Source organism: Somniosus microcephalus, unplaced genomic scaffold, assembly GCF_052327205.1.
Source record: "Somniosus microcephalus isolate GS21.2 unplaced genomic scaffold, FLI_Smic_1.0 unresolved_chr6, whole genome shotgun sequence".
Classification (NCBI taxonomy): domain Eukaryota; kingdom Metazoa; phylum Chordata; class Chondrichthyes; order Squaliformes; family Somniosidae; genus Somniosus; species Somniosus microcephalus.
In genome coordinates, this window is record NW_028225184.1 from 26,663,328 (window position 1) to 26,735,416 (window position 72,089).

Consider the following 72,089-nt stretch of genomic DNA (forward strand, 5'->3'; position numbering starts at 1 on the left):
ATTTGACCAGTCCCAGGGTTTGGACTGGTCCCAGGGGTTTGACCATTCCTGTGGGTGTGACTGTTCCCAGGGGTTTGGCTGGTACCGGGGGTGACTGGTCCCAAGGGTGTGACCGGTCCCGGGGCTTTTACGGGTCCCGTGGGTTTAACCAGTCCCAGGGGTGTGACAGGTACCAGGTTTGTGACCAGTCCCGGGGCTTTGACCGGTCCTGAGGGTTTCACCAGTCCTGGGGATTAGCAGGTTCTGGGGGCTTGACCTGTCCCGGGGGTTTGACAAGACCCGGGGGTTTGATCGGTTCTGGGGGATTGACAGGTCCCAGGGGTTTGACCATTCCCGGGGGTTTGAACAGACATGGGGTTTGACTGGCCCCGGGGTTTTTACCGGTCCCGGGGCTTTAACCAGTCCTGGGGTTTTGACCAGTCCCAGGGGATTTACCGGTTCCTGGGGGTTTGACCAGTCCTCGGGGTTTGACCAGTCCCTAGGGGTTTGACCGTTCCCGGGGGTGTGACCTGTCCTGGGTGTTTGACTGGTCCTGGTTGTGTGACCGGTCCCGGGGCTTTGACTAGTCCTGGGGGTTTGACCTGTCCCAGGGTTTGACTTGTTTCGGGGGTTGACCGGTCCTGGGGCTGTGAACTGTCCCAGGGGTGTGGCCGGTCCTGGGTGTTTTACCGATCCCGGGGGTTTGACCAGTCACGGGGATTTCACCGGATCCGGGGGTTTGACCATGCCCAGGGTTTTGACTGGTCCCAGGGGTTTGAGCTCTCCCGGGGGTTTGACCATTCCCGGGGTTTGACCAGACCCGGTGATTTGACTGGTACCCGGGGTTTGACTAGTCCCGGGTGTTTGACCGGTCCTGGGCGTTTGACCAGTCCCGCGGTTTTGATCGGACCCGCGGTTTAGACCGGTCCTGGGGATTTGACTGGTCCCGGGGTTTTGACCAGTCCTGGGAGATTGACCGGTCCTGGGGGTTTGACCGGACCCGGGGGTTTGACCGGTCCTGGGGGTTTGAAAGATCCCAGTGTTTTGAACAGTCTCCGGGGTTTGATATGTCCCGAAGGTTTGACCAGTCCCGGGGGTGTGACTGGTCCCGTGGGTTTGATCGTTCCCGGGGGTGTGACCAGTCCTGGGGGTTAGATAGGTCCCAGGGGTTTGAATGGTCCCGGAGGTTTGAGCACTCCTGGGGGTTTGTCCAGACCTGGGGTTTTTCTGGTCCTGGCGGAGTGCCGGTCCCGGGTGTCTGACCGGTCCTGGGTGTTTAACCAGTCCTGAGGGTTTGACCTGTCCCGGGGGTTTGAGCGGTCCTGGGGGTTTTACCGGTCCCAGTGGTTCGAACCCTCCCACGGATTTGACCAGTCCCGGGGGAATAACCAGTCTTGGTTGCTTGACCAGACCCAGGGTTTGACCGGTCCCGGCGGTTTTACGAGTCCCAGGGGTTTGACCGGTCCCGGAGGTGTGACCGGTCCCAGGGGTTTGACTGTTCCCAGGATTTTGACTGGTCCAGGGGGTTTGTCCGATCCCGGGGGTTTGACTGGTCCCGGGGGTGTGACCGGTCCCAGGGGTGTGACCAGTCCCCAGGTTTTGACCAGATCAAGATGTTTGACCAGTCCCAGCGGTTTGACCAGGCCCGGGGTTTGACTGGTCCCGGGGGTTTGACCATTCTCAGGTGTGTGACCAGTCCCAGGGTTTTGACCAGACCAAGGGGTTTGACCGGTCCCTGGGGGTTTGACCTGTCCTGGGGGTTTGACCAGTCCCTGGGGGTTTGACCAGTCACAGGGGTTTGGCTGGTCCCAGGGGTTTGACCATTCCCAGGGGTTGGGTCGGACCCAGGGGTGAGTTGGTCCTGGGGGTGTGACTGATCCCAGGGGTTTTTCCGGTCCCGGGGGTTTGACCTATCCCAGGATGTGTGACCGGTCCCCGGGGTTTGACAGGTCCCGGGGGTTTAACCATTCCCAGGGTTTGGGCCGTACCCAGGGGTGAGACTGGTCCTGGGGGTGAGACTGGTCCCGGGTGGTTGACTTGTCATGGGAGGTGTGACCAGTCCCAGGGGTTTGACCTGCCCTCGGGGTTTGGCCAGTCCCAGGGTTTTGACCCGTCCTGGGTGTTTGACCAGTCCTTGGGATTTGACCAGTCCCAGGGTTTTGACAGGTCCCAGGGGTTTGACCAATCCCAGGGTTTTGACTGGTCCCAGGGGTTTGCCTGGTCCTGGGGTGACCGGTCCCTGGGGTGTGACCGGTCCCGGGGATTTTACCGTTCCCGCGGGTTGGACCAGTCCCGGGGCTTTGACCGGCCCCGGGGATTTGACCAGTCCCAGTGTTTTGACCAGTCCCATGGTTTTGACCAGTCCTGGGGGCTTGACCAATTCTGGGGGTTTCACCGGTCCCAGGTGTTTGACGAGTCCCGGGGCTTTGACCGGTCCCGGGTGTTTGACCAGTCCTGGGGGTTTGACCGGTTCTGGGGGTTTGATTGGTTCTGGGGATTTGACAGGTCCCGGGGGTTTCACCAGTCCTGGGGGTTTGAACAGACATGGGGTTTGTCCGATCCCAGGTGTTTGACCATTCTCGGGGGTTTGAGCAGACATGGGGTTTGACTGGTCCCGGGGGTTTGACCGGTCCCGGGGCTTTGAGTAGTCCTGGTGTTTTGACCAGTCCCAGGGGATTGACCGCTCCCTGGGGGTTTGACTAGTCCTGGGTGTTTGACCAGTCCCTGGGTGTTTGACCATTCCCGGGGGCGTGACCTGTCCTGGGTTTTTGACTGATCCCGGGTGTGTGACTGGTCCTGTGGGTTTGACCATTCCCGGGGGATTGACCGGACCCAGGGGTGAGACTGGTCCTGGGGGTGTGACTGGTCCCAGGTGTTTGAGCGGTCCTGGTGGTGTGACCGGTCCTGGGGTTTGGACCTTTCCCGGGAGGTGTGCCCAGTCCCGGGGGTTTGACCAGTCCTGGGGGTTTGACTGGTCCCGGGGGTTTGACCATTCTCAGGTGTGTGACCAGTCCCAGGGTTTTGACCAGACCAAGGGGTTTGACCGGTCCCTGGGGGTTTGACCTGTCCTGGGGGTTTGACCAGTCCCTGGGGGTTTGACCAGTCACAGGGGTTTGGCCGGTCCCAGTCGTTTGACCATTCCCAGGGGTTGGGTCGGACCCAGGGGTGAGTTGGTCCTGGGGGTGTGACTGATCCCAGGGGTTTTTCCGGTCCCGGGGGTTTGACCTCTCCCGGGATGTGTGACCGGTCCCCGGGGTTTGACAGGTCCCGGGGGTTTAACCATTCCCAGGTTTTGGGCCGTACCCAGGGGTGAGACTGGTCCTGGGGGTGAGACTGGTCCCGGGTGGTTGACTTGTCATGGGAGGTGTGACCAGTCCCAGGGGTTTGACCTGCCCTCGGGGTTTGGCCAGTCCCAGGGTTTTGACCCGTCCTGGGTGTTTGACCAGTCCTTGGGATTTGACCAGTCCCAGGGTTTTGACAGGTCCCAGGGGTTTGACCAATCCCAGGGTTTTGACTGGTCCCAAGGGTTTGCCTGGTCCTGGGGTGACCGGTCCCTGGGGTGTGACCGGTCCCGGGGATTTTACCGTTCCCGCGGGTTGGACCAGTCCCGGGGCTTTGACCGGCCCCGGGGATTTGACCAGTCCCAGTGTTTTGACCAGTCCCAGGGTTTTGACCAGTCCTGGGGGCTTGACCAATTCTGGGGGTTTCACCGGTCCCAGGTGTTTGACGAGTCCCGGGGCTTTGACCGGTCCCGGGTGTTTGACCAGTCCTGGGGGTTTGACCGGTTCTGGGGGTTTGATTGGTTCTGGGGATTTGACAGGTCCCGGGGGTTTCACCAGTCCTGGGGGTTTGAACAGACATGGGGTTTGACCGGTCCCAGGTGTTTGACCATTCTCGGGGGTTTGAGCAGACATGGGGTTTGACTGGTCCCGGGGGTTTGACCGGTCCCGGGGCTTTGAGTAGTCCTGGTGTTTTGACCAGTCCCAGGGGATTGACCGCTCCCTGGGGGTTTGACTAGTCCTGGGTGTTTGACCAGTCCCTGGGTGTTTGACCATTCCCGGGGGCGTGACCTGTCCTGGGTTTTTGACGGATCCCGGGTGTGTGACTGGTCCTGTGGGTTTGACCATTCCCGGGGGATTGACCGGACCCAGGGGTGAGACTGGTCCTGGGGGTGTGACTGGTCCCAGGTGTTTGAGCGGTCCTGGTGGTGTGACCGGTCCTGGGGTTTGGACCTTTCCCGGGAGGTGTGCCCAGTCCCGGGGGTTTGACCAGTCCTGGGGGTTTGACCAGTCCTGGGGGTTTGCCCAGTCCCAGGGTTTTGACCGGTCCCGGGGGTTTGACCGGTCCCGTGGATTTTACCAGTCCTAGGGTTTTGACTTATCCCGTGCGTTTGACCGGTCCAAGGGCTGTGACCAGTCCCGGGGGTTTGACTTGTCCTGTGGGGCGTGACCGGTCCCAGGGCTTTGACTGGTCCCAGGGGTATTACCATTCCCGGGGGTTTGACCATTCCCGGGGTTTTGACTGGTCCCGGGGGTTTGACCTCTCCCGGGGTTTTGACTGGTCCTGGGGGATGACCAGACCTGGTGTTTGACCGGTCCCGGGGGTTTGACCGGTCACGGGGTTTTGACCGGTCCCTGGGGTGTGAGCGGCCCCGGTATTTTGACAGGTCCTGGGGGATGTGACCTGTCCCGGGGGTGTGACCGGTCCCGGCTGTTTGACCAGTCCCGGGGATTTGAACAGTCCCGGGGGTTTGACCAGTCCCGGGGGTGTGACCAGTCCTGGGGATTTGACTGGTCCTGGGGGTTTGACCGATTCATAAGGGTTTGACCGGCCCCAGGGGTTTGACTGGTCCTGGGGGTTTGACCGGCCCTGGGTGTTTGACTGGTCCTGCGCATTTGACATGTCCCGGGGGTTTGACTTAGACCCAGGGTGTATGACCAGTCCCGGGGGTTTGATTGGTCCTGTGGGTTTGACCGGTCCTGGGGTTTGACTGGTCCCAGGTAGTATGACTGGACCCGGGGTTTGACTGGTCCCAGGGGTTTGACAGGTCCCGTTGGTTTGACTGGTCCCAGGGGTTTGGCCGGTACGAGGGGTGTGTCCAGTCCCAGGGGGTTTGACTGGTCCGGGCGGTTTGACGGGCCCCAGGTGGTTTTACCTGTCCCGGGGGTTTGACCATTCCCGGGGGTTTGACTGGTCCCGGGGGTATGACCGGTCCTGGGGCTTTGACTGGTCCTGCGCGTTTGACCGGTCCCAGGGTTTGACTGTTCCCAGGGTGTGTGACCGGACCCGGGGTTTGACCGGTCCCAGGGGTTTGACTGGTCCCATGGGTTTGACTGGTCCCGGGGGTTTGGCCGGTCCCAGGGGTGTGTCCGGTCCCAGGGGGTTTGTCTGGTCCCGGCGCTTTGACCGGTCCCGGGTGGTTTTACCTGTCCCGGTGGTTTGACCATTCCTGTGGGTTTGACTGGTCCTGGGGTGTGACCAGTCCCAGGGCTTTGACCAGTCATGGGGGTTTGACCGGTCCCAGGGCTTTGACCAGTCAGTGTGGTTTGACCAGTCCTGGATGTTTGGCCATTTCCGGGGGTTTGTCCATTCCTGGGGCTTTGACTGGTCCTGGGTGTGTGACCGGTCCCAGGGTTTGACCGGTTAGTGTGGTTTGACCAGTCCCGGAAGTTTGACCATTCCCAGGGGTTTGACCAGTCCTGGGGGTTTGACTGGTCCTGGGGGTGTGACCGGTCCCAGGGTTTGTCCGGTCAGTGTGGTTTGAACAGTCCTGTATGTTTGACCATTCCCGGGGGTTTTACCAGTCATGGGGGTTTGACTGGTCCTGGGGGTGTGACCGGTCCCGGGGGTTTGTCTGGTCCTGGGGGTTTGACCAGACCAGGGGTTTGAATGGTCCCGGTGGTTTTACCGTGCCTGGGGTTTTGACTCTTCCCGGGGGTTTGATCAGTCATGGGAGTTTGACCAATCCCGGTGGTTTGACCAGTAACGGAGATTTGACCGGTCAAGTGGGTTTAACCATTCCCAGAGGTTTGACCGGTCCCGGGGGTTTGACGGTCCCAGGGGTTTGACTAGTCCCGGGGGCTTTGATCGGTCCCGGGGTTTGACCGGTCCCTGGGGTTTGACCAGTCCTGGGGGATTGACCGGTCCCGGGGGTTTCACTGTTACCTGGGGTTTGTCCGGTCCCGGGGGTTTGACGGCCCCAGAGGTTTGACCGGTCCCAAGGTTTTGACCAGTCCTGGGGGTTTGCCCATTCCCAGGGGGTTTGACCGGTCCCGGGGGTTTGACCATTCCCGGGGGTTTGACCGGTCCCGGGGGTTTGACCAGTTGGGGGTTTGACCAGTCCCGGGGTGTGACCGTTCCCGGGGGTTTGACCTGTCCCGATGGTGTGACATGTCCCGGGGGTTTGACCAGTCCCTGGGGGTTTGACCGATCCCGGGGGTTTGACCATTCCCGGGGGTTTGACCGGTCCCGGGGGTTTGACCAGTTGGGGGTTTGACCAGTCCCGGGGTGTGACCGTTCCCGGGGGTTGGACCTGTACCGATGGTGTGACATGTCCCGGGGGTTTGACCATTCCCGGGGGGTTTTACCAGCCCCAGAGGTTTGATTGGTCCCGGGGGTTTGATCGGTCCCGGGTGTTTGACCATTCCGGGTGGTGTGACCGGTCCCGGGGGGTTGACCGATCCGCAGTCATGATTAAATCAGAGGCTGCCCACCTCATTTAACCCGTCGGTTTTTGGGCTGTTAACATGCAGCCCTTATGGTCTGGGATCAGACACGGAGAATGTTTGATCAGTAATTTCCAGTCTCTTTGCCCTTCTGTGTTTTACAGTGAATTTGCTGGCGATTGTGATCCTGTCCCGGGGAAAGTGCGGGCTCTCCACCTCCACCACTCGGTACCTGGTGGCCATGGCAGTGTCGGATCTCCTGGTCATTGTCACTGAGGTCATACTGAGCAAGCTCAAATGGTATTATTTCTACTGGTCTTTCGTGAACATCACCCCTGTGTGTAGTGTTATCTTTGTCCTGGTCGCTGCAGCCACAGACTGTTCTGTCTGGTTCACCGTCACTTTCACCTTTGATCGATTTGTGGCCATTTGTTGCCAGAAGCTGAAGCCAAAATATTGCACCGGGAAAACTGCGGCTATGGTTCTGGCCACAACCGGAATACTGCTCTTTTTAAGAAACATTCCCTTCTACTTTGCATCTGAACCCTGGATTATTCTTGACAATGTGCCATACAGCTGTCCGCCAATCCCAGGCTTTTTTACTGATCCCGGGTGGGTGGGATTTACGTGCTTTGATAGGGTTTTAACCCCATTGCTCCCATTCGCTATAATTCTGTTGCTCAACGCTCTGACAGTCAGACACATTTTAGTGGCCAGTCGAGTCCGTAAGGGACTGAGGGGTGAGAGCAAGGGAGAGAATGACAGAGACCCAGAGATGGAGAGCAGGAGGAAATCTATGATTTTACTCTTCACCATATCCGGCAGCTTCATACTGCTGTGGCTGGTCTATGTTATATATTTCTTTTATGTATACTTTCCAGGATTATTTTCCACACTTCCCCGATATTTTTCAGGTTTCTTTGGAGAAGTCGCAGGTATGCTGCGGAGTATAAATTGCTGCACAAACACATTTATTTATATGGTGACCCAGTCCAAGTTCAGAGAGCAGGTGAAGTGCGCGGTGAAATATCCGCTTACCTCAATTATTCAATTCATTAATAATCAGAAGCAACTGAGTGCAGCCCAGAGGCGGCTCCCAGTGTTTCCAGCCCAGGAATGTAATATTCAGCCTCAGACTGCAATCCACTGAGTTACACCAGCAATCGCTGGTGATCTGAATATACCGCCAGCGGCGGGGCAAGCACTGTGTTTAGGACTCCGTGCTGTTTCTGATTAACACTTCCCACATTGTCTTTCGGGACATGACCACGAGTTTTCTGCTTTCACTCTGAGCTTTTCTGTAAAGAGACACTTCAGCGACTGAGGGCAGCAATTCATTCGCCACTTCCAAAGTAAGAGCCTGGTCAATAGCTAGGCAGTCAGAGCAAGGATGCAGTTCAGAGGTTTATATTACCTGGAATATACAGCACATAAACAAACCATTCGGCCCAATCAGTCTGTGCTGCTATTTATGCTCCACAGCAGTCTCCTCCCATTGCATCGAAATCATCTGAGCCTTTCTGACTAACTTTCTATTCCCCTTTCTATAATTTCCTCGTCTAGTTTCCTTCTGAAAGAATCTAAGCTATTTTCCTCAACCACTTTCTGTGATAGTGAGGATCACATTCTAACCAATCTCTGAGTAAAGTAATTGCTCCTTTTTTCCCTATTGGGTTTAACAGTAACTATTTTGTATTTATGACTGCAAGTGTGGCATTCTCCCACAAGTGTAAACATTCTCTCCACATCTAACCTGTCCAACCCATTCATCATTTTGAAGATCTCTATCAGGCTTCATCTAAGTCCTCTCTCTTCTATAGCAGAGAGGCCCAGCCTGTTTAATCTTTACCAACAGCTGCAATCTTTCAGTTCTGGTGCCATTCAACTAAATATTTGTAAGACCAAAGCTATTGGCCCCCTTACAAACTACATTGCCAAGCCACCGACTCCATCACTCTCCTTAGCACCAGTTTGTTGTTTGCAATCTTGGTGTCTTATTAGACCACGGGATGATCTTCCGACCAAATATTCACTCCTTCACCAGGCTTACATCCACCTCGGTAACATCGCCGAACTTCGCCCCTGCCACAGCTCATCTGCAGCTCAAAGCATCATCCATGCCTTTGGTAGCTCCAGACTTGATAACAAGAACTGTCTCCAGGCCGGCTTCCCATCTCCCACCCTCCATAACTTGAACTTATCCAAAGCTCTGCTGCCTGTAACAAAAACAACATCAAATCCTGCTAAACCACCACCCCTGTGCTCGCTGACCTACAGTCACACCCATTCCGGCAATGTCTCCATTTTAAAATTATCATCCTTGCTTTCAAATCCCTACATGGCCTTGCCCTCCCTGCCTCTGCAAGCTCCACTAGCCCCTCAACACTCCCGAGATCTCTGTGCTCCGCTAATTCTGGCCTCTTACACATCCCTGATTACAACCGCTCCACCATTGGCGGCTGTGCTTTCAGCTGTCTTGTCCCTAAGCTCAGGAATCCCCTCCCTAAACCTCTCTGCTTCTCTAAATCTCCCTCCTCCTTTAATATGCTGCTTTAAACTTACCTCTTTGACGAAGCTTTTGATCATCTTTCCTTATGTGGCCCAGGGTCAGGTTTTGTTCAGAAACGCTCCCATGAATCGCTTTGGTCATTTTACTCTGTTAAAGGCGCTATGTAAATACAAGTTGTTGTTGTTGTATGTACCTTCTGCACTTTCTCCAGTTCTTCTATGTCCTTTTTATATTATGGAGACCATAACTATGCACAGCTCTCTAATTCTGACCTGACCCGGGTCCTATATATGTTTAATACAATTTACAAAGTATTTACAGCCATTCGACTCAAAATGTCCATGTTGGTGTCCAATATTGTTCTATTCCTTTCCCCTCATTTGCTTGTCTCGCTCCCCCTTAATTGTGTCTGTGTTATTCGTATCAACTGCTCCTTGTGTTAGCGAGCTCCACATTCAGACCACTCATTGGTAAAATGTTTTCTCCTAAATTCCCTATTAGATTTATTAATGACTTTCTTAAATATATGACCCCAAGTTCTGGTCTCTCCTGCAAGGGGAAACACCTTCTCTAATCTACCTTATGATACCCTTTCATAATCTCCAAAAACTCTATCTGATTATCCCTCAGTCTTCTCTTTCCTAAATGAAAGAGCCCCAGCCTGTTCAGTCTTTCCTGACAGGTATAACCTCTCAGATCTGGTATCATTCCAGTAAACACTGTTTCTACCTTCGCCCGTCCCGCTGTGTCCTATTTCTAAGATGGAGACCATGTGCACAGTACACCGAGTGTGGTCTAACCAAGGGTCCATACAAATTAAACAGAACTTCTATTCTTTACGACTCTATCCCTCGAGAAATGAACCCCAGTGCTTTCTTTGTTTTATGGCCTTATCAACCTGCATTGCAACTTTTAGTGATTTATGTAATTGTACCCTCACATCCCTCTGTTCATGAACCCGGTTAGAACTTATTTTCCAAGGAGTGATGAACTCCGTATTCTTCCTATTAAAATGCACTACTTCACATTTTTCTATACTGTGGTTCATTTGCCAGTTACATGCCCATTCTGCCAGTTTATTAACGTCTTCCTGGATTTTGTCACAGTCATCCTCTGTATTAAATGTAAAGACCCATTTATTTGGCATCCACAATGTTTAAAATTGCACTTCCGATTCCTGAGTCCTAACTGTTGAAGTAAATGGTGAACAAAAGTGTTGCCAGCACCGATCCTTGTGAAACTCCACTTCCCACCATTGGCCAAATTCAATACTTTTGAATTCTATCGCCTTAGAAATAAACCCCAGTTCATTGTTAGCACTTTAATTGCTTTGCTGACCAGTGATACTGCTTTTAATTATTTGTTCATCAGTAGCCCTAGAGCCCATTGCTCTTCTGCACCCTTCAGTTTCTCATTTTCTAATATATCAGTGATTATAGAATCATGGAATGATACAGCTCAGAAGTAGGCCATTCGGCCCACAGTACCTGTGCTGGCTCTTTGGTAGATCTGTCCAATTAATCCCACTCCTTTCCTTTTTCCCCAGATTTCTTTTATCTCAGGTATTTACTCCAAATTTCCTTTGAAAGTTACTATTGAATCTGCTTCCACCGCCCTTTCAGGCAGCGTATTCCAGATCACAACAACTCGCTGTGTAAAACACAATCCTCCTCATGTTGTCTCTGGTTCTTTTGTCAATCACATTAAATCTGTGTCCTCTGTTACCGACCCCACTGCCACTGGAAAAAGTTGCTCCTTAATTACTCTATTAAATCTAGTTATGCTTTTGAAAACCTCTATCTAATCTCCTCTTAAACGTCTCTGCCCTAATCAGATCAACGCAGCTTCTCCAGTCTCTCCATATAACTGAAGTCCCTTGTCCCTGGTACCATTCTAGTAAATCTTTTCTGCACACGCTCCAGGGCCTTGACATTTTCCTAAAGTGTGGTGCCCATAATTAGACACAATACTCCACCTGAAGCCTAATCAGTGCTTTATAAAATGTTCGCACAACTTCCTTGCTTTTGTACTCTACTGCTTATTAATAAAGTGAAGTATCCCGTATGCTATATTAACATATACTTCTCAAATTGTGCAGCCGCCTTCATACATGCCTAGGTCCCTCTGTTCCTGCACTCCCTTTATAGATGTCCCATTGAGATCACATTGCCTCTTCTTATTATTCACTTCACAATTCTCTGTGTTAAATAGAATCTGCCAAGTGCCTGCCTAATTGAACCGGAGTTTGGTGTATGTTGTAAGCAAAGGGATTGGATTGGGAAAGAAACGCCATCAGTGAAGTGTAGGATCATGTGGGGGACGTATCTGAAACTCTCAAACCATCCAGCCTGAGGAACAGTTTATAACGGTCAAGACCCAGCCGAATTTTCTTGGCCTTTAGGATCTTGCTTTCGGCTCCAATTTATTTTATTCTGTTAATGCAAAATATGCCAGTAAACTCAGTAAGGAGATAAGTTTATATGAAGGAATGAGGGTCAGTTAGAAGGTGTTGCATGAATGACTTTTTAACTGAAGTTCAGCCATGATTGTATTGAATGGCGGAGCAGGCACGAAGGGCCGAATGGCCTACTCCTGCTCCTATTTCTTATGTTCTCTTGTTGACCAGTCAGTCTACGTCCGCCTGAAGTCTGTTACTATCCTTCTCATTGTGTGCTACATTTCTGAGTTTCGATGCCCTGTAAACCCAACTCTAGGTCATTGAAATATATCACAGAGAGCACTGGTCCTAATAGCGACCCCTGGGGGCACCACTGTATACTTCACTCCAGTCTGAAAACAACCCGTCACCATTACTCTCTGCTTTCTGACCATTAGCCAATTTGGTATCCATGCTGTCCTGGTCAATTAATCCCATGGGCTACAATTACATGACCAGGTATGTCACGTGGTTTTTGTCAAATGACTGTTGAAAGTCCATATAGACAACATCAACCGCACTACCCTCATGAAACTTCTATTTTCCGACAAAACTGCATCTCCTCGCATTCATCGATGTTAAAGTTCACTTGTCAATTAACTGCGCAGCCTGTATGTCTTCTAATGTCCATTCTGAGATGTCATTGTGAGAAATGTCTATTCAATAATTGAAGCAAAGCAACAGTGTATTGAATAAAAAACAATAATAATTAATAAAGGCAGACATCTACAACTTGTGTGGTTTTGGAAGTTAATCAGAATATCTGAGCATTTATTGCAGAGTAATCTCCTGGCTTGTCACTTTGTACCAGTGCTTTTCAAAGAAGTTGGGGAAGATATTATTTATTTCAAATAACAGAACTGCTCTCCTGTTTGATTCAGCCTCACTTTGTGACTTTCGATATCTTTATATGCATCGGACATTCTAAACTCCTCCCCACAACACCGAATATCGTCAGCTCCTCCACAACCCATCTAATATCCTCAGATCCTCTGCACCCCACCTAATATCCTCAGCTCCTCCTCACCCCACCGAATATCCTCAGCTCCTTCCCACCCCTCCTAATATCTTCAGCTCTTCCCCACCCCACCTAATATCCTCAGCTCCTCCCCACGCCACCTAATATCCGCAGCTCCTCCCCACCCCACATAATATCCTCAGCTCCTCCCCACGCCACCTAATATCCACAGCTCCTCCCCACCCCAACTAATATCCTCAGCTCCTCCCCACTCAACCTAATAACCTCAGCTCCTCCCCACAACACCTAATAACCTCAGCTCCTCCCCACCCCACCTAATATCCTCAGCTCCTCCCCACTCAACCTAATAATCTCAGCACCTCCCCACCCCACCTAATATCCTCAGCTCCTCCCCACCCCAACTAATATCCTCAGCTCCTCCCCACTCAACCTAATATCCTCAGCTCCTCCCCACCCCAACTAATATCCTCAGCTCCTCCCCACTCAACCTAATATCCTCAGCTCCTCCCCACCCCAACTAATATCCTCAGCTCCTCCCCACTCAACCTAATAATCTCAGCACCTCCCCACCCCACCTAATATCCTCAGCTACTCCCCACACCACCTAATATCCTCAGCTCCTCCCCACCCCACATAATATCCAGCTCAACCCCACCCAACCTAATATCTTCAGCTCCTCCCCACAACACATAATATCCTCAGCTCCCCACAACCCCAACTAATATCCTCAGCTCCTCGCCACCCCAACTAATATCCTCAGCTCCTCCCCACCCCTCACAATATCCTCAGCTCCTCCCCAAACCACCTAATGTCCTCAGCTCCTCCCCACCCCAGCTAATATCATCAGCTCCTCCAAATCCCACCTAATATCCTCAGCTCCTCCCCACCCCACCTAATGTCCTCAGCTCCTCCCCACACCACCAAATGTCCTCCGCTCCTCCACACCCCACCTAATATCCTGAGCTCCTCCCCACCCCACCTAATACTCTCAGCTCCTCCCCACCCCACCCAATAACATCAGCTGCTCCCCACACCACCTAATGTCCTCAGCTCCTCCCCACATCACCTAATGTCCTCAGCTCCTCCCCACCCCACCTAATATCCTCAGCTCCTCCCCACCCCACCTAATATCCTCAGCTACTCCCCACCCCATCTATTATCCTCAGCTCCTCCCTACCCCACCTAATATCCTCAGCTCCTCCCCACACCTCCTAATATCCTCAACTCCTCCTCACCCCATCTAATAGCCTCAGCTCCTCCCCACACCTCCTAATATCCTCAGCTACTCACCACCCCACCAAATATCCTCTGCTCCTCCTCACCCCACCTAATATCCTCAGCTCCTCCCCACCCCATCGAATATCCACAGCTCAGCCCCACCGCACCTAATATCCGCTGCTCCTCCCCACCCCACCTAATATCCTCAGCTCCTCCCAACCCCATCTAATATTCTCAGCTCCTCCCCAATCCACCTAATGTCCTCAGCTCCTTCCCAGCCCACATAATATCCTCAGCTCCTCCCCACCCCACCTAACGTTCTCAGCTCCTCCACAACCCACCTAATGTCCTCAGCTCCTCCCCACCCCACCTAATGCCCTGACCTCCTCCCCACCCCGCCTAATATCCTCAGCTCCTCCCCACCCCACCTAATGTCCTGACCTCCTCCCCACCCCACCTAATATCCTCAGCTCCTCCCCACCCCACCTAATGTCCTGACCTCCTCCCCACCCCACTTAATATCCTCAGCTCCTCCCCACACCACCTAATATCCTCAACTCCTCCTCACCCCACCTAATATCCTCAGCTCCTCCCCACACCTCCTAATATCCTCAGCTCCTCCCCACACCACCTAATATCCTCAGCTCCTCCCCACCCCACCTAATATCCTCAGCTCCTCCCCACCCCACCTAATATCCTCAGCTCCTCCCCACACAACCTAATATCCTCAGCTCCTCCCCACCGCACCTAATATCCTCAGCTCCTCCCCACCCCACCTAATATCCTCAGCTCCTCCTCACCCCACATAATATCCTCAGCTCCTCCCCACACTATCCAATATCCTCAGCTCCTCCCACTCCACATAATATCCTCAGCTCCTCCACACCCCACCTAAAATCCTCCTCTCCTCCCTCCCCCTTAATATCCTCAGCTCCTCCTCACCTCACCTAATATCTTCAGTTCCTCCACACCCCACCTAATATCCTCAGCTCCTCCCCACCCCACCTAATATCTTCAGCTCCTCCCCACCCCACCTAATATCCTCAACTCCTCCCTACCCCCCTAATATCCGCAGATATTCCACACCCCTACTAAAGTCCTCAGCTCCACTCCACCTCACCTAATATTCTCAGCTCCTCCCCACCCCACCTAATATCCTCAGCTCCTCCCCTCCATCACATAACTGAAGAGATCGCAATGTCTCTGAAGAATGGACTCAGTCGGGAGTATTTTAGTGTACTTTACGGGAATTTTCTGAGGGTATTTTCCCTGTTATGGAATCGCTCTGTGCAAATATGTGAAATTCTTGTTTGTTAAAACTCCAGAGAACGCATGACAGTTGGCTGTGACAAAAGAAATGTCAGTCATCCAGAATGTATAGGTTCGCACAACAGTCCTGGAAAACGGAAGGTGGCCATTGAACTTGATTTAAAGGCCACTCTAATATTCAAAGCACTTCTCACCTCTATTTCAGAAGAGAAGCAGAACAATGAACACACTGGCCTCAGCCAGCCGAAAAGGAGCCAGTTGTTTCCCAACACAAAGACCGAAAGATATGTTCCAGACTTAGAGCCTTTAATCCAAGATGTATGGGAACGAGGATGACTCATCACAGATTAAGAAACGGAGTGCTTAGAAAAAAATGGATTTTAAAGATTGACAGGAAAAGATAGGGACTACGTTAAAGATAGACAATTTTCCACCAATCTCTCTCTCTCTCTCTCTCCCTGCTCCTACAAGATCGAACTAATAAGAAGTACCAGAGAAGCTGACGAGCAGAGCGATCGAACCGACCACTTGTGGGGGTAAGCATAGTCTCTCAGAAGTGAATCTTTTGGGCTATTCCGATGGTGGGAGCTTCGTTTGCTTCAGGCAGGCGAAGGGGTTTATGGGACTGGGTAATTCATTGATAGGGTGGAATTAGAGTCCACCATAGCAACAGGGGAATTACTGCTTGTTATAGTCCCCAGTTTGGACTGTATGTATGCTGATTGTAATCTGGATTATATTCTCCACAGGGATCGTGATTTAGTTAAGTAGTGTATGTTTTAGCCAGTGTATGTTAGACTAAATAAATACAAGTTGATTTTGTTCACCAAAGCATTACTGTCTGTCACATATTTCATTTACACTCTGAATAATAATTGCCGGGTATAGGACTTTTGTATGGTGGGGGCGATTCGAAACGTCGTCTAGCAATTTGGCTAGGATCAAAAACCGCTTACATCTCTTGGCGACCAATGGCTGGACCTGGGATAATGGAGTGTAAAAAAGCCCCTACATCTCTTGGCGACCGTGGCAGGACCTGGGTTAAAGGATTGTAGATCAGTCACAGATAGCGCTTTTGGCGAATGATCCCAACTGGAGGAAAGGATTTCTTTCTATGTGTTTACGAAGGTTAACATCACTAAGAAGCCTTGTTGCATGCTGAGCGTCTGAGTGAGGTAAAGGTGCTGGGAGAGCGGTTGAAGGATATTCAGGTGGCATACAGAGTCGCCAGCACTGGAGGGTTTGATAGAGGTAATCATGGTCCTTGCCAGGAGCAGATCCGGAATTTGACCGATGCTCTATCTAAGGCCAAAGGGATGGTCTGCTTGGTGGCTTCCGGAGTGGCCCGGGTAGATGAGGAAGAGCAGGACGGATATAAGGAGGACTGTAAGGCTGAGGTCGACATTCGACCAACGCCCGAAGTGCTGGGACCAGGACCCATGTCCCCTGTCTGTCAGTGGAAATACGGTGTGCCTGTAGGTGGTCAAGAGCAAGGCTCACTGCAGAGTGACTTCTTGCTCCTGTATACGACACCCCAGCTGCAGGCAATGGTCTCTAGCTTGATCAAACTGAAAAGCACAGGGGAACCATCTGTCCATTTTACGAATGTGGAGCAGGTGGGGTAGATCAATAATTGTAACAATGCTGAGAAAGCCAAATTACGTTTATTGTCCCTGGATAGTAGGTTGTACCAGTCGCACTCAGCAGTTAACAAGAGGGGGCAGGGTACATTAGAGGGGATAAAGGATGACATCCTAGAGGCTATGGGCCTCAAGGATGGAAGTCCCTTCTCCAGAGTGGAAAGGACACTGCAGTCAGCTGGGCAGGCACCGCAGGCTTTTGCTGACAGGCTTTGGACCATCTACCGGGGTGCCTGTGCGGGGGTGCCCGACCGGGTGCAGCTGTAGGTGGAGCCTAGGTCTCATTGGCTGAGGACCCTGGTGGCAAACAGCCTGCCCAGGATCAAGGCCAAAGCAGAGGGGTGGTTCGATTCCAGGGATCCCCAGACCACAGAAGATAGTGTGAGCCGGCAGTTAACTATCATTTTTATGAATGGTAGGGGTAAGGATGACAAACCAAAGGGCAGAGTACACGAGTTAAAGCCTATTGGAGGCAACATTAGAAGAGAGTGGCGCCAGGAAGGGGGTATCTCAGGGAAGAAGCAGGGTTGTTGTAGGTGCGGGAGTAAAGAGCACTGGAGGAAAGACTGCCCAGTCTCTGACAAAAGGAGCTGGAAAGGGGATCTTCCAGCACCAGTGCAGAAAGCCGCAGCTGTGGCAGGAATCAGCACTGATCTGTTCGCGGTATTCGTGGCTGCTCTCTGCGCAGTTTTTCCAGCAGGGCAGGGTAGTGCGGACGCTGCAGTAGGCAGCGTACTCCCATCTGACCCAAACAATCCCGATCCATGACTAGAGGCTTCTCAGCCCGTTTACGTGTGCCCACTAAATTACGATGCTTGGAAGAGACCCTGCATGAAAATGGGGGTGGAGGAGGTGCAAGGGACCTATTTGCTGGACACTGGAGCTTCAAGCAACATTGCTTACGTGCATAACCCGACCACATCACCTCGATCGAGCGGGGTCCCATATAAATTAGTAGGGTTCACTGGGAAGGAACAGGCTGGGTCTTTCTCCATCCCACTATCCATCGATCTGGGTACACTCCATACAGAGTAGAAATGTGTCCTGATGCGGTGGGAGCGGGAGGGAATAGGCATTTTGGAGGCAGACTTCATACTGGCCCACAAGATATTGGTGGATTTCCGGAATCACTGTCTTTGGGGGGCATTATGCATGGGAAAGGAGAAGTAGTTGATAGTTATACCACGGAAGCGATGGAAAAGGAACCGTGTGCACGATGAAGCCTAATGTTAGTTATGACATGAATTTTTGGTCACTGCTACCCCGATGGAGAACATAGCAGATGTGCGAGCCAGCCTTGCGGCTTTGGCTACACACAAGCACGACAGTGGGAGGGTAATAGGGGTGGAGGTCAGAGTAGACGGAGAACACATGGCCCGACCACAGAAACAGTACAACTTCCACAGAGAGGTAGAGGCCGATTTAGAGATGGCAGTGGGATCACTTTTTGAGCAGGCTGTGTTGAGAACCATAGCGACACATGTGAACACTCTGATTTGGCCAGTTAGGAAACCAGACAATTCGTTTAAAGCCATTGTGGACTATTGGGTTCTTAACAAGAACATCCCAGCCTGTGTCCCCACCATCGCAGCCGTAGCCGACCTGATCGGGAGTATCCCAGCATCTGCAAAAACATTCACGGTGCTGGACATTTTGAACAGATTCTGCTCAATCTCTCTCAAAAGGGAGGACCAGCATAAGTTCGCATTCACTTTCAAGGGTCAGCAGTACACATGGACCTGCCTTCCCCAAGGGGTTCACAACAGACCTTCTATTTTCCATCAATATATGGCCAAATGTGTAAAAGGGTTCAGCAGGACACAGCAGCTTGTGCAGTATGTGGACGACCTGCTTTTGTTCTCCAACGAGGGGGAGGAGCATGGCCCCCTACTGGCTGAGCTGCTGCTAATGGGAGCTGGGTTCAAAGTTAATCCCAAGAAAGCACAGACTGGCCAGCTGGAAGTAAAATTCCTCGGGCTGGCCGTGCGTGCTGGGGAGAGGGCCATCAATGAGGGAAGGAGGAAGGCGGTAGCGGAGCTACCTACCCGACCATGGTAACCAGGATAAGATCCTTCCTGAGACTCACTGGGTACTGCAGGGATTTCATAGAGGACTGATCTGCTACGGCAGCTGCTCTCCTTTGGCTCCTCCACAAGGGAGTGGGCTGGGAGTGGGATGAGCACTGCATGGCAGCTTTTAGTCGGCTGAAGGTTGATCTGTGGACCGCACCGGCTTTAGGAGCGATTGATGGATGAAAGGAGTTCTTTTGGAACGTAGCTGCCACAGGGGACAGTTTGAGCGCAGTGCTACTCCAGGAGTGGCATGGCAAGCTGAGGCCTGTGGTATACTCATCAAGAATCCTCACAGATGTAGAGAGGGTGTGCTCCAATTGTGAGAGGCATCTGCTTGCCACATATTGGACCGTGAGGAGATCACAAATCTTCACGGGTGCGTCCTGGTAACTCTCTTAACCCATCATATGCCCACTCAGATTGCACTGGTCTCGCTAGACGTACTCCTATCTAGTTATCCAGCCAGCTAAACACTCATTCAAATAATTGCTCAAGAAGCAGTTTGCTGTTTTGAAGCTTTACTTGAATAAATTTCTGAAACTGTAAACAAAGACAAAATATGTTTTGTACATAGTGCTGAGCACTACACATTAGATGTTACATAAGATATAAACATGTTGCGACAACAGAATAGACTAATTGTATAACTAAGTAGCACTGAAGCTAAACATCGGTAGCTAACAGCTATTACTCTTATAGACAAAGTATTGTCAAAATGCTACACATACAAGGTTGTTATCATGTTACTAAACAAGGATATTCACAGACATAGCGTCTTGCCTAGCATATAAGAAGGATGCAACAGGATTGAGAATCCCTCATGTGGCTTTCTTCATAACTCAGCAGAACACTCCCTGGAATACTATTTCCGTGTCAAACAGATACAAGGTCAAATAACACCCTGCTATACAATAACACTGCTATACACTAGCTACCACTAGAGGGTGCTATCTGCAAGTAATAAGTCCAGAAAACTCCCCATCGAGGGTCGTTAACTCACTCTCCCATCCTGGCTGGGATGGGACTTCACGATGACGGCCATAGGCCATTCATATCATTTTGACTGAGTGTCCTTCATCAAGATAACATCTCCTTCTTTGAGATCTGCCACTTGCATCAGCTCTGCAGTGTGTTGAGGTGCTCCCGTCGCCGCCTGCCCCAAAACGTGTCTGCCAGACTCTGAACCCGTTTACATTCTTCCTTGAAGAGTTCTCTTTTCCCAAACTCTCCTGGAGGACAAGGGGAAACACCAGTCTTCTGGGTCAAAAGCATGGCCGGAGTGAGGATGAGGGGCGATTCCGGGTCTGATGATATGGGGATGAGGGGCCTTACATTCATCATGGTGGTGACCTCAGCCATCAGTTTGGTCAAGACTTCATGTGTGAGGCACGACGATCTACCTTGGAGAGGCATACAGTTTAGGATGTGGCGGGCAATGCCGATCATACGCTCCCATGTGCCACACATGTGGGATGAGTGAGGTGGGTTGAATACCCAGGTACATTTCTGCTCTTGAAGATACATCGCCACACTCTCTGAGCTGGAACTTGATACATCCATCTGCATCTCTCTGCAAGTGTCAACAATGTTAGTGCCGCAATCCGAGTGTATTTGCTTTGCCGGGCCTCTGATTGAGAAAAACTTTCTCAGAGCATTTATGAAGCTGGAGGCGCTCATTGTTTCAATAACCTCGATGTGTACAGCTCTTGTGGACATACATGAGTAAATCGCCGCCCACCTTTTGCTGTTGGCATATCCTCCTCTTGTGCGGCATGAGACCACATCCCTTGGCCCGAAGACGTCTACACCTACGTAGGTGAAATGTGGTGCTAGTTGTAGCTGCTCGGTTGGCAGATCTGCCATCTTTTGGTGCTCTGTCTTCCCACGGAGTTTCTTGCAGGTGACATATTTGAAAAGCGTGCCGCTGATACATCTCTTAGCTCCAAACAAACAGAGTCCGTCTGCTCTGATGGCACTTTCGGTGAAATGTCTGCCATGGTGCTTCACAGCCTCATGATGATGACGCACAAGCAGAGTAGCCAGGTGATGACGACCTTGCATGAGGATGGGGTTGGTTTCATTCATTCCTAGCTGAGACTGCGATATGCGTCCCCCAACTCTGAGAAGTCTGTCGGTGTCGACGATAGGATGCAGCTTCCATAGCCTGCTGTGAGAGGGTAGGCTGTGTTGTGCGGCTATTCACTTCAACTCTTCTGAGTAACACTCGTGTTGGACGCTCTTCATCAGGAGGATTTTGGCTCTCTTGAGCTCCTCTTCAGAGGGACTCTTACAACAGATGTTACACCCATGGCAGCTCCTCTCTTGTGTAGACTGGGAGAAGGGATGAGTTAAGCGCGTTAAGTGGGCTACTGTCATCATGAGAGTGTTCCCTTTGGAGAGACGCTCGAAGCATTTGGTGCTCATCGAGACCTTAGAGGTTTGAGTAACGTCGCTGTGACTTGTGGGCGTTTCTCAGAGTCTGAAACAGGGTTGAGGAGGTCGTATGAATCATAGAGTTCAGAGGAGTGCTGCGACTGATCCTGAAGAGAAGCAGGTCCTGACAGCCATGTCGTGCTGCTGAGAAGGGACGCTGTTACAGATCTAGACCCATGGTCAGCTGGGTTCAGGTCTGTGGGGACGTACCCCCACTGGTTGGGTGGTGTGAACTGCCGAATACATTGGACCCTGTTGTTTACGTTTACGGAGAACAGTCTACTTTGGTTATGGATTTATCCTAGCATTACTTTGCTGTCTGTATAATACTTGATGCTGTCGAACTTCAGATCCATCTCCTCTACTATGAACTCTGCAATCTTGTAATGAAATCTGTTTGTCTTGCCTGTATTTATTTTGCACTCATGTATATTACCCTCCCCCTCACTGTGTATAGTTTCACTTCCTCTTTCCTGACTAAGTTGGAAGGTTCCAGGTCATGGCTCTTGGCTCCGCCCCTGACTTCTCTTACATAAAGATCCCCGGTTCTGTATGACTCATTCCTGTGAGCCAGTCAGTGTGTTGAGATGTTAGCTCTGATTTTAGTGATTAAAAGCCAACTTGTTAAATTATATAACTTCTAGTTTTGTGGTTATTGAAGGCACATCAATTTTAATCACTAAAGAATACAAGGATGGATCGACTCCTAAAACCAGAGCGTCTGGACTTGGATCCACATTTTGCTGAAGAATCAAATCAATTTGGACACTGGCTCAAATGCTTCGAACTCTTCACGAGGGCCTCATCCGCTAGCGAGGTAGATAAACTGAGTCTACTGACTACTCGCGTTAGTCATCACATTTATTCGTTCATCCGGGGCGCCACCTCTTACATGGAGGCCATCACTATCCTGAAGGCCCAATACCAGAGGCCAGTAAACGAAGTGGACGCCAGACATCTGCTGGCTACATGCAGGCAGCGACCTGAGGAATCATTGGACGATTTCTTACAGGGCCTAAAGGAATTGGTCCGGGACTGTAACTGCAAGTCCGTGACGGCCAATGTGTACTCTGACGAATTGGTCCGCGATTCCTTCATCACGTGCCTCAAATCAAATTATATTCGGCAGAGACTGCTGGAGAAGGAGGTCCTGGACTTAAAAAAGGCTGTGGCCACTGCGCGATCGCTGGACATGGCCCAGAAAAACTCTGACTCTTATTCTTCCGGCCATGTGGCCCTCACCGCCTCGTGCACGCCGAGTGGGCCGCCATCTTGGAATCAGCCACCTTCCCCTTCCAGGTCTCAGACCAGCTCTACACCGCCGGGGTACCCACACAGAAGTTCACCCACGAGTCCTACTACAGTGGCAATGTCTCGAGGCCCGAAATGCTACTTCTGCGGCCAGGCCAAGTACCCCAGACAACGATGCCCAGCGAAGGACGCTACATGCTTCAAATGTAAGAAAAAGCGGCATTTTAGCAAAGTCTGCAGGGGGAATCCGATTTCCAACTCCGTCACCGCCTCGTGCATGCCGTGCGGGCCGCCATCTTGGGATCCACCATCATTTCCCGACTCAACGGTCGCCCAGGGCCCAACAGTGGCTTCGATCACGGTGGATCAATCCAGGCCAAACCCGTTGACAAAATCCATGATGGACATACAGGTAAACGGGAATTTAACGAAATGTTTAATTGACTGTGGGAGTACCGAGAGTTTTATCCACCCTAGCCTGGTACGGAGCACTCATTAACGGTAACCCTACACGGAGCAGAATTGGTATGGCTGCTAAGCCCCACACTTCGGACATTTTGGGCTACTGTGTGGTAACAATGACTGTAAAAGGCACAGACTACAAGGATTTTAAACTCCTCGTGATGCCAGAACTCTGTGTTAATGTAATCTTGGGCCTGGACTTCCAGTGCCTCCACGAAAGTGTCGCACTAGCATATGGTGGGTCCCAGCCGCCACTCACAGTCTGTGGCCTATCAACCATAAAAATCAGCCCGCCCTCTTTATTCGCTAATCTCGCTCCAAACTGTAGGCCCATAGCAACCAAAAGTAGACGGTACAGTCTGGAAGACAGACACTTTATCAAGGCGGAAGTGGACAGAATCCTGCGGGAAAGCATTATTGAATGCAATACCAGTCCGTGGCGTGCCCAAGTAGTCATAGTTAAAAATAGCGAAAAGAAACGGATGGTAATTGACTACAGCCAGACTGTTAATATTTATACCCAGCTGGACGCCTACCCTTTACCCAGCATATCAGAAATGGTCAACCAGATTGCGCAATACCGAGTCTTCTCGACTATCGACCTCAAATCCGCGTATCACCAGCTCCCCATTAGAACGGAGGACCGCCCATACACCGCCTTTGAGGCGAACGGACGCCTCTACCATTTTCTCAGAGTGCCCTTCGGGGTAACAAATGGGGTCTCGGTCTTCCAACGTGAGATGGACCGCATGGTTGACGAGAATAAACTACAAGCTACCTACCCCTATCTGAACAATGTCACTATCTGCGGGCACAACCAGCAAGACCGCAATCTAAATCTTGCGAGATTTTTAAAAACGGCCCTAAAGCTTAATCTAACCTACAACGAAGACAAATGTGTCTTCAACACAACTCGTCTCTGTATCCTCGGCTGTGTGGTGGAAGATGGGGTAATTGGACCGGACCCTGACCGATTATGCCCCCTAAAGGAACTGCCCCTGCCACACAATCCCAAAGCTTTAAAAAGGTGCCTGGGATTTTTTTCGTACTATGCCCAATGGGTGCCCAATTACTCTGATAAGGCCTGACCCCTCATTAAATCGACGTCCTTCCCACTATCAGCTGAAGCTCAGGAGGTTTTCACCAGTATCAAACAGGACATTGAGAGGGCTGCACTGTGTGCAGTGGACGAAAGCATTCCCTTTCAAGTCGAAAGCGATGCATCAGACTTTGCCTTAGCTGCGACCCTCAAGCAGGCTGGGACACCTGTGGCCTTCCTCTCCCGAACCCTTCAGGGACCTGAACTTAGGTACTTTTCTGTCGAGAAGGAGGCACAGGCTATAGTGGAGGCAGTGCGGCACTGGAGTCACTACCTAGCCGGCAAACCTTTCACCCTGCTCACCGACCAGCGGTCGGTGGCTTTCATGTTTAATAACAAACAAAGGGGGAAAATCAAGAATGACAAAATACTCAGGTGGAGGATCGAACTATCCACGTTCGACTATGATATTATGTACAGACCGGGAGCCCTTAATGAACCCCCAGACGCCCTATCACGGGGAATGTGTGCCAGCATTCATATGGACAAATTACAGGGTCTCCACAACGACCTCTGTCACCCAGGGGTCACCCGACTATACCATTTTATAAAGTCCTACAATCTGCCCCACTCCATCGAGGAGGTCAGGGCAATGACCAGAGCCTGCCGCATCTGTGCGGAATGCAAGCCTCGTTTCTACAGGCCTGACCATGCACACTTTATCAAAGCCACACGGCCATTTGAGCGCCTAAGTCTGGACTTCAAGGGACCCCTTCCCTCTGCCAACTGTAACGTATACTTCCCCAATATCATCGATGAATATTCCCGCTTACCCTTCACCATTCCCTGCCCAGACATGACCAGTGCCACTGTCAAGTGTCTCTGTAATCTATTCTGCATGTTTGGCATGCCGAACTACATACACAGCGATAGGGGGACGTCGTTTACGAGTGACGAACAGCGCCAGTTCTTGCTCTCAAAGGGGATAGCCACTAGCAGAACCACTAGCTACAACCCCGGGGTAATGGGCAAGTGGAAAGGTAGAATGCTACTGTTTGGAAGGCTGTCACGTTTGCCTTAAAGTCAAAAGGCCTTCCGACCTCCCGCTGGCAGGAAGTCCTCCCAGACGTGCTCCACTCCATAAGGTCTCTGTTATGCACAGCCACTAACGCTACCCCTCACGAAAAGATGTTCGTTTTCCCCCGGAAATCCACCTCGGGCATATCTCTACCCGCGTGGCTGACGTCTCCGGGGACAGTACTATTGCGGAAGCACGTGAGAGGCCATAAAACGGACTCCCTTGTGGAAAAGGTACAGCTCCTCCATGCAAACCCTCAGTACGCCTATATCGAATACTCTGACGGTCGAGAGGACACTGTTTCCATAAAAGACCTCGCTCCCTCGGGGAGCAGAGAGAACGATGGGAGACTACCCGAGGAAGACCTACACCAAAAAGAGACAGGACGCCCAGAGGTATCAATACCCAACTTTAACCTGGAGGACACTGCAGATAACCTGAAAGACACTGCGGAGGCCCGGACAGCGGAGGAACTAGAATCCATTCCCCTAGAGGTACCCCAACCGGCTTTGTGCCGATCACTGAGAACCACAAAACCTCCTGACAGGCTCACTTATACCAACTTTTAAGAAACATCACCTCGATCGACCAAATCTATAGAAGGGGTGAATGTAAGGAAATCTGTTTGTCTTGCCTGTAATCATTTTGCACTCATGTATATTACCCTCCCCCACACGGTGTATAGTTTCACTTCCTCTTTCCTGACTAATTTGGAAGGTTTCAGGTCTTGGCTCTTGGCTCCGCCCCTGACTTCTCTTACATAAAGATCCCCGGATCTGTATGACTCATTCCTGTGAGCCAGTCGGTGTGTTGAGATGTTAGCTCTGATCTTAGTGATTAAAAGCCAACTTGTTAAAGTCTATAAGTTCTAGTTTTGTGTTTATTGAAGGCACATCAAAACTCAACTGCTCATACTGCTGGGCACAGTTCCAATCTGGGTATGGTGAGGTCTGGCTGGGGTGCCAACTTAGCCTTTACAAAGATGAAGCCGACTTTGCTTTTTCCATATTGAGTGGTGACCTTCAGATAACCCACACCTGCAATGGCCTTAGCGGATGCATCTGCAAAGACACAAACCTCTTTGAATTGGGCATTTGAGGGAGCGAAGGACATACAGGAGCGAGGTATTTGTATCTCCTTTATGTCTTGAAGTGAGTCTCTCCATCTGTCCCACTCTGCATCCATCTCTTCAGGAAGGGGTGAATCCCACTCTTCAGCGAGTATGGAGAGTTCCCTGAGGAGCAGCCTGCCTTGTATGGTGACAGGGGTGAAGAAGCCGAGAGGGTCGTATAGGCTGTTGACTGTGGAGAGCACTCCTCTACGTGTGTAGGGTTTCTTGTCATCCAAGACTTGGAACGTGAACGTGTCTGTTGCTATGTTCCAAGACACTCCTAGGCTATACTGTAGGGGGAGGTCGTCAGTAAAGAGGTCTAGATCCTTGACGTCCTTAGCACGATCTTCAGGGGGGAATGCCTCCATTGCTGCTGGTATGTTAGAGGCTATCTTGTGTTGCCTGCGGTTGGATAGTTCAAGTAGTTCCTGAGCTCGTCCAAGGGTACTAATGTCTCTGCTTCGGTCGGGAATGACTTCAGTGCATCGTCGACGTAGAACTCTCGTTCGCTGAACCCTCTCACATCACTGCCAAAGTCATCTCCTTCTTCCTTGGCAGCCCTCCTTAGTCCGTATATGGCGACAGCAGGGGCCGGGCTATTCCCGAAGACATGGACCCGCATTCTGTAGTCCACAATGTCTCTGTTGGGGTCGTTGTTGTGACACCACAGGAAGCGGAGGAAGTCTCTGTGGTCTTCTCTCACCACAAAGCAATGAAACATGTGCTGGATATCGGCAGTGATGGCGACAGGCTCTTTCCTGAATTTCATGTGTACCCCCCAGAGGCTGTTGTTGAGATCGGGCCCTGTGAGGAGTACATCGTTGTGGGAGACTCCCTGATATGGTGCACTGGATTCAAACACCACGCGGATCTGTTCCGGCTTTGTGGGGTGATAGACTCCGAAGGAGGGGAGGTACGAGCACTCTTGGCCTTACTGGAGTGGAGGAGCTATCTCTGCATGATCGTTGACAAGCATTTCCTTGACAAACTCTAGGAAGTGTGCTTTCATCTTTGGCTTCTTTTCTAGTGTGCGACATAGTGGGTTTAGTCAATTATAGGCATATTCCCTGTTGTTCAGCATCCGTCCTCTGGGGTTCTGAAAGGTTAAGCGTACAACCCAGCTGCTAGAGCTGTCACGAGACACCTCATTGTCCATAATCTGGAGGAATCTCATGTCGTCGATCGAGGAGCAAGTTTGTGGTCATTGGCGGTGCGACAGAAGACTGACTGACCCGGGTTCTCTCCAGTGAGCAGTATCTATGTGCTGTTTGTGGAGATCAGCGCTGGGGGGTTCTGAGGCTGGGCCGTATGACCGAACTTCTCTGTCACTCGGATCTGACTACTGCATGGGGTAAGGTAGCTTGGACGACCATTTTCCAAGATGGAAGTCTTGAGTGTGCTCACCTGAGATGGCTTGTGAGCACCCTTGAGGCACACGTCTCCAACAACTACCCAGCCAAGGTCGAGCCTTTGTGCGAAAAGGGCATCATGTGTACCGTTGATCTGTTTCCTTATCTTATGTACCCTCAGGATGTCCCTTCCTAACAAAAGCAGCATGTCTGCGTCTGGATCAAGAGGTGTGATCTTGTCTGCAATGAGTCTCAGATGACAGTTGTGATGAGCTGCATTCGGAGTGGGAATCTCAGAACGGTTGTCGGGGAGTTGATTACATCCGATGTGTGTAGGAAGGGGGAAACTAATTTTCCCATGGGCTGACTCAACAACATAAACACAGGCTCTCCTGCTGGCTGTCTCTGAAAGTCCCGCACACATCTTCAACGTGTAAGGGGACGGACTTCCTTTGACCTTGAAGATGTCGAAGAACTCGGATCTTGCTGGAGAATGATTGCTTTGTTCGTCTAGTATGGCATACATCTTTTCAGATTCCTGGAGACGTCCTACAGGGTACATATTAATGAGGCATATCTTGGAGCATGCTCTTGCGCTCACTCCTTCTCCACACATCTCGGTGCATTTGGATATAATCTCTGGACCGGCAGCTCCCTCTCTCTCCCCGCCGTGCTTTGAGGCGGGAGGAGACGACCCTGACTTCCAAGGAGCTGGGCCTGGGTGGAGTGGGGAAATGTGCCAATCATTTTCACATTCTCTGCATTTTGCATCTACCCTGCAATACTTGGCGAGATGGATCGTGGAAGAGCAGCGCTTGCAACATATAGAGTTCTCTTTGAGATACTGTTTTCGATCTTCCAGGGACATCTCCCTGAATCCTCAGCACTTCTTTAATTGATGGGGCTTGTTGTGGATGGGGCATTGTTTGCTCATACCCTCAGATTTCTTCTGATCCCTTGTGTTCTTGGTTGAAGACACTTGCATTTTGTGGACAGATATTGTTGTCTTCCCATGTCTGTCAAACATATCTCTCCTGGCAAGTGCTGTGTGGGAGGAGAAGAGTTTGAAGCTGGGGTCGGTCCTGGCTTTGGCTTCTTTACGGATGAAGTTGGCAAACATAGAGAATGGAGGGAAGGTAACGTTGTGCTTTAGCTTGAACTCTGACCCGAACGATATCCACTTCTCCTGCAGATTGAATGGAAGGTTCTCAATGATGGGACTTACCCCTCTGGAAGTGTCTAAGTACGATAGGCCGGGTAGATAGCCGTCCTGCTTTGTAGCTTCGAGTTCCGACAGCCTCGCCCAAGCCATCTTCAAACCCGCTGGCGGATGTCCCACATTGACCGCTTTTATCCTGCGTGCCTGTCCGGCGGACTCTGGGCCAAGCCATTTGATAAGGAGGTCGAGCTCTTCTCCTGCAGACAGGTCTAAACCCGATATGACACCGTGGAAGGAGGACTTCCAAGCCCGATAATTCTCTGGCCTGTCATCAAACGTGGTTAACTCTGTAGTCACCAGCTGGCTGCGTGCAATGTATTTGGCAAGGTCGTAGGTGGTGGGACCTGCGCCAGGGTTGCCTTGAATAGGGGCTCTGATGGGGGTCTCAAGGAAATGAAAGGGTGCTTGCTGCTGACTTTCTCTCTTCAGCATTCAATTCCTCTGCACCGTGTCTTCTGCTTTGCAGGGGGGAATCCTGCGACTTGAGGCACACTGTCTATTTTGACCTTGGTTGGCCACTTGGGGCATGTTATATGAAGTGATTGCATCTGTAGAGATGTGCGGGTCTTCATCCCTCTCTCTCGTAAACTGGATGTCGGCTTAGTCACTCACGTAATCTCTGGTGCGCTGTCGTCGACTCTGCCACGGAACAGGATTTAAAGGTTGGTTCGTTGTCTCGGGATCAGCTTCCTCTAAAATTGCCTCTAATACTTGTGCCTCAGCTAATGCAGCATCTATCGCTTTTACTTGCTGCAGTGCTTCTAATGTGGCTTGGAGACGGGCCTGTTCAGCCTGGCGTCCAACCTGTTGCTGGGCCTGGTCAGCTACAAGTTCAGCTTGGAAACGGGGCTGTTCAGCTTGGCAACGGGCCTGTTCAGCTTGGAGATGGGCCTGGTGAGCTTGGAGTTCAGCTTTGAGATGGGCCTCTTCTACTTTTATTTCCCTCTCTGGCCGAGCTGCTTCTAGCTTAGCCCGTGCTTTGGCGACGGCCATGCTTACCCCAGAACCACCTGATGACCGTGAACCAGCTTGTGATCTAGAACCAGCTGATGACCGTGAACCAGCTGATGACCGTGAACCAGCTTGCGATATGTAGTAACCGGAGCTTATAGACCGAATGTCACATTCTACAGTTTCATCTAACTGTTTAAGGTCTTCTACTCGCTGAGTAGCATTTTCGGTATTATCTTCTGACATGTTGATGTGAGGTAAGTGTGGTGCACAAGGTGAAGTCTTAAGCTGGCTCTGTCGTGAAGTTCTACTCTGAGTTCCTGCAGCTCAACTCTTCACAGCTAGCCGTATTGCTGCCTTTTCACTGTACTGGTCTCGCTAGACGTGCTCCTATCTGTTTATCCAGCCAGCTAAACACACATTCAAATAATTCCTCGAGAGTGTGACACCATCCACTTTCGAACAAAGTAAGATAGTTCTGAGTATTTTTTAAATAATGGGAATCTATTAACTGTTGAGGAGCAAAGGGTTCATGAGTCCCAGTTCACAAATCTTTATTAGATGGTAGACATGGTGCAAAATACATTTGATGAAGTCCCGCATAAGAGACGATTAGCTAATTTTGAAACTTATTTAAATTAAGGCAAATTATTGACCGATGAGGAAATTGGCTGTGCGACTGGAGACAAAGTTTATGGCTAATGATCAGGTACATTAATTGGCAGCATATGACGAGTGCTGTCTCTGAGGGATCACTTTTGGGGCCTCAACTATTCATCAATTTCATTAACGACTTGCTTGATGGGATTCAGAGACTCACATCCAAGATTGACGATGACAAAAAAGATTCGCAGGTTTATAAGCAGTTTGGATGGAAGCAAGACACTTGAACAGATATTCATAGATTAATTGAATGGGCAAATCTTTGGCAAATTGATTTAAATATTAGCATGTGTGACTTCATCCACGACGGATCTAAATAGGGGTATTAAGAATACACTCCATATAATGTTAAGCCAGAAGCAGTTGAGATCCAAATAGACTTAAGGGTCCCTGTACATATATCATTAAATGGTCATGGATTGGTACAGCAATGATTCAAAAAGGCGATTTGAAAGGTGATACCTCTATCTGTAGGATTACAAAATAAGAGGGAGACATTATGCCACAGCTATGCAAAGCCCTGGTTAGACCACACCTGCGGTAGTGTGTTCAATGCTTGGCATCACACCTTAGGAATGTAATATTAGGTATAAAAAGTGAAGTGTAGATTTACCAGAAGGATACATAGAGACCAACAGACAAATTACAATGGGAGATTGCACAAACTATGCTTATATTCCCTGGAATTTAGAAGTTTAAGATTCAAGCCTTTCCAGAGGGAAGTTAGTGTGGCAGAAATGTGTAACACACTTCCACAACCAGCAGTTAAAGCTGGATCAATTCGCAAATAGAGATTGATAGATGTTTTTTATCCGAAGGTTTTAAGAGATTTGGAGCAAAGGGATGCAAATGGAGTTCGATCACAGATTAAATTGAATGACGAAAAGGCTCAAGGGTTTAAAAGGCCGACTCCTGTTGTTATTCTCATTGTTAAAGGACCATAGCACGAATGCAGAGATGAGTATTGCGATTTAAAAGCAACACCAAACAGGGATTTGAACACTGGACCCTCAGATTAAATGCAAGATGCTGCACCGACTGAGCTAGCCAGGCTCTTGCTAACTAAATCTCACAAAAGTACTTTCATTGGCTGCAGTGCATCATTGCACCTCCTTACAAAGTCAATTTTCTTGTCCATAATCCAGCCTGTACAGCGCATTTCTCCCACAAATCCAGACTGACTTCCTCAATCCGCCATCACTTCAGAAATATTATCAATCCCACAAACGACATGCACTTTAGATGTGACAAGAGCCGTCGCCCAGATATCTGTATTAGATCTTCAACTTTTCTCCGTATTTATGATTGACTTCGATGGAGCAATAGAGCGCTGTAGATCGAATTTTCAAGATCGCACTAAGTTAGGCGGTCCATTCATAGTGCAAATAGGAAATGGAGGTAACCAATGGGACAGAGACAGACGAAGTAAGCCTGCAAAACAAAAGCAAATCGAGTTCACTGTGCACAAGTGTGACACCATGCACTGTGGAACAAAGTAAGAGAGTGCTGAGTATTTTCTAAATAATGCAAAGCTATTAACTGTTGAGGAGCAAAGAGGTTTATGAGTCCCAGTTCAAAAATCATTATTAGCTAGTAGCCATGGAGCAAAAGACAATTGATGAAGTCCCGTATAAAGAACTTTTAGCTAAATTTGAAACACATGTAAATGAACGCAAGTTATTGACCTGGTTAGGAAATTGATTGCTCGACAGCAGAGACCGTTTACAGATAATGGTCAAGTACATTAATTGGCAACATATGACGTATGGTGTCTCTGCGGGATCACTTTTGGGGCCTCAACTATTCACGGATTTTATTAACGACTTACTTGATTTGATTGGGAGATATATTCCAAGTTTGACCATGACAAAAAAGATAGGCGGCATTATAAGCAGTTTAGATGGAAGCAAGACATTTGACCAGATATTCATAGATCAAGTGAATGGGCAAATCTTTGGCAAATTGATTTAAATATTAGCAAGTATGACGTCACCAACTACGGATCTAAATAGGGGCGTTTAGAATAAACTCCATATAATGTAAAGCTGGAAAAAGTTCAGATCCAAATAGACTGAAGGTTCCCTGAACATATATCATTAAATGGTCATGGGCAGGTACAGAAAAGATTCAAAAAGGCTAATTGAAAGGTGATACTCATATTTGTAGGATTACAATATAAGAGGGAGAAATCATGCCACAGCTATACAAAGCACTGGTTAGACGACAGCTGTGGTAGTGTGTTCAGCTCTGGGCATCACACCTTAGGAATGTAGTATTAGGTATAAAAAGTGAAGCATAGATTTACCAGAAGGATACATAGAGTCCAAGGGGCAAATTAGATTGGGAGATGGCACAAACTAGGGTTATATTCCCTGGAATTTAAAAGTTTAAGTGGTGATTTGAGTGAAGTATTCACGATATTAAGTGGAACTGATAGTGTTGAAAGGTCCAGCTTGTTCGCAATGAATTCTGGGATACTTGACTATGGTAACACCTCTTTACCCATAGTGTAGGTTTAGCTGACTGAAGCTCATTTGCAGACTGCTAGACGCCACTTTACTTAACAAACTTTGGAATGGTTTTTTTCACAGCCTCAGTTGAACCATTGCCTAAGCACCACCTGCCCTCCCAGGAGATGAGGGTACAATTAACCACCAAAATTGTTCCAGTTACAGGGTACATGAATCACTGCGGCCTTTAAGCCATCCTGCTTTGTCAACATTTAAGGATAAACAAGTTTTCTCAAACTATAAACTATGCCAACAACGGGGAAGAGATAACAGCAGGAATGTGGGGAGTAGGGTGAAACGACTAACATCTGTGACTGGCATGGTCAGAGGGTACCAGAGTTCAAGGGGTGGGCCCGACAGTTGAGTGACTCACCACATAAAACAATAAAGAATAGCTGTTGTGACACTCTTTCTACGTGTACGCCCCATTATGTAGTCGGTGGTCATTGCTTAAATAATTGTACAACTTGAATGAACAACTCCTTGTCCGCCGAGCGTGCACCCCTAGCTTGAGGAAGCTGAGTGGATCTCCGTTGTGCGCAAGTCTTTTGGTTGTTTAAATAAATTCTGTAGTTGTCCTCAATTCCATCTCCGTCTGGAGTTGCTCCAAATTCGAATCTAATAGTTGGTGTCAGAAGTGGGATACTGCAGGTAAGGACTATGGGAATTCTAACACTGGAATTGACGGCTGAAGCGAGAACCGTGTCGTGTCCTAAGGGAAGAAGCCACAGTAAGTATTTTAGGAGGAACAAGGACTCGCTCGTTCACCAGTGTGGCTAAAACCGTGTATGGGCCAGTCAGTATTAAATTACCCACATAGTAAATTATTCCTCATGGAGACCGCGGACTGACGGAATTGATTAGACATAAGTGTGTATTTCCAATTTAGAGTATAAGGTGATACCTTTGTGCCGATAAAATATAAGTTAGATTATAACAATATACGTAACAATTAATACGGGTCACATGTATGACGAGTGGAGACTTCTTTCACCGAACAGTCCAGCTATGGCCACCAGTGTCATTTTCGTATAACGGGTCCGAGAGGCTAATTTGAAATTTCAAAAAGAGATGACTAAAAACGGGTGGAAAGAAACAAGCCCAGTAGTTAACCAAATAAAGTGGTGGGAGGAACAATGGACGGCAAACAAGTTAATTATGGGGCGGCTTTCTTTGCTAGTTGAATGGAACAGATGGGACCCATAATCATGGAAAATGGGGGGGGAGTCTGGCCCCATTACAAGAATTCTTGAGACACGTGCAGGAGACTATAGTCCAATTCAGTAGTCTCCTGCACCTCAAGCCACCAGGGACTGAGAAATTGGACGACATAAAAAGCTGAGGTGAAATTGTTGAGGCTCTACAAAAGGAGACTCGAGACATGTCGACCTTACATCCCGTGCCCCGGTCGGGGATCATAGAGTTTCAACGAGTCGAGGCCACACAACCACGTGACCTCCCGAATACAGTCGTATTTACCCCCTCCTTACTGCTTCAGTCTGGGGCTCAAAAATCCAATTCCCTGGCCCCCGTCCGAGTTAATCAGGCAGCAGGAGATCAGTGGACGAGGTACGATGGGCGAGGCACAGTCTTTTACGCCCCAGAGATCCAGCGTCATCTCTCTCATTCTTGACCTCAAAAGACACAATCCTAATGTAGAAGTATTGGCAAAAATACGAAGTGCTGCTCGGCACTTTAATTTGTCCAAGAAGACATAAAAGCTATTATCGAGGTGAAATGCCCCTCTATGGTTTATGGGTCGTTGGGACACCATGCCCTAAATGCCCCTGCCACAGTGGCAGAGTATGAGATCCAATTCGATGGTTTGAAAAGATGGGTTCAGATCAGAATAGGCAACGGCACCGCTACCTGGACGGGGCTCACCGCCCTGCTCCAGAGTCCCGGGGGAAACCCCAATGTGTACATTGATCGAGTAATCGAGTAGTATGAACACTGGGGCCAGACAAATGACATTCCCGCTAATCACGACTACCCACGGTTTGCAGAGAGTCTACTCCAGGGATTGGAAATTCCCTACCAAACTGCCCTCCGAATGGGGGCCAGCACCCAGGCTATGGAAGCTGGAATCCGGAAGTGGGCTGGTCGACGTTTTAGGCTCCACCAGGCGGACCTTTATCCCACCAGTGAAGGTCCCACCCCAAATTCTCTGCCGTGGCCCACCATAGTGGCCGCGGGCATTAAAACCGAGCCTGTAGCAGCCATATAAGAGGCTCGACTCTGTTACAATTGTAACGCACCGGGCCACCTGGCTAAGGATTGCACACATCCGAGAGTTAAGTGTACCAATTGCGGCCGGACAGGGCATCTACAGGCCGACTGCTACGAACAGGGTGGAGGTAAACAGGGGCAGGGACCGACCCAACCCGCTTCAGGCCCTCAGCGGCAAACCAAGAGAGGCTTGTCAATCCAAGAGATGGAGGCGCTCCGAGCCTTCCTCGCCAGCTACTAGGATGAGCCAGTCTCCGTGGTCGGGGAGCCGGGGTCCAAAGGCCCATCTCTAAATGTACAGTTTGGAGGCCGACTGTACTGTGCCCCTTTAGACACGGGAGCCTCGGTGTCGATAACTGACACAGAATTTCCCACCTTAGATCCAAGCATTCAGATAACCAGTGTTAGTGGAGAAAGGGTGGTCTTCCATCGGAGTGTTCCACTTCCCCTGCAGCTGTCACCAGGAGGTCATACCTGGTGGATCACCCTGTGGGTAGGTCCCAACGGTGAGTGCCTGCTCTTAGGTATGGATATTCTCCAATAGATAGAGGCAAATATGCTCCTAAGGGATCATCTTTAGACTTAGTGGGGCCCCGAGGGAGGAGATTTCCCTTCCAGGGATATAAATCCCGAAAATGCAGAGTACAAGCCCTCTGCCCGGTAAAGCGCGCATGGATGGAGGAAGGACCATGGGGGAGAGTTTGGGAGGCTCATCCTCTTGCATGGGCCACCCACAAATTAGACTGTGGTAGAGCGGAGATGGATCCAGTGAGGGTCCACGGTCCCTACCACGAGCCCACCGACAATACCTCCTCCAATCAGAAGCACATAGTAGTAGACTTATTAGAAACCGGTATAGTGAAAAAGACCAGCTCCCGTACCAACTCCCCGGTATGGCCAGTGCAGAAACCAGATAGATCCTGGAGAATGACCATTGATTATATGGCACTGAATTGTGTCACTACCAAGATCCATGCCTTAGTGGCGAAACCCGCTATTATTTTAAACGGCCTCCACACAGCCCTGTCAATATTCATGGCACTGGACATCAAAAAGGACTTAGGACATGTCCTTTGGATCCCGGATCCCAAAAGTGCTTCACTTTCACTGTCCGGTCCACCCAGTATACTTGGACGCGGTTGCCTCAGGGATTTCACAATGCCACTACTATTTTTCATGAGAGCCTGGATAAGGCTCTCCAGCCGGCATTAGCAGATTCCCGAATGCAAGATTCTGCCTGTCTTCAATATGTAGATGACATGAGAATTGGCAGACCCTCGCCCTCAGCTCATCTGGACGCCCTGACGTGTGTCCTGGAGACTTCAGTTCAAGGGGGGTTCAAACTGAATCCGATCAAAGCACAAATTGGGCTTCCTCGGGTTACCTACCTTGTCAGATCATCTCCCCAGAGGGTAGGACCCTGACCCCCGAGAGGGTTCAAGCACTCTTGCAGATGCCGTGACCCGTCACTGTCTCTGGCCTGCGAAGCATGATGGGATTGTTTAACTATTGCTGCACCTACGTAACCGACTTCACCTAATTGGCAAGCCCACTAAACAACCTCCTAAAGGGAGGGCCCCGGGAGAGGCAAGGCTGACTTGGATACCAGAGGCAGTCGAAGCCATTGAGATGGTCAATATCACTTTGGCCAACGCACCTGCTCTAGGTCTCCGGTCCCAGCTAAACCATTCCACCTGTGGAATTGGTTGGGCAATCCGGCGTATACTGTGGTACTGGGGCAATCCCGGAACGAATGAATACGACCAGCAGGATATTACTCGTGCCTGGTGCCGTCCTCCATGTCGGGACAGGCCCCGTGCCTGGCGCCCACTTATTGTACAGCCTGGGCGGTAGAAGCAATAGTGTCTATGGTAGGTCCCGGGAAAGTAATCTTTCACACCCGCCACAGCCTCATGAAACTTCTTGCAGGTAGCCTGAATACTATTTCCAAACTGAGACGTGCGATATGGGAGACTTGTTTATTGGGTAGGGGGATTCGGATAGAGGTTTTAACAGACACTCGAAGGAATCCAGCATCCTTCATAATCGACGAAGGGACCCCCCATGATTGCACCACTATCTTACATCTCGATAGTCAGGGACCCCTCCTAACCGAACCCATAGCCTACGCCTGCCTAGAGATGTACTTGGATGGGTCCAGTTATTACCATGAGGGCTGACGTGTCGCCAGAAAGGCAGTAGTAGGTCCATCAGGACAGACCCTCACCCAAGGGGCCCAGCTGGCGGAAATCACTACCCTCACTAGAGCCCTTCAATTGGCAGAAGGAACAACCACAAATATCTATACAGACAGCCAATATGCCTACTCCGTCGTCCCCGATTACTGCGGCCTGTGGAAGCGGTGGGGATATTTGACTACTTTAGGCAACACCATTAAACATGCGTCCGTGATCGCTGAACGCCTTCGGGCAGCGGACGGCCCCATGCTGGGGGCGGTAGTCAAGATTTGCTCCCACCAGGCAGGGGAGACCCCAGAAATCCAGGGTAACCGAGCCGCCGAATTGTCCGCCGTGTTGGCTCGCCCTGTGATGGCTCTTAGTCCTAAGGAAGTAATACGAACTGAAGAGGCTTCCCTGGCCGATGATTTACCGAACGATATGCTCCTAACCGCGTACCTCTCCGAGTCCCCTGAGAATATACAGTTTTGGGTGCGTGAGGGAGTGTACAAAGACCCTAGAGGGTTTTGGCATCACACCACCCAGTACGTGGTTCCGACGTCCATTCGACTTTCATTGATACAATCTTACCACGAGCCCGCGCATTTGGGAGGCTATAAGCTATATTACATTAAAGCTGACACCTGGTGCTGGCCCAGCATGGCCAGAGAGATCCACGAGTATGGGCGACTATGTCTACCTTGCCTCCATACGGGAATTGGGGGTCACATATGATTATGTATAGGGCACGCCCGGCGGCCCAGGTGACCCTGGACGCAATTACAAATGGATTTCACAGGATCCTTACCCCCCAACGGCGGGTATAACCATGTCTTTGTAGTCATCGACCTTTTTACCCGTTGGGTCGAGGCCTACCCCACTAGGAGGAATACAGCCGAAGCAGCTGCAAAAATCCGAGCGATGGGAGTCATTACCCGATGGGGGATGCCGTACCAGATAGTTTCCGACCAGGGAACCCCCTTCACCGGCAAGGCCATGAAACTGGCTTTAGCCTTCCTGGGGGTTCGACAACGCTTCCAAATCATTTTCCATCCACAATCCTCAGGAATGGTGCAACGGATGAGCCGTACTGTAAAACAGTCTGTGACCAAGGCCATTTTACAGACCGCAAAAAGGTGGCACGTAGTCCTACCCGCCATTCTTTGGGGCATACGGGCCACGCCGGCCAAAGGCACTGGCTTAACCCCATTTGAACTAATGCCTGGACGAGCAATGATGTTACCCCAAGGGTAGGGGGGACACGTCACAACTCCAGACAACTCTCCTGACATATCTACGCCTGATCAGTGAGGCCAATCAGGCCAAACACTTTCGGGTTCAGCACTTACAGGAGGCACATGATGCCAAAAGACAAAGGGGAATTTGGGAAGCGCCCCCTCCGGTAGGACAGTGGGTGATGGTTCAGCGACCAGTTCGAGGTACATATGAGCCCCGGTGAGCTGGGACCTTCCAGGTCCTCCTAAATACAGGAACCTCCGTTTGCCTACAGGAAAAATTAGATATAAGATGGAGACACTGGAGCCAGACCAAGCATGTGATGGAGCCCGGGGAAGAGATTTCCCCATCTCTTGGGGACCCTATGATTAAAAGGAAATAATAACGAAATAATACCCTGTCTTTTAATAACTTGGATGTGAATGTAAAAGGTATGATCAATAAGTTCGCAGATGACACGAAAATTAGTGGGGTGGTAAATAACGAGGCGGGAAGCCTCAGGCAGCAGGACGATAATTATGGGTTGGTCAGATGGGCAGAGCAGTGGCAAATGGAATTTAACCCTGAAAAGTGTGAGGTGATGCATTTTGGACGGACTAACAAGGCAAGGGAATACACAATGAATGGTAAGACCCTAGGAAAGACAAAGGATCAGAGGGACCTTGGTGTGCATGTACATAGATCCCTGAAGGCAGCAGAACAGGTGGATAAGGTGGTTAAAAAGGGATATGGGATAATTGCCTTCATTAGCCGAGGCATAGAATATAAGAGCAGGGAGGTTATGATGGAGCTGTACAAAACGCTGGTTAGGCCACAGCTGGAGTACTGTTTGCAGTTCTGGTCGCCACACTATAGGAAGGATGTGATTGCTTTGGAGAGGGTGCAGACCAGATTTACCAGGATGATACCTGGGTTGGAGCGCTTCAGCTGTGAAAAACACTGGACAGGCTGTGGTTGTTTACCTTGGAGCAGAGAAGGTTCAGGGGGGACCTGATTGAGGTATACAAAATTATGAGCGGCATAGATAGGATGGATAGAAAGGAACTTTTCCCCTTAGTAGAGGGGTCAATAACAAGGGGGCATAGATTAAAGGTAAGGGGCAGGAGGTTTAGAGGGGATTTGAGGAAAATCTTTTTCACCCAGAGGTTGGTTGGAATCTGGAACTCAATGCCTGAAAGGAAGGTAGAGGCAGGAATCCTCACAACATTCAAGAAGCATTTGGACGAGCTTTTGAAATGCCATAGCATACAAGGCTACGGACCAAAGGCTGGAAAATGGGATTAGATTAGATAGGGCTTGATGGCCGGTGCGAACGCGATGGGCCAAGCGCCTCTTTCTGTGCTGTACAACTCTATGACTCTATGATTCTATGACTCTATTTTCTCTCCTATATTTGATCAGGACCGGACTTCGAAGAACTAAGTCAATTATTCGAGTCGCTATTTTAACTGTCTCTTTCTTACAGATGTGCGGGCCCAACATCAGTACTGCCAGCACTTCCGGGGATGTCGATCTTTCGATGGTCCGGTTTCTCGACTTAACCAGAGATCCTGTGAACTCTCACTACTATACGACCCTAACCTTCCTGGGGGACTCACCCCTTGACTCTAGAGTTCCGATTATCTCCCTTTTGTGGTTGGACTACCGGACCCCTCGTTCTACATCCCAACAGAAGACAGAATCTTTTATTTACCCTACTTTGTGCAGAGGAGATAGACCGGTTCCGAGACACAGCTGCTCTTTGGGAACCATTGGTTTCGGGACTGGAGGATCTTCCCGGCGGGATATCCACCCCCTTTTATAGGCCCTCCTACCTCTGAAGGAGGACAGTGCAACCTGTCTTCACACATTCCCATACGACGGCTGATAAGTTAAGTCAGCTAAGTCACATTGAGCCACTGTCACAAGGCCACCGCCTCCACCTCAATGCCATGAATGAAGTAGCCTTAACCCCGCTGCAATCCTTGCACACACTGCTAATAGCAGGACACACTGAAAGGGGGTCGGAGACAGACAGAGGGTCAGAGGGAGAGAGAGAGAGAGCCTGTTAGTTACCACAAACTAGTGCCAAGACTCGTAAAGGAACTGGACTCCTTTAGCCTGGCGGTGGTGTAGATTAACGATGGGGTGGCTTATCTTGGGAAAGATAAGGTTACTGTTTAGCGAATAAAAACACCTACCACGGCGCTGAGGTTCTGCGTTGACCAGCCAGGAACTCCCTTTCTTTGTGAGATGACCACTGGTCCACACAAAACACACAAGGGCGTCTGTACCAGTAAAATCACAGGAAGGAAGGATAGGATATGCTGGCAGAATGATGCAGGGCATTGGGACCCCTTATGTACGCCTAACCTAAAGAGATGTCAAACTTTCGGGATTACAGAACAATACGAGGGGCCCGGGCTACCACCTATGATTGGCTGCTACTGGGGTGACCCCACCACACACACGCCCCCAGTGTTTTCCATGACACCATCCTCCCCGGAGTGAGAACCACTCACCTGCCCCTCCCCCATGACGGAGGGACCTGCTAGTGGGCTGGTGTTCACACGGACTGGGGCTATATTGTATGATAACTTGCGTCATGAATTAGTGTCAGTGGTGCTGAACCTGATCAACACCGCCCTGCCTGCTTAGTGTTCACCAAAAACTCAACAGTTATACCAGCGCCTTCTAACACAGGTATTGAAACAAGTCGTGGATCATAGCAGAGGCAGATACAGACAGAAAAGCCGGCGGGTTTGGTGACATAAGAGGTCTTTAGTTAATGATGCAGCGACGGTCTTTAACACCGGCACATTGTTTGTTAACACCACTGATCTGTCTACCATAGATCAGAAGGTCCGGGATCTGGGTTCCCACATTAAAGCCATCTTACAAGAGCAGAATAAGAATGTGGGCTAAGAGTTAAAGGAGGACCAGATATCAACTCTAAACCTCCAGGATATAGCTACTGTGTTAGAAACACACGCACAGACTATAAATACGATAATTAAAGAGGAATACAATGCCTCACAGCAGGCAGCAGCAAACGATGCTTGCAGTCCATATGGGAATTGGAGAGTGGAACAAACCCGAGAAAACCTGGAGCAGAAACAGGCGGGGGAGGTCCCCCTGTGGATTACCAACCAACAGTTAAAAGGGACACTGACTCACGGACATGCTGGGGTGGGTATGCATAAATGTCTCTTATGTAGCCTCAATATGACAGTTTGTCAATTCCGAGCCATGGTATGGGTATACCCCACGCATGTCAAATGCAACCCAGACGCGGGGGGTTCCTGGGTTTAGTTTTGATCATCCAGGTGATGGCCGTGGAGACACAAGGGCGGGAGGTATATCAGGTACAAAATATAGGTATACAAAGATGGCATACATATATCTTACCACAATATGTTACCTTACGCAGTGATGGTGAAAGGAAACCGGATGGGTACCAAGCTGGAAGGATGTGTCACCAGACATGCCTTCATCATGTGCCCGCATGCAATCAGCCAAAGCCCGCAAGCTCAATGTGTTTTCATTAACACTGGCATGGAGTTTTACTGCACCATGGAGGCATTGGATGCAGCCTCACAGCCCACCTAGGTGACAGAGGCTGGTAAAGGTGAATACTGTGTCATGACAAACTTGGGGACATTTGAACATGCCAATCTAACTTGCGACATCCCCAGTAAGCGTTCTGCTTCACACCAGCAGTTCTGGTACGGATTGGACACGAGGAGTTGGTGGACATACACCAGTTTAATATTGCCTCTCTTCAAGTGTCTCAAGACATCAAGTATGGATTGTGGAACTACATCAACACATTTGAGTATTCTATGCCCCCACTGCCCGAACACCTGAGGCAGTTACGGAAAGAGATACGGCTCTCCCAAAAGGTGTACTATATTCTGCAACAAAGGAACATGGATATGAAGAAAGACATCGATGCGACCAAAGTGAGCACATGGGTAGATGACAGTTGGGAATAAATATACAGATGCATCCATGGATCCGACTGAAATCACATGTATTAGTCCTGGTGCAGTTCGTAATTGTCCTGACCTTGTTATTTATGACACGCAGGAAATGTAAATGGACTCAGGCGAAACAAATTGCTAAACCAAAAGTTAAAACTGCTAATGTTGGTACTGCCCCTACTCCATAATTCGGTGAGATTTAAGGTAGTCATGGAAAAGGACAGAGATGGACCAGAGATAAATGTTCTATATTGGGGGAAGGCCGATTTTAATATGATAAGGCAGGATCTGGCCAAAGTGGACTGGGATCAGCTCCTTGCAGGAAAATCCACATCGGAGCAATGGGAGTCTTTCAGAAAGGAAATTGAGACAGTACAATGGCAACATGTTCCCGTAAATGTCAAGGGTGGGACCAACAAACCCAGGGAACCATGGATGTCAAGGGATATACGAGAATGCATTCGGAAAAAGGGGGGCTTTTGGCAGATACAAAGGACTAAAGGCAGAGGAAGCCCTAGAGGAGTATAAAAAGTGCAGGAGGATACTTAAAAAAGAAATTAGGAGAGCGAGGAGGAGCCATGAAATAACACTGGCGAGCAAAGTAAAGGAAAATCCTAAGGTTGTTTTCTAATTATATTAAGGGCAAGAAGATAACTAGGGAAAGAGAAGGGCCCATTAGGGACCAAAGTGGCAATCTGTGTGTGGAGCCAGAAGATGTAGGAGGGGTTTAAAAATAATTTTTTGCATTTGTTTTCACTATGGAGAAGGTCGATGTAGACATATAAATCAGGCAGGGGGACCGTGATATACTTGAACAAATTAGCATCCAGAGGGAGGAGGTACTAGCGGTTTTAGCAGGCTTAAAAGTGGATAAATCCCCAGGCCCGGACGAGATGTATCCCAGGCTGCTGTGTGAGGCAAAGGAGGAGATTGCACGTGCTCTGACACAAATTTTCAGAACCTCTCTGGGCACAGGGGATGTGCCAGAGGACTGGAGACCAGCTAACGTAGTACCATTATTCAAGAAGGGTAGTAGGGATAAACCTGGGAATTACAGGCCAGTGAGCCTAAAATCAGTGGTAGGGAAATTATTGGAAAAAATTCTGAGGGACAGAATTAGTCTCCACTTGGAGAGGCAAGGATTAGTCAGGGATAGTCAGCATGGCTTTGTTAAGGAAAGATCATGTCTGACCAATTTGATTGAATTTTTCGATGGGGTGACTAGGTGTGTGAATGAGGGTAGTGCAGTGGATGTTGTATACATGGATTTCAGTAAGGCTTTCGATAAAGTCCCGCATAGGAGACTGGTCAAGAAGGTAAGAGCCCATGGGATCCTGGGTGCCTTGGCACATTGGATCCAAAACTGGCTAAGTGGCAGAAGGCAGAGGGTGATGGTCGAATGTGGTTTTTCTAACTGGAAGCCTGTGTCCAGTGGGGCACCGCAGGAATTGGTGCTGTGTCCCTTGCTGTTTGTGGTCTACATTAATGATTTGGATGTGAATGTAAAATGAATGATCTGTAAGTTCGCAGCTGACTGGAAAATTTGTGGTGTGGTAAATAGCGAGGAGGGTAGCATCAGCCTGCAGGACGATATAGATGGGTTGGTCAGATGGGCGGAACAGTGGCAAATGCAATTTAACCATGAAAAGTGTGAGATGATGCATTTTGGAGGTACTAAAAAGGCAAGGGATACACAATGAATGGTAAGACCCTAGGAAAGACAGAGGATCAGACGGACCTTGGTGTGCATGTACATAGATCTCTGAAGGCAGCAGAACAGGTGGATAAGGTGGTTAAAAAGGCATATGGGACACTTTCCTTCATTAGCTGAGGCATAGAATATAAGAGCAGGGAGGTTATGATGAAGCTATGCAAAACGCTGTTTAGGTCAGAGCTGGAATACTGTGTGCAGTTCTGGTCGCCAAACTATAGGAAGGATGTGATTGCTTTGGAGAGGGAGCAGATGAGATTCACCAGGATGTTTCCTGGGCTGGAGCGCTTCAGCTATGAAGAAAGTCTGTACAGGCTGGGGTTGTTTTCCTTGGAGCAGAGAAGGCTGAGCGGGGACCTGATTGAGGTGTACAAAATTATGAGCGACATAGATATGGTAGATAGAAAGGAACATTTACCCTTAGTAGTGGGGTCACTAACAAGGGGGCATAGATTAAAGGTAAGGGGCAGGAGCTTTACAAGGCTACGGACCAAGTGCTGGAAAATGGGATTAGATTAGACAGGGCTGGATGGACGGCATGGACGCGATGGGCCTAAGGCCTCTTTTTGTGCTGTATAACTCTATGACTCTATGACTCCAAGCGTTTCAAGTGATGACTTTAACAAGTTGTTGGAAAAATCATTTATATGAATAATGAAGCAATCGTATAATCAATCAGGGGTTGCCTAAATATTCGCTTCACTCATCTTATACATATCTGGTGATTCGACGGGTGGCCACCCCAATAGGATTCACACCAGACCATATGCAACAATTGTGCGGCCTACTTGGAATAGCCAAAGGCGTGGCGGGGGGGTGGGTGGTAGTATAGAACAAATGGGGGGATTATAGGAAAACCTTCATCATTCGTGCTATTTGATTTGGGAAATCGTATATGCATTTCTGACCTACTATAAACCCACCAGCTTATCACACTGTCCTAGCATAGAGATCACACCCTCCAACCCCGCTTTAAGGGTCCTTTCCGGGGTTTGGAAGGGGGGACTGAAAGGTCCAGCTTGTTCCCAATGAATGCTGGGATACTTGACTGTGTTAACACCCTATTTAGCCATAGTTTAGGTTTAGCTGACTGAAGCACATTGGCAGACTGGAAGACGCCATTTACTTATCAAACTTCGGAATGTGTGTGTTCACAGCCTCAGTAGAGCCATTGTCTGAACACGGCCTGTCTTCCCAGGAGATAATGGTACAATTAACATCGAACATTATTCCAGTCACAGGGTACACGCATTACTGCGGCCTTGTAGCCATCCTGCTTGTTCGACAGTTAAGGCTAAAATATGCTTTCTCAAACTATAAACTATGCCGAAAGCGGGGAAGAGATAACAGCAGGACTGTGGGGAGTAGGATGAAACTAGTAACATCTGTGTGAGAGGGTGACGGTCAGTTCCTTCAGTAATGCCTAGATGGCACCTTCACTTGTTTGTTTCCCTTTGTTAATTCTTACTTGTTTCTCCTGTTTATTACTTAACTGTCTTTCATCTGGTTAATTGGTTTCACCTGTTTTTGCTTGTATTTAAGTTCTGTGGTCTATACCCTCTGGGCTCAGTCCTGACAAGGGAGTGAGTCTTGACAAGGTGCTCTGTCTTGACTAGGTGCTCAGTTTTGACACGCCGGTTGCCGTGGTAGCTTGTCTTGAGCGCAGTTTGGACAAGCCGATTGCCCTGTGGTAGCTTGCCTTGATAAGCTGGTTGCCTAGGGGTAGCTTGTCTTGGGCTAAGTCTTGACAAGCCGTTTACCTTTGTGGTTGCTTGTCTTGAGCTCCTAAGTCTATAACTGTTTATCTGTGTTATGTTTTTGCTTGCATTTAATTTCTGTGGTTCTTCCCTTTGTTTTCGGTCTTGACAAGGTGCTGACAGGTTGCTTAATCTTGACAAGATGCTCAGTTTGGACAAGCCGGTTGCCCTGTGGTAGCTTGTCTTGAGCTCAGTCTTGACAAGCCGGTTGCCTCATGGTAGCTTGTCCTGAGTTCCTATCTTGACAAGCCGTTTGCCTATGTGATAGCTTGTCTTGAGCTCCAATGTTTCGTAACTGTTTACCTGTGTGATTCTAGTAAAGTACTGTTATTTAAGGCTGCATATCTGCTTCTCGCCTCATCTGTCTGCACTTGGGTCCAGAATCAGCCTTGCCCGGACAGCACGGCCCCATGTTTACACGGCCCCGCAACAGCAACCCTGACAGTAGGACTGAGCCAGTATGGACACAGCAGCGATGGAGGAATTTCGTTCTATTCTCGTCCATTAAGGTGCTTTCCTCGCCCTTCTTGCATCCCTTTGGAATATAATCCATTGAGCGTGCTAACTCTGGAAAACAATGGCTCTGTCGCTTACAAAGATTATGATCATATGATCGCCACGACATGTACCTGCCGCTAGTGGATGAGGAGGATGATTTTGTCTTGAAATTTCTGAACATCTGCAGTTCATGATCAGCCAGAATGGGAAAGATCACTGCTTGAAAAGCCAAGAAAATTCGCTATGTGTACTAATGCAGACTTTTTCATTTTTGACTTCTAGTTCTAAATGTCCAGGGGGGTGTATGTTTGGCTACTGTTGTACACGTGTGACTGGGACTTCGGGTTCATCAAGTTTGAGCCTTTTAAGTATTTCCCCCCTTGGGTATCCATACCACTATATTACCTGTTTGATTCTAGCAAAGTACTGTTATGTAAGACTGCATATCTGCTTCTTGCCTTGTCTATCTGCACTTGGGTCCAGAACCAGCCTCGCCCGGACAGCACGGCCCCGTGTTTACACAGCCCCGCGACAGCAACCCTGACACTGTGTAATAGCAACATACTGTGGATGCTGGTCAGAGGGTACCCGAGTTCAAGGGGTGGGTCCAACATTTGAGTGACTAACCACATAAACCAATAAAGAGTAACTGCTGTGACAGTTTGTATATGTATGCCCCCATTCTTTAGTAGGTGGGTGTTGCTTATAGAATTGTATAACTTGAATGAACCGTTACTTGTCCCTCGAGAGTGCACACCTAGCTTGTGGATGCTGGGTGGCTCTCCCTTGTGCACAAGTCATTTGGTTGTTTTCATAAATTCTCAACTTGATCTCAATTCCGTCTCTGTCTCGGGTTCCTCCAAATTCGAATCTCACACCATTGCAATGTTCTATTGCACTGCAACTGACGATAATATTGCAGGGAAATTTCATTGCAATGCTCTATTGCATTGCAAATTCCTATTACATTGCAAAGTGAAATTCCATTGCAATGTTTTCTTCATTGCAAATGACGATCATATTGCAAGACGATATTCCATTTCAATGTTCTATTGTATTGCAAATCACTATTGTGTTGCAAAGTGATGTTCCATTGCAAAGTCCTATTGCATTGCAAATGATGATCATATTTCCAAGCGATATTCCATTGCAATGTGCTTTTGCATTGCAAATGATGATCATATTTCCAAGCGATATTCCATTGCAATGTGCAATTGCATTGCAATTGACTATTATATTGCAAAGTGATATTTCATTGCAATGTTCTATTGAATTGCAAATGACATTCATATTGCAAACTGATATTCCATTGCAATATTCCATTTCACTGCAATGGCTATTCTGTTACAAAGAAATATTCTATTGCAATGTTCTATTACATTGCACATGATGATTGTATTGCAATGATATTCCATTGCAATTTTCTGTTTCAGTGCAAATGACTATTATGTTGCAAACTGCAATTTCATTGCTATGTGCTGTTGCATTGCAAAGGAATATAATTGTTATAAATCTCATCCTCAAGAAACTACTTATGAAATAATGCTGGACGGCCAGCTGGTGGCGCCGTCCAAGGAGTATAAATACTCGGTCGTTGGACCCAGCTTGCCGGGGACATTTTGTAAAGACAAGGAGCCACTGGATACAACTAGACTTCCATGTTCTGAAACAAGTTGATTAAAGCCTCGCTTTATGCTCAAACCAAGTGCATAGTGAGTTTCATTACCTCAATTTAATCAACTTGATATCGACTCCACGCTTTGGGTGATTTTGGGATCAGCCAGCTACGACTCGAACCGTAAAAGGGAACTCAGACAAGTAATCGGTCCAGCATGGAGGAACTACTCAGCCCCACCCGTCTTGACCTGGACCCGAATTCACTTACAGCTGCTAAGGTATCGAAACATTGGTACCGTACTTTCAGAAACTTCCTCAGGGTGTGTGGTGAAAATGTTCCTGATAAATTAGAGATACTTGCTAATTATGTATCCCCTCATGTGTTTGACTATATCGAAGACTGTGTCAACTATGATGCCGCTATACAAATACTACAGCAGCTATTTGTCAAGTCCCCAAATTGAAATTGTTTCTCGGCATCTACTGGCCACAACTCAACAACAACCCGGGGAATCACTTGATGAATTCCTTCAGAAACTTTGGAGGCCCAGCAAGGATTGTAATCTTAAAGCTGTTACAGCTGAGCAGTACCAGGAGGAGTTAATTTGTGATTCCTTTAGTAATGGGATTGTGTCTCCCTTCATACGTCAGCATCTGTTGGAGAATAAAACCTGCAATTACAGGCTGCCTATGACCAGGCATGTTCTCTGGACTTAACAAAGAGGAATGCAGACACCTATCCTTCACCACGTGCACGGGCTGCTGCTATCTCTTTTAGTGACTCTTTCAATCGGCCTCGGGCAGAAGCCCTCACGGATGACGACTTCAAACCGGCTGATGACAACCCTACCCTAGACACCTACACTGATGAGGACCCTGCCCTAGCAGCATCTTGGCAAACTGGAAGGAAATGTTCCTTCTGTAGAGGTCTGTTCCATTATAGCAAATATTGTCCTGCTCGTAATGCGACCTGCAAAATTTGCAGCAAGAAAGGTCACTTTTCTAAGTTTTGCCTAGTCAAGAGCCGCTGTTAGTAAGAAAGGCCACTTTTCTAAGGTATACAGGTCGAGAGCTCCTGTTAGTTTTGTAGCTACTATCTATAAAACTGCTCCTCCCCCAAGAGCCACTACTATGGTTACAGCTGCAATCTATAAAACTGCTCCACCCCAAGAATCACTACGAAGGTTACAGCTTTCAAGGGTAAAACTGCCCCTCCTCCCATCACAGCTGTTTTTCCCCAAAGTTTGCCCCATGCAGCCACGAAGGTTTCGGTAAATGGAAACATTTTGAGAGCACTAATCCACTCATGCAGATCTGACAGCTTTATTAGTGAGCGGGCTGTCAGTAAGTTAAAACTGCGTATTTACCCCTCGGACAGGGAAATTGCAATGGCTCTGCCGACTCTGACCACCAATTCTTGCAGCTTTTGTCTTGTCCACCTTATTCTCAATGGCTGCACTTATTTCTCCACCCAGCTCGGGGTGCTCAAGAATCTATGCAGTGATGTGCTCCTGGGGCAGGATTTCCAGAAACAACACAAAAGACTCACTTTCGAGTTTGGCGGGTCAAATGCAGAGCTTACTATTTCCAAAGTACTGTATTCTGCGCTTTCGGCAGCTTCGCTCGACGAGCCCTCCTTCTTTGCTAATCTTTCCCCCCGATGTAAGCCCATAGTCACTAAATCATGACGTTTCAGCCAAGATGATCGAGCCTTTAACGAGGCAGAAATCTCTCGCCTTCTAGCTGACGGTATAATTGAGCCATGTTCGTCTTCCTGGTGGGCTCAAGTCATCATTTTTAAAAATCCTCTGAAGCAACAGAAGAACAATCTTTGCATTGATTACTCGCAAAATATTAACCAGTATACCGACCTGCGTGCCTACCCACTACCACGCATCGATGACATGGTCAATAATTTTGCCAACTACAAGGTATTTCAACTTTTGATTTAAAGAGCGCATATCATCAAGTACCGTTAAAGGACTCTGACAAAATGTATACAGCCTTTGAGGCCAATGGTTGGCTTTAACCAAATTGTCACCTTCCATTTGAGGTCACCAATGGGGTGGCCGTCTTTCAATGGCTAATGGATAGTCTAGTCAAACAGAAGAACTTAACGGAGACTTTTCCATATCTGGATAATATCACCATTGCTTGTCGTGACCAGAAGGAGAAAGATGCCAACCTCCAGAAATTTTTTGACGTTCTCCGTCGTCACAACTTAACCTTAAGTGCGTCCAAATCTGTGAAATCAGTACCATCAGTCAACATCCTTGGCTACTGGGTGGGCAATGGTGTCATCAAACCAGATCCGGAGCGACTTCGTCCGCTTCTGGAGCTCCCTCCCCCTAAGAATCTCGACTCTCTTCGTCGGGCACTCGGCATGTTCGCCTATTATGCAAAATGGATGCCCCACTTCTCCAAAAAGATCCAGCCCCTGCTTCACGCAAAGTCTTTTCCATTGGAGGCAATGGCTATTTCAGCTTTCAACCTCCTCAAGCGGCAATTGGAAAAAGCCATGCTTCGTTCCATTGACGAAAATCTTCCTTTTGTGTTCGAGTGCGATGCATCATATGTGGCGATCTCGGCTACCTTGAATGAAGGTGGTTGACCCGTTGCATTTCTGTCCAGAACTTTGCAGGGTAGCGATCTCCATTATCCTCCTGCCGAGAAGGAGGCTACGGCCATTATCGAAGCGGTATGTAAATGGAGTCATTTTCTCGCACGTCGCCATTTCTCACTTATAACCGATCAGCGCTCCATGGCCTTTATGCTGGATAACCGGAAATGCACTAAGATCAAGAATAACAAAATACAACTCTGGAGGATGGAATTGGCTGCCTTTGGATACACCATACATTATCGATCCGGAAAAGAGAATGTGGCCCCGGATACCCTCACGCGGGCATTCTGCTCTTCTCTTTCAACTTCGAATCTGGCAGATTTTCATACTGACTTATGCCATCCTGGCGTTACCCGTATGTTGCACTTTGTGTAATCTAAAAATCTCCCATTTTCTACAGAAGATGTGAAAAGAACGAGCACCTGCTGTAAAATTTGTGTGGAGTTAAAACAGCAATTCTTCCGTCCATCTGATGGCTCACTCATACACACTATGCAGCCTATGCAGCGACTCAGAATTCACTTTAAAGGGCCATTGCCTTCCACGATGTGGAACACCTACTTACTGACTATGGTGGACGAATATTCATGCTTTCCCTTTACTTTCCCCTGTACCAACATGCGTACTTCCACAGTGATCAAATGCCTTGATCAAATCTGTTCTCTTTGCGGTTCAGGCAATTTCATCCACTCTGAGCGGGGTCCCTCCTTCATGTCAAGTGAACTCAGAAGTTATCTCTACCAACGAGGAATTGCCACAAGTAAAACAACACCGTACTATCCCATTGTTAACGGACTAGTTGAGAGATACAACGCTGTCATGTGGAATGCTTTCCGTCTTGTGCGAGGTCATGCAATCTACCAGACCAGCAGTGGGAAACAATGATCCCAGACGCGTTGCATTCCATCAGGTCTCTCCTTTCTACTTCTACCAATGACTCACCTCATGAGCGATTATTCAGCTTTAATCATCACTCCACCCATGGGACGTCTCTAACGTCATGTTTGGCAGCTCCTGGCCCCGTGCTGCTCTGAAGATTTGTACGATCGTTGGAAACCGATCCGCTAGTCGACGAGATAGAACTTACGGATGTAAACCCCACGTAAGCCCAAGTGCGGTATCTGGATTGCTGGGTATTCACCGTGTCACTCCAGGACCTGGCGCCGTGTCTGGCCAGTTCTGCAGACCTGACTGATGGAGGGTCCTGCAGGGATGAGGCCAAAACTCTGTGCACCCCCAAGGATGATGCCCTAGCTGGGACATCGAGGGTTCTGCCGGCTGCCCCGCTGGACCCATAAGGGGAGCCGAGCATTCCCCGTGGGATGGCCACCCCGGGCCAGGAAGCTGGTCAATCTCCAGCAAACCAATGGGATGAAGCCATTTCTGTGCCTGTGGGGACCCACACCCAGAGTCACGATCTCCCCAGCCTCCCTCGGGTCGATCAGAGCAACACGGGCCCTGTCGATCCAGCGGCATGTATCAAGTGGCCCAGGGACCAAGACACAGTCTGAGGAGATGTGCCTTCTGGCCATAAACAAAAATGTAAAAGACTGCGGCTATTCGTGGTCCACCTACTCCATTAACTGGAAGTCTTCGGACTTCCAAATCTTTTAGGCAGGAAGAATGATATAAATCTCATCATGAAGCAACTACTTATGAAATAACGCTGGACGGCCAGCCGCTGGAGCCGTCCAAGGAGTATAAATACTCAGTCGTTGGCCCCAGCTTTCCAGCGACATTTAGTAATACAAGGAGATAGAGGAATTCAACTAGATTTCCATGTTCTGAAACAAATTGATTAAAGCCTTGCTTTATGCTCAAACCAACTGCGTACTGAGTTTTATTATGTCAATAATGTTGCAAGTTAAAATTCCATTGCAATGTCTATTGCATTGCAAATGAATATTATATTGGAAAGTGATATTCCATTGCCATGTTCTCTTGCATTGCAAATGACTATTATATTGCAAAGTGATATTCCATTGCAATGTTCTACTACATTGCAAATGGCGATCATATTGCAAAACGATATTGCATTGCATTATGCAATTGCATTTCAAATGACTATTATATGCCAAGTGATATTCCATTGCAATGTTCTATTGCATTGCAAATGACTATTATGTTGCAAAGTGATATTCCACTGCAATGTTTTGTTCATTGTAAATGATGATCACATTGCAAGGCGATATTCCATTTCATTGTGCTAGTGCAGTGTAAATGACTATTATATTGCAAAGTATTTTTCTATTGCAATGTGCAATTTCATTGCAAATTACATTTTTGTTGCAAACTGATATTCCAATGCAATGTTCCATTGCACTGCAATGACTATTCTGTTGTAAAGAAATATTCTATTCTAATGTCCTACTGCATTTCAAATGCCGATTGTTTTGCATTGATATTCAATTGCAATATTGTGCTGCAGTGCTATATACCTACTATGTTGCAAAGTGCTATTCCAACACAAAATGCTATTGCATTGCAAATGAATATATTATTGCAACTTAAAATTCCATTGCAATCTTCTATTGCATTCCAAATGACGATCATATTACAAAGTAATATTGCATTGCAATGTTCTATTGCAATGCAAATAACGATCACATTTCAAGGTAAAACTCGATTGCAATGTGCAATTGCATTGCAACAGACTACAATATTGCAAAGTGATGTTCCATTGCAATGTTCTATTGCATTGCAAATGACGTTTACATTGTAGCATTATTCAACTGCAATCTGGTATTGCATTGCAAATTAAATTAATATTGCAAGTTGACATTGCAAAGCGACATTCCTTTGCAATGTTCTATTCCATTGGAAATGACTAGTATATTGCAAAGTTATATGCCAATGCAATTATAAAGTGCATTGCAAATGACGGTGTTATAGCAAGTCGATCATCCATTGCAAATGAGTATTATATTTCGAGGTAATATTCCACTGCAATGTTCCATTAAATTGCAAATGACTATTGTATCGCAAAGTGAGATTCCAATGCAATTTTATATTGTATTGCAAATGACGATCATCTTACAAGGTGACATTCCATTTCAATTTGTTTTGCATTGCAAATCACTATCGTATTGCAAACTGATATTCCATTGCAAAGTGCTATTGCATTGCAAATGACTATTACATTGCAAAGTGATATTCCACTTCAATGTACTATCGCATTGCAAATGACGATCATATTACAAAGTGATATTCCATTGCAATGTTCTATTGCATTGCAAACCACGATGTTTTTGCAGCAATATTCCATTGCAGTGCTCTACTGCATTGCACGGAGTACTGTATTGCAAAGCTATATTCAGCTGCAATGTTCTATTGCATTGCAAGTGAATATTATACTGGAAGTTAATAGTCCATTCCAATGTGCTATTACATTGAAAATGAATATCATATTGCAAAGTGATAATCCATTGCAATGCACAATCTTTTTCTGAGTGGCAGGCAGTGACTAGTGGGGTACCGCAGGGATCGGTGCTTGGAATCCAGCTATTCACAATATATATTAATGATCTAGACAAGGGGATTAGATGTAACATCTCCAAATTTGCAGATGACACAAAGCTGGGTGGGCATGTGTGCTGCGAGGAAGATGCTGAGAATGACAGGATGATTTGGACAGGTTGGGTGATTGGGCAGAAGCATGGCAGATGCAATATAATGTGGATAAATGTGAGGTTATCCACTTTGGTGGCAAAAACAGGAAGGCAGATTATTATCTGAATAGCAATAGATTGGGTGAAGGGGAAGTGCAAAGAGACCTGGGTGTCCTTGTGCACCAGTTACTGAACGTAAGCGTGCAGGTGCAGCAGGCGGTTAAGAAGGCTAATGTTATGTTGGCCTTTGTAGCGAGAGGAACAAGGATGTCTTGCTGCAGTTGTACAGGGCCTTGGTGAGACCACATCTTGAGTATTGTGTGCAGTTTTGGTCGCCTTATATGAGGAAGGATGTTCTTGCCATGGTAGGAATTCAGTGAAGATTCACCAGGCTGATACCAGGGATGGGAGGAATGAAGTATGAGGAGAGATTGAGTTGATTGGGCCTGTACTCGCTGGAGTTTAGAAGACTGAGAGGAGATCTCATTGAAACTTATATAATTCTGACAGGACTGGACAGACTAGATGCAGGAAGGATGTTCCCGATGGTCGGGGAGTCCAGAACCAGGGGTCACGGTCTAAGGATAAAGGATATGCCATTTAGGACAGAAATGAGGAGGAATTGCTTCACCCAGACAGTGGTGAACCAGTGGAATTCTCTACCACAGAAGGCATAAAGGCCAATTCATTAAATATATTCAAGAAGGAGTTGGATATATTTCTTAAGGCTAATGGGATCAAGGGGTATGGGGAGAAAGCAGGGACTGGGTACTGAATTTGGATGATCAGCCATGATCACATTGAATGGCGGAGCGGGCTCGAGGGGCCGAATAGCCTACTGCTGCTGCTATCTTCTATGTTTCTATGTTTATATAGCAAACTAATATTCTATTGCAATATCCGATTGCATTGCAAATGATGATTATATTGGAGTGACATTCCATTGCATTTTTCTATTGCATTGCAAATGAGTACTATATTGCAAAGTGTTATTCCGTTGCAATATCTTATTGCAATGCAAATGAAGATCATTTTGCAATGCGATATTCCATTGCAATTCGCTATTTCAATTCAAATGACTAATATAATGCGAAGTGATATTCCATTGCAATGTGCTACTGCACTGCAAATGACTATTGTATTGCAAAGTGATATTCCATTGCAATGTTCTATTGCATTGCCATTTTCTATTGCATTGCAATTGACTATTGTATTGCAAAGCATTTATCCTTTGCAATGTTCTGTTGCATTGAAAATGACTACTATGTTGCAAAGTGATATTCCATTGCAGTATCTTTTGCATTGCAAATGATGATCATATTGCAAATCAATATTCCATTGCAATGTGCCATTGCACTTCAAATGTCAAATGTATTGCAGTAATAATCCATTCCATTGTTCTATTGCATTGCAAATGACGATCACATTGCAGGGCAATATTCCTATTGCAATGTGCTATTGCATTTCAACTGACTATTATATTGCAAGGTGATATTCGATTGCAATGTTCTATTGTATTGATGTGGTCCAGACACTAAGCATCATTGGCTTTTCTCTCCACACAGATGCGGCCGGACCTGCTGTGATTTCCAGCAAAAAAAATGTTTTTTGTCTTTTTTTTTGTTTTTCATACAGACCCCAGCATCTGCAACATTTGATCCCTTGTGACCCCACCTCATTGTTCTTTGATGTAATGTTTTCCTGACTGACCTGTTTGGACACCATTTACACCTTTGATTGCTGTGATTATCTCTCTGCCGAGGTGTGATAAATGTCAGTTAGAAAGATTACCTGTAAACATCTGACATTATTCTCTGACTATATAAGCTGTGTTTCTATGCATCTCTCCACTTCACCTGATAAAGGAGCAGCGCTCTGAAAGCTTGTGATTGCAAATAAATCTGTTGGACTATAACCTGGTGTTGTGTGATTTATTACTATTGAATTGAAAATGATGATTATTTTGCAGTCATATTCCATTGCAATGTACAATTGCATGGCAAATGACTATTATATTGCAGAGTGATATTTCATTGCAATGTTCTATTGCATTGCAAATGATGATTATCTTGCAGCGATATTCTGTTGCAATGTTGTATTGCATTGCAAATTAAATTAATATTGCAAGTTGATATTGCAAAGCAACATTTCTTTGCAATGCTCTATTGCATTGGAAATAACTAGTATGCTGCAAAGTTATAGGCCAATGCAATTTTAAAGTGCATTGCAAATGACGATCTCATTGCAAGTCGATTATCCTTTTCAATGTGCTATTGCATTGCAAATGACTATTATATTGCAAAGTGTTATTCCACTTCAATGTTCTATCGTATTGCAAATGACGATCATATTACAAAGCAATATTCCATTGCATTGTTCTATTGCATTGCAAACCATGATTGTAATGCAGTAATTTTCCATTGCAATGCTCTACTTCATTGCAAGGTCTACTATATTGCAAAGCTATTTTCAATTGCAATGTTCTTTTGCATTTCAAGTGACTATTATATTGGATGTTAATAGTCCATTGCAATGTGCTATTGCATTGAAAATGCATATCATATTGCAGAGTGATAATCCATTGCAATGCACAATTGCATTGCAATGAATATATTGCAAAATAATATTACATTGCAATATCCTACTGCATTGTAAATGACGATTATATTGGAGTGATATTCCATTGCAATTTTATATTGCATTGCAAATGAGCACTTTATTGTAAAGTGATATTCTGTTGCAATATTTTAGAGCAATGCAAATGACAATCATTTTGCAAAGCGATATTCCATTGCAAATCACTATTGCAATTCAAATGACTATTATATTGCGAAGTGATATTCCATTGCAATCTGCTACTGCAATGCAAATGGTTATTGTATTGCAAAGTGGTATTCCATTGCAATGTATTTTGCACTGCAAATGATGGTCATATTGCAAAGCAATGTTCCATTGCAATCTGCTACTTCAATACAATTGTCAAATAAATTGCAGTGATAATGCATTGAAATGTTCTGTTGCATTGCAAATGACGAGCACATTGCAGGGCAATATTCCATTGCAATGTGCTATTGCATTGCCACTATTATATTGCAAGGTGATACCCATTGCAATGTTCTATTGCATTGAAAATGACAATTATTTTTCAGTGATATTCCATTGCAATGTACAAATGCAAAGCAGATGACTATTATATTGCAGATTGATATTTAATTGCAATGCTCTATTGCATTAAAAATGACGATTATACAGCAGTGACATTCCATTGAAATTTTCTATTGCATTGCAAATGACGATTATGCTGCAAACTAATATTCCAAAGCAAAGTTCCATTGCATTGCAATGACTTTTATAATGCAAAGTGATATTTCATTGCAAATGACGATCAAACAGCAAGGCACTATTCCATTGCAATGTGCTATTGCATTGCAACCGACTATTATATTGCAAGGTGATATTATATTGCAATGTTGTATTGCATTGCAAATGACGATTATATTGCAGTGATATTCCATGGCAATGTGCAATTGCATTGCAAATGACTACTGTATTGCAAAGTGATGTTCCATTGCAAAGCCCTACTGCTTTGCAAATGATGATCATATTGCAATGCGATATTTCATTGCAATGTTCGATTGCATTGTAAATCATTAATATATTGCAAACTGATATCCCATTGCAATGTTCTATTGCATTGCAAATGAATACTATATTACAAAGTGATATTCCATTGCAATGTAATATTGTGAGGTGAGGTGAGGTGAGAGTGATTGCCCTTGACATCAAGGCAGCATTTGATCAAGTGTGGTAGCAAGGAGCCCTAGCAAAACTGAAGTCAATGGGAATCAAGGGGAAAACTCTCCATTGGTTGGAATCATACCTAGCACAAAGGAAGTTGGCTGTGGTTGTTGCAGGTCATTCATCTCAATCACATGACATCATTGCAGGAGTTCCTCAGCGCAGTGTCCTAGGCCCAACCATCTTCAGCTGTTTCATCAATGACCTTCCCTCCATCATAATGTCAGAAGTGGGGATGTTCGCTGATGATTGCACACTGTTCAGCACTATTCGAGACTCATCAGATACTGACCCAGTCCATGTCCATATGCAGCAAGACCTGGACAACATTCAGACTTGGGCTGACAAGTGGCAAGTAACATTTGCACCACACAAGAGCCAGGCAACGACCATCTCCAACAAGCGAGGCTCTAACCATCTCCCCTTGACATTCAATGGCATTATCATCGCAGAATCCCCCACTATCAACATCCTGGGGGTTACCATTGATCAGAAACTGAACTGGACCAGCCATATACATACTGTGGCTACAAGAGCAGGCCAGAGGCTGGGAATTCTGCGGCGAGTGTCTCACCTTCTGACTCCCCAAAGCGTTTCCACCATCTACAAGGCACAAGTCAGGAGTATGATGGAATACTCTCCACTTGCCTGGATGAGTGCAGCTCCAACAAAACTCAAGAAGCTTGACACCATTCAGGATAAAGCAGCCCGCTTGATTGGCACTCCATCCACCACCTTCAACATTCACTCCCTCCACGATCGGCACACTGTGGCTGCAGTGTGTACCATCTACAAGATGCACTGCAGCAACTCGCTAAAGCTCCTTCAACAGCACCTTCCAAACACATGATCTCTACCACTTAGAAGGACAAGGGCAGCAGATGCATGGGAACTTCACGACCTACAACTTCCCCTCCAAGCCACACAGCATCCTAACTTGGACCTGTATCGCCATTCCTTCACTGTCACTGGGCCAAAATCCTGGAACTCCCTTCCTAACAGCATTGTGGGTGTACCTACACCATATTGACTGCAGCGGTTCAAGAAGGTGGCTCACCACCATCTTCTCAAGGGCAATTAGGGATGGGCATTAAATGCAGACCTAGGCAGCCAGCGATGCCTACATCCCATCAATGAATATTTTTTTTTTTAATGCCGAAAATATTGCAAAGCGATATTCCATTGCAGTGTGCTAATGCATTTGAAATGACTATTATATTTCTAAGAGATATTCCTTTTCAATGTGCTACTGCACTGCAAGTGGCTACTGTATTGCAAAGTGATATTACATTGCAATGTTCACTTGCATTCCAATGTTCTATTGCATTGCAAATGGCTATTATATTGCAAAGTGATATTCCTTTGCAAAGTTATGTTGCATTGCAAATGATGATCATATTGCAAAGCTGTATTCCATTGCAATGTGCAGTTGCATTACAAATGACGAATATTTTGCAATGATATTCCATTGCAATGTTCTATTGCATTTCAAATGACTGTTATTTTGCAAAGTGATATTCCATTGCAATTTGCTACTGCAATGCAAATGGTTATTGTATTGCAAAGTGGTATTCCATTGCAGTGTATTTTGCATTGCAAATAATGGTCATATTGCAAAGCAATGTTCCATTGCAATCTGCTACTTCACTACAATTGTCAAATAAATTGCAGTGATAATGCATTGCAATGTTCTGTTGCATTGCAAATGACGAGCACATTGCAGGGCAATATTCCATTGCAATGTGCTATTGCATTGCCACTAACTATAATATTGCAAGGTGATACCCATTGCAATGTTCTATTGCATTGAAAATGACAATTATTTTTCAGTGATATTCCATTGCAATGTACAAATTGTGGTAAACCACTGTTAACCTGTATATGCCTGTGTGGTAAACCACTGTTAACCCTGTACAAGTCCAGGCATGTCTCAGCCCATGGCTCCACCCCTAAGCCCGGGTATAAAGGTGACTCACCACCCTTCCCCCGGGAGCTCTTCGGATGGATTTACTAGCAGAGGCATGCTCTAGTTCTTAGCCAATAAAAGCCTACTTCATATAAGTCCATTTCATAGTCTTTGGTATTGTTGATAGCGCATCAATTTTATTGACTAATTTTCAACATGGAGCAAATCTTGAAGCCAGAACGTTTAGACCTGGATCCTCAAGCAGCAGATGCAGCCAATAACTTTGAACACTGGCTGAGCTGTTTTGAAGCCTTCCTGGAGGCCTCCAGCACTACTGTCACTACAGATGATGCGAAACGGCTTGTCTTGAACTCACGGGTGAGCCACCGAGTCTACTCGATCATCCGAGACGCCACTATTTACGCGGCTGCCATCGTGACGCTAAAGGAACAATACGTGAGGCCTGTTAATGATGTCTACGCCAGACACCTCCTGGCTACCCGAAAACAGCGCCCCGGGGAATCGGGCGCTGAATATTTACTGCACTGAGAGTCCTCGGCCGGGACTGTAATTGCAAAGTGGTGATGGCCAAGGAATGCACGGAAGACCTGATCCGAGATGCCTACGTATCCGGCATCAGGTCCAACTATACTCGGCAGAGGCTGCTGGAACAGAGGGGGCTCGACCTGCAGAAGACGGTGGCCCTCGCTAACTCGTTAGACGTGGCCCTCCAGTACATGGACGCCTACCCCCCTGACTGGATGGCCATGTGGATGCCATGGGAGCAGCGATCTTGGGATCCGGTAAGGCCACAAGCCGCCAGCAGCCCAACTACAGCTGCAATGACCAGAGGCCAGAATGCTACTTCTGTGGCCAGGCCAAGCACCCCAGGCAGCAATGCCCAGCAAAGGACACGACCTGCTCCAGATGCGGCAAGAAAGGCCACTACGCGAGAGTGTGCAAGGAGAAATTGACCTCCAATTCCAGCAGCGCCGCGTGTGAACCATACAGGCCGCCATTTTGGACCCCACCAACCATGTGTGAGCCGTGCGGGCCGCCATTTTGGACACCACCAGCCGAGTGGGAGCCGCCATCTTGGACAACATCTCGGGACCAGGCCCTCGCCGCGGGCAAATACAACAGCGACCCACCGACTTCGACAATGGCCTCCATCACCCTGGACCAATCTAGGCCCCATCAACTAGCCAGGTCCATGATGAATGTAAAGGTAAATGGCCATGCCACAAATTGCCTTTTCGACTGAGGAAGCACGGAGAGCTTCATCCACCGCGACATGGTGCGACGCTACTCCCTATAGGTTATGCGCACACGCCACCAGGTCTTTATGGCCTCAAAGTCCCATACGGTGGATGTCGGCAGCTACTGTGTAGCGACTCTGACTGTGAATGGCGTGGAGTACAGAGAGTTTAAATTTCTCGTCCTGCCACAGCTCTGCGCTCCCGTACTGCTAGGATTAGACTTCCAGTGCCATCTGGAGAGCATCACGATGGCATATGGCGGGCCCCTGCCCAAACTTACTGTCTGCAGCCAGCAGAATTTAAACATGGCGCCGCGCAAATATGCAGCCTGTCCAACCTGAAGGTCAAACCCCCCCCGTTGTTCGCTAACCTTGCCAAAGAATGCAAGCCAATTGCTACTAAAAGCAGGCGGTGCAGTGCCGGGGATAGGAGCTTTACTAACTCAGAAGTACAAAGACTCCTGAGAGAAGGGATTATCGAGGGCAGCACCAGCCCATGGCGAGCCCAAGTGGTGGTAGGAAAGACCTGCGAAAAACAGCGCCTGGTTATTGATTACAGCCAGACGATCAATCGATACACGCAATTAGATGCATACCCACTTCCCCGCATATCTGACATGGTCAACCAGATAGCACAATAGCGGGTATTCTCGACGATTGATCTGAAGTCGGCATACCACCAGCTCCCCATCAGGCCTGAGGACCGCCAGTACACGGCCTTCGAGGCTGACGGTCACCTCTACCACTTCCTCCGAGTCCCCTTCGGCGTCACCAACGGGGTCTCGGTCTTCCAAAGGGAGATGGACCGGGTGGTTGACCAGCCCACGCTGCAGGCCACCTTCCCCTATCTAGACAACGTCACCATCTGCGGCCATGACCGGCAGCACCATGACGCCAACCTAGAAAAATTCCTCCGTATGGCCCAACGGCTGAATCTGACATACAACAGAGAAAAATGTATGTTCCGCACCACGCGCCTCGCTATTCTTGGCTGCGTTGTGGAAAACGAAGTCATCGGCCTCGACCCCGACTGAATGCACCCCCTCCTGGAACTACCCCCCCCACTGCCTATAAGCCCTGAAGAGATGCCTAGGATGCTTCTCTTACTACGCCCAGTGGGTGCCCAACTATGCGGACAAAGCCCGGCCCCTCATCAAGTCAACCTCCGTCCCCCTGATGGCAGAGGCCCGTGCGGCCTTCACCCTCATAAAAGAGGACATTGCGAAGGCCACAATGCACGCAGTGGATGAGTCCATCCCTTTCCAAGTGGAGAGCGATGCATCCGAATTTGCCCTAGCCGCAACCCTTAACCAGGCAGGGAGACCCATGGCCTTCTTTTCACGGACCTTCCAGGGCCCCGAAATTCGACAGTCCTCAGTCGAGAAGGAGGCCCAGGCGATAGTGGAGGCTGTACGGCACTGGAGGCATTGCCTGGCCGGTAAACGTTTCGCCCTGCTCACTGACCAACGTTCAGTAGCATTTATGTTTAATAACAGACAAAGGGGGAAAATCAAAAATGATAAGATATTGTGGTGGAGGATCGAGTTATCCCCCTACAACTACGATATCTTATACCGGCCCGGGAAACTTAATGAGCCCCCAGACGCCCTATCCCGTGGGACATGTGCCAACGCACATGTCGATAGGCTGCGGACCCTCCACAATGATCTCTGCCACCCGGGGTTCACCAGGTTCTTCCACTTTATTAAAGCTCGCAACCTGCCTTACTCCATCGAGGAGGTCAGGACCATGACCAGGAACTGCCAGGTCTGCGCCGAAATCAAACCGCATTTTAATAGGCCAGACAGGGCACACCTAATTAAAGCCACCCGCCCCTTCGAACGTCTCAGCTTCGATTTCAAGGGGCCCCTTCCCTCCTCTGACCACAACACGTACTTCCTCAATATTATTGACGAGTACTCCCGTTTCTCCTTCGCCATCCCCTGCCCGGACATGACCAGCGCCACAGTCATCAGGTGCCTCCATGACCTGTTCGCCATATTTGGCTTCCCCAATTACATCCACAGCGACAGGGGCTCGTCGTTGATGAGCGACGAGCTGCGCCAGTACCTGCTCGAGAAGGGCATAGCCATGAGCAGGACTACCAGCTACAACCCCCGGGGTAATGGACAGGTAGAGAGGGAGAATGCAATGGTGTGGAAGACATCCATGCTCGCCCTAAAACCCAAGGGCCTCCCAATCTCCCGCTGGCAAGATGTCCTCCCCGATGCACTCCACTCCATATGATCACTGCTCTGTACTGCCACAAACGCCACCCCTCACGAGAAGATGTTCGTCTTCTCCAGGAAATCCACCTCGGGGACATCAGTAACGCCATGGCTGACGTCTCCGGGACCCGTCCTGCTCAGGAAACACGTGAGGAGCCATAAGACGGACCCCCTGGTCAAAAAAGGTTCACCTCCTCCACGCCAACCCACAGTACGCCTACGTGGGGTGTCCTGATGGGCGGGAGGACACAGTCTCAATTTGAGACCTCACACCCTCAGGTACCACCCGAAACACCATTGATCACCATCCACTACCTCCACCCACCACCACTACCCACAACGCACCACCGGGGTGTCTACCATGAACTGACGACATGCCGGTGCCATCCCTACACCGAGAGGACGACATGCCAGTGCTCCGTCCCATGCGAGAAGCGGCCACAGGCAAAGAACCACCGCTACCGGCACCAGGAAGATCATTACAGCAGACAAGACCACCGGAGAGACTTTCGTGTACGAACTTTTGAAACACTTCACCCCGCCGGACTCTTTTTTAAATGAGGGGTGAATGTGGTAAACCACTGTTAACCTGTACATGCCTGTGTGGTAAACCACTGTTAACCCTGTACAAGTCCAGTCATGTCTCAGCCCCTGGCTCCACCCCTAAGCCCGGGTATAAAGGTGACTCACCACCCTTCCCCCGGGAGCTCTTAGGATGGATTCACTAGCAGAGGCATGCTCTAGTTCTTAGTCAATAAAAGCCTACTTCATATAAGTCCATTTTTTAGTCTTTGGTATTGTTGATAGCGCATCACAAATGCAAAGCAGAGGACTATTATATTGCAGATTGATATTTAATTGCAATGCTCTATTGCATTAAAAATGACGATTATACAGCAGTGACATTCCATTGAAATTTTCTATTGCATTGCCAATGACGATTATGCTGCAAACTAATATTCCAAAGCAAAGTTCCATTGCATTGCAATGACTTTTATACTGCAAAAGAATGATCCGGGACTGTAAGCACTCCCGTTTTAAACCGAAAAAGAATGATACGGGACTGTGAGCAACCAAGTGATATTCCATTGCAATGTTCTATTGCATTGCAAATGATGATCAAACAGCAAGGCACTTTTCCATTGCAATGTGCTATTGCATTGCAACCGACTATTATATTGCAAGGTGATATTATATTGCAATGTTGTATTGCATTGCAAATGACGATTATATTGCAGTGATATTCCATGGCAGTGTGCAATTGCATTGCAAATGACTACTGTATTGCAAAGTGATGTTCCATTGCAAAGTCCGACTGCTTTGTAAATGATGAACATATTGCAATGCAATATTTCATTGCAATGTTCTATTGCATTGTAAATCATTAATATATTGCAAACTGATATCCCATTGCAATGTTCTATTGCATTGCTAATGAATACTATATTGCAAAGTGATATTCCATTGCAATGTAATATTGTGAGGTGAGGTGAGGTGAGAGTGACTGCCCTTGACATCAAGGCAGCATTTGATCAAGTGTGGTAGCAAGGAGCCCTAGCAAAATTGAAGTCAATGGGAATCAAGGGGAAAACTCTCCATTGGTTGGAATCATACCTAGCACAAAGGAAGTTGGCTGTGGTTGTTGCAGGTCATTCATCTCAATCACATGACATAATTGCAGGAGTTCCTCAGGGCAGTGTCCTAGTTCCAACCATCTTCAGCTGTTTCATCAATGACCTTCCCTCCATCATAAGGTCAGAAGTGGGGATGTTTGCTGATGATTGCACACTGTTCAGCACCATTCAAGACTCGTCAGATACTGATGCAGTCCGTGTCCATATGCAACAAGACCTGGGCAATATTCAGACTTGGGCAGACAAGTGGCAAGTAACATTCGCACCACACAAGTGCCAGGCAATGACCATCTCCAACACGCGAGAATCTAACCATCTCCCCTTGACATTCAATGGCATGATCATCGCAGAATCCCCCACTATCAATTTCCTGGGGGTTACCATTGATCAGAAACTGAACTGGACCAGCCATATAAATAGTGTGGCTACAAGAGCAGGTCAGAGGCTGGGAATTCTGTGGCGAGTGTCTCACCTCCTGACTCCCCAAAGCCTTTCCACCATCTACAAGGCACAAGTCAGGAATGTGATGGAATACTCCCCACTTGCCTGGACGAGTGCAGCTCCAACAACAGTCAAGAAGCTGGACACCATTAAGGAAAAAGCAGCCCGCTTGATTGGCACTCCATCCGCCACTTTCAACATTCACACCCTCCACCAGCAGCACACTGTGGCTGCAGTGTGTGCCATCTACAAGGTGCACTGCAGCAACTCGCCAAAGCTCCTTCAACAGCACCTGCCAAACACATGACCTCTACCACTTAGAAGGACAAGGGCAGCAGACGCATGGGAACTTCACCACCTACAACTTCCCCTCCAAGCCACACACTGTCCTGACTTGGACCTGTATCACCATTCCTTCACTGTCGCTGGGCCAAAATCCTGAAACTCCCTTCCTAACAGCATTGTGGGTGTACCTACACCATATGGACTGCAGCGGTTCAAGAAGGCGGCTCACCACCATCTTCTCAAGGGCAATTAGGGATGGGTATTAAATGCAGACCTAGCCAGCGATGCCCACATCCCATCAATGAATATTTTTTTTTAAATGCCGACTGTATTGCAAAGCGATATTCCATTGCAGTGTGCTAATGCATTTGAAATGACTATTATATTTCGAAGAGATATTCCTTTTCAATGTGCTACTGCACTGCAAGTGACGACTGTATTGCAAAGTGATATTACATTGCAATGTTCACTTGCATTGCAATGTTCCATTGCATTGCAAATGGCTATTATATTGCAAAGTGATATTCCTCTGCAAAGATATGTTGCATTGCAAATGACAATCATATTGCAAAGCTGTATTCCATTGCAATGTGCAGTTGCATTACAAATGACGAATATTTTGCAGTGATATTCCATTGCAATGTTCTATTGCATTGCAAATGACAATTATATTGCAAAGTGATATTTCATTGCAATGTTCTATTGCATTTCAAATGCCTGTTATTTTGCAAAGTGATATTCCATTGCAATATTCTACTGCATTGCAAGTGACGATTATGCAGCAGTAAAATTCCATTTCAATGTGCAATTACATTGCAAATTACTATTAAAATGCAAAGTGATATTCCATTGCAATGTTCCATTGCATTGCAAATGACGTTCAAATTGCAAGGCAATAATCCTGTGCAATGTGCTTTTGCATTGCAACAGACTATTATATTTCAAGGTGATATTCTATTGCAATGTTCTATTGCATTGCATATGACGATTATATTGCAGTGATATTCCATTGCAATGTGTAATTCCACTGCAAATGACTACTTTATTGCAAAGCGATATTACATTGCAAAGTCCTACTGCTTTGCAAATGATGATCATATTGCAATGCGATATTTCATTGCAATGTTCTGTTGAATTGCAAATCATTATTATATTGCAAACTGATATCCCATTGCAATGCTCTATTGCATTGCAAATGACTATTTTATTGCAAAGTGATATTCCATTGCAATTTTCCTATTGCATCGCAATTGACTATTGCAAAGTGATATTCCATTGCAATTTTGCTATTGCATTGCAATTGACTATTATATTGCAAAGTGATATTCCATTGCAATGTCCTACTGTATTGCAATGACTATTATATTTCGAATTGATATTCCACTGCAATATTCTATTGCAATTGGAAATGACGATTATACTGCACTGATATTCCACTTCAATGCCCTGTTGCATTGCAAATGACTATTATATTGCAAAGCGATATTTCATTGCAATATTCTATTGCATTGCAAATGACGATCATATTGGAAAGCGATATACCTTTGCAATGTGCTTTTCTCTTGCATATGACTTTTAAATTACAAGGTAATAGTCCATTGCAATGTCGTATTGCATTGCAAATGACTATTATATTGCAAAGTGATATTCCATTGCAATGTGCTATTGCTTTTCAAATGATTATTATATTGCCAACTGTTATTCCATTGCAATGTTTCATTGCATTGCAATGACTGATATGTTGCAAAGTAATATTCCATTGCAATGTTCCATTGCATTGCAATCACTATTTTATTGCAAAGTGATATTCCATTGCAATGTCCTATTGTTTTGCAAATGACGATCATATTGCAAAACAATAATCCATTGCAATGTGTTATGTCAGTGCAAATGAATATAATATTGCAATTCAATAATCCATTGCAATGTCCTATTACATTGCAAATGACTATTATATTGCAAAGCGATATTCCATTGCAATGTTATATTGCATTGCCAATGATGGTTATACTGCAGTGAAATTCCACTGCAATGTGCAATGTTATTGAAAATGAATACTATGTTGCAAAGTGATATACCATTGCAAAGTGCTATTGCATTGCAATGTTCCGTTGCATTGAAATGCCTAATATATATTTCAATGTTCTATTGCATTGCAAATGACTATTATATTGCAAAGTGATATTCCATTAAAATATGCTATTGCATTGCAAATGACGATTGTATTGCAGTGATATTCCACTGTAATGTTCTATTGCATTGAAAATGACTATTCATTGCTAACTGATATTCCATTACTTGTTGTATTACATTGCAATGGCAGTTATTATTCCATTAGAGTGTTCCATTGCATTGTAATGACTATTATATTGCAAAGTGATACTCCATTGCAATGTTCTATTGCATTGCAAATGAATATAATATTGCAAAGTGATATTCCATTTCAATGTTCTATTGCATTGCAAATGATGATCATATTGCAAAGCCATATTCCATTGCAATGTTCCAATGCATTGCAATGACAATTATGTTGCAAAGTCATATTCCATTACCGTGCTCTATTGCATTGCAAAGGACGATTATTATGCAGAGCTATTCCATTGCAAGGTGCTGTTGCATTGCCAATGAATACTATGTTGCAAAGTGATATTCCATTGCAATGTCTTATTCCATTGCAATGTTCTGTTGCATTGTAAATGACTACTATATTGCAAACCGATATTCCAGTGCAATAATCCATTGCATTGCAATGACTATTACATTACAAAGTAACATTCTACTGCAATGTTCCGTCGCATTGCAATGACTATTATATTGCAAATTGGTATTTCATTCCAAAGAACTATTGTATTGCGAATGACAATTATATTGCAAAGTGATACTCCATTGCAATGCTCTATTGCATTGCAAATGTCAATTATATTGCAATGGGATATTCCATGGCAACGTGCTATTGCATTGCAAATGATTATCATATTGCAAAGAGATATTCCATTGGAATGTGCTATTGCATTGCAAATTACTATTATATTGCAATGTGATATTCCACTGCAATGTTCTATTGAATTGCAAATGACGATTATATTGCAGTGATATTCCATTGCATTGCAACTGACGAATATATGGCAGTGATATTCATTGCTATATTGCAAAGTGATATTCCAATGCAAAGTGCTATTGCATTGCAAATGACTTTTATATTGCAAACTGATATGGCACTGCAATTTTCCACTGCATTGCAATGACTAATATATATTTCAAATTATAAATTCATTGCCAGGTTCCATTGCATTGCAACGACTGTTATATTGCAAAGTGATACTCATTTTAGTGTTCTATTACATTGCAAATGACGAATATATTGCAGTGATATTACATTGCAATGTTCTATTGCATTGCAAATGACGAATATATTGCAGTGATATTCCATTGCAATGTGCAATTGCATTGCAAATGACTGCTTCAATGCAAAGTGAGGTTCAATTGCAAAGTCCTATTGCATTGCAAATGATGATCAGAGTCAAAGCGATATTCCATTGTAATTTCTATTACATTGCAAATGACTATTATATTGCAAATTTATATTTCATTGCAATGATTGTTTGCATTGCAAATGACGATTCTACTGCAAAGTGTTTTTCCATTGCAATGTTCTATTGCTTTGCAAATGACGATTGTATTGCAGTGATAATCCATTACAATGTACTGTTGCATTGCAAATGACTACTTTGTTGCAAAGTGATATTCCATTGCAACGTCCTATTGCATTGCAATGAAATATAATATTGCAAGTTAAAATTCCATTGCAATGTGCTATTGCATTGCAGATTACTATTATTTTGCAACGCGCTAATCTATTGCAATGTTCTGCATTGCAAATGACGATAATATTGCAAAGCGATATTGTATTGCAATGTGACTTTGTTCTGCAATTGATTATTATGTTGTAAGTTAATAGTCCATTGCAATGTCATATTGCATTGCAAATGACTATTATATTGCAAAATGAAATTCCATTCCAATGCTTTATTGCATTGAAAATGACGATTATATTGCAGTGCTTTTCCATTGCAATGTTCTGTTACATTGCCAATGAACACTAAGTTGCAATGTGATGTTCCATTGCAATGTCTTATTCCATTGCATTGTTCTGTTGCATTGCAAATGACTATTCCCTTAAATTGATATATCATTGCAATGTTTCATTGCGTTGCAAAAAATGTTATGTTGCAAAGTAATATTCCATTGCAAAGCTCTATTGCATTGAAAATGACTATTATCTAGCAAACTGATATTACATTGCAAAATTCCATGGCATTTCAAATGACAATTACATTGTAAAGTGATACTCCATTGCAACGTGCTATTGCATTGCAAATTACTATTATTTTGCAACACGCTAATCCATTGCAATGTTCAACTGCATTGCAAATGACGATAATATTGAAAAGCGATATTATATTGACATGTGATATTTTTCTGCAAAGGACTATTATATTGCAAGTTACTAGTCCATTGCAATGTCATATTGCATTGCTAATGACTATTATACTGCAAACTGATATTCCATTGCAGTGTGCTATTGCATTGCAAATGACGATTATATTGTAAAATGATGTTCCATTGCAATATTCTACTGCATTGCAAATGACGATCATATTCCAAAGTGATACTCCATTGCAATGCTCTATTGCATTGCAAATGTCAATTATATTGCAATGGGATATTCCATGGCAACGTGCTATTGCATTGCAAATGATTATCATATTGCAAAGAGATATTCCATTGGAATGTGCTATTGCATTGCAAATTACTATTATATTGCAATGTGATATTCCACTGCAATGTTCTATTGAATTGCAAATGACGATTATATTGCAGTGATATTCCATTGCATTGCAACTGACGAATATATGGCAGTGATATTCATTGCTATATTGCAAAGTGATATTCCAATGCAAAGTGCTATTGCATTGCAAATGACTTTTATATTGCAAACTGATATGGCACTGCAATTTTCCACTGCATTGCAATGACTAATATATATTTCAAATTATAAATTCATTGCCAGGTTCCATTGCATTGCAACGACTGTTATATTGCAAAGTGATACTCATTTTAGTGTTCTATTACATTGCAAATGACGAATATATTGCAGTGATATTACATTGCAATGTTCTATTGCATTGCAAATGACGAATATATTGCAGTGATATTCCATTGCAATGTGCAATTGCATTGCAAATGACTGCTTCAATGCAAAGTGAGGTTCAATTGCAAAGTCCTATTGCATTGCAAATGATGATCAGAGTCAAAGCGATATTCCATTGTAATTTCTATTACATTGCAAATGACTATTATATTGCAAATTTATATTTCATTGCAATGATTGTTTGCATTGCAAATGACGATTCTACTGCAAAGTGTTTTTCCATTGCAATGTTCTATTGCTTTGCAAATGACGATTGTATTGCAGTGATAATCCATTACAATGTACTGTTGCATTGCAAATGACTACTTTGTTGCAAAGTGATATTCCATTGCAACGTCCTATTGCATTGCAATGAAATATAATATTGCAAGTTAAAATTCCATTGCAATGTGCTATTGCATTGCAGATTACTATTATTTTGCAACGCGCTAATCTATTGCAATGTTCTGCATTGCAAATGACGATAATATTGCAAAGCGATATTGTATTGCAATGTGACTTTGTTCTGCAATTGATTATTATGTTGTAAGTTAATAGTCCATTGCAATGTCATATTGCATTGCAAATGACTATTATATTGCAAAATGAAATTCCATTCCAATGCTTTATTGCATTGAAAATGACGATTATATTGCAGTGCTTTTCCATTGCAATGTTCTGTTACATTGCCAATGAACACTAAGTTGCAATGTGATGTTCCATTGCAATGTCTTATTCCATTGCATTGTTCTGTTGCATTGCAAATGACTATTCCCTTAAATTGATATATCATTGCAATGTTTCATTGCGTTGCAAAAAATGTTATGTTGCAAAGTAATATTCCATTGCAAAGCTCTATTGCATTGAAAATGACTATTATCTAGCAAACTGATATTACATTGCAAAATTCCATGGCATTTCAAATGACAATTACATTGTAAAGTGATACTCCATTGCAACGTGCTATTGCATTGCAAATTACTATTATTTTGCAACACGCTAATCCATTGCAATGTTCAACTGCATTGCAAATGACGATAATATTGAAAAGCGATATTATATTGACATGTGATATTTTTCTGCAAAGGACTATTAT